We start from the raw sequence: 72,089 nt of genomic DNA on the forward strand, positions 1-72,089 counted from the left end.
TATATATATATATATATATATATATATATATGTCGTACCTAGTAGCCAGAACGCACTTCTCAGCCTACTATGCAAGGCCCAATTTGCCTAATAAGCCAAGTTATCATGAATTAGTTGTTTTTTGACTACCTAACCTACCTAACCTAACCTAACCTAACTTTTTCGGCTACCTAACCTAACCTAACCTATAAAGATAGGTTAGGTTAGGTTAGGTAGGGTTGGTTAGGTTCGGTCATTACGCTACGTTAATTTTAACTCCAATAAAAAAAAATTGACCTCATACATAATGAAATGGGCAGCTTTATCATTTCATAAGAAAAAAATTAGAAAAAATATATTAATTCAGGAAAACTTGGCTTATTAGGCAAATTGGGCCTTGCATAGTAGGCCGAGAAGTGCATTCTGGCTACTAGGTACGACATATATATATATATATATATATATATATATATATATATATATATATATATATATATATATATATATATATATATATATGTCGTACCTAGTAGCCTGAACGCACTTCTCAGCCTACTATGCAAGGCCCGATTTGCCTAATAAGCCAAGTTTTCCTGAATTAATATATTTTCTCATTTTTTTTTCTTATGAAATGATAATCATTCAAGAAGATTACAAATTCTTGAGGCAATTCACATAAGAATAGAGCGACCTACCATGAACACCCAAATCATGGAACTATTTACTCTACCCACCATGAGAGTAAGGACAAGACAAGAACATATCGATGCCAACACAGAAGACAATGTCCAACATAACAGGCCAATTACACTGGATTAATCTTTGTGTTTAGATAGGAGATGCCTCGTATGGGCCAATAAGCCTTCTGCAGCCCTTATGTTTATCCCTTATGTATCCCCCCGTGTTTTCACCTTCATTGTATTATCACCTGACCTAATGCGGGTATAAAATCAACTAGTATTGTAAGATCTGTTCACTTGAGAATGAACCATGGAGGTTCGAAACGTCGTGCAAATTATACAAATAAGTGTAATACACTCTATAGTAAATCACTTCTTTTCTTCACCTTAAAAGTACGAAAATGAGTTTTGGAGAACTCCTATTTCAATTAAGCCCTGATGCTAAGAAAATAGTTAGAGGGATAGAAGCCCTAAACCAGAAAACATGATTATGCCCAAGATTACCATCCGAGTTGCCGTCGGGGAAGTGGCTCAAATAGCCTCGGCTATCACTTCCTTTTGACGGCCGTGATGGTCAAGCGGATTAAGGCGCCCTGTAGTTACCAGTTGCGTTGCTTCTGGGAGTATGGGTTCGAGTCACTTCTGGGGTGTGAGTTTTCATTCGCATATAGTCCTGGGGACCATTCAGGCTTGTTCGCATATATATATATATATATATATATATATATATATATATATATAAATATATATATATATACATATATATATATATATATATATATATATATATTTAAACTAGCATTAAAGAGTGAGAATTGATAATTATGTCATTTTGGTATGTATTATATCTGCCTTGGAGAGTATCCTAAGATGCATGAAGATGTTTAGAGAGCATCTTTCATAAGTAACTGCAACGCAGTACTCGCTTAGTTGTGCTTTCGAGGGTGGAGCTCTGGCTCTTTGGTCCCACCTCTCAACTGTCCGTCAAATGGTGAACAGTTTCCTAAGCCTACTGGTCTCTAGCATATCTACATTTGAAACTCTGTATGGAGTCTGCCTCATGCATTCCATCTTTTAACTACTCCTACACTGAAAAAGTTATTTTTAATGTCCCTGTGGCTCTTTCAGGTACTCAGTTTACACCTGTGTCCCCTTGTTTGCCTACCCCACGTGTTAAACAATTTATCTTTATCTAGTAGCTACTTTATCAGTAACTCCCTGTCCCAGGCCTGTTCAGTAGCTCTCCGTCCCTGGCCTGTTCAGTAGCTCCTTGTCCCAGGAATGTTCAGTAGCTCTCTGTCCCTGGCTTGTTCAGTAGCTCCCTGTCCCTGGCTTGTTCAGTAGCTCTCTGTCCCTGTCTTGTTCAGTAGCTCCCCGACCCTGGCCTGTTCAGTAGCTCCCAGACCCAGGCCTGATCTCTTCCTCGTGGCTATTGTTATCTTTATGTTTTCTGGTAACTGTTTTTCTTAGTTTTAGGTAGATCTTTGATCCCCTAGCTTCATTTGCCTCGTAGAGTAAGATTCTGACTTGAAGTAGGGGAGAGAGAGGACTTCAGAGACCTGCTGCTTCTACCTAGGTCGTATCTTATCCTGTGTCAATCATCGAGGAACTCCTTATGTCTCTCCCCGAAACTGGCATTTATCACATTCAATGCTTGATGTTGAAAAGGAGAAAATAGGAATAGAGTTCCGTGGTTATTTATTATTAGCTTAACATAAAAACTATAATTTTAAACTATATAATATTCACTTCCAATCTATTTTCCTGAATCTGATATATAATGCTTTGTCTTTCCAGATGGCAAAAAACTGAAAAATTTTGATTAGAAAAAGAAAATATTACAAAACCTTTTATAATACAAATTGAAAAAACTATTCAATCTACAAAATAATAATTATATCAAACGAAATTGAACATAAAATATAATGAAATTAAAAATATAAATAAAATATGAACTCTGTAATTTATTCAGAAATAAAGGGGAAAATTGTAACTCATTTATGATTTATATTCACAATACGGGTTGAAAATTGGAAATTTGACCATATAAAAATTATGACTATTTTCTGTCCCACTTTAATATCATATGAACAACATTGATCTCAGTTCATGTAATCTTCACACATTAACCAAAACCAGCATGAAACACTGAAGGAAGGGAACTCTCAGGAGAAAGCGCCAAGAAATTAAGACTATATAGCCATGAAAGATTGTTGCTAGGAATGTCTTGAAAAGTTGTGTGAGGCACGAGTCATAAAGCCACCTCCTTCACATTGTCTGCCAGGATGCCGCACCCAGTAATCACTGAGAGAGACCTCTACATATTAAGGTACAACCTTGCTGTGACTAAGGCAGCAAGAGATGAAATAGCTACAGTGTTCAATTGCTTACATAGAGGGAACTATCCAATACGGTCCCAAGCTCAGGATGGGATTGCTTATCAAAGGCTCAACCGTTCTTTATTGTCTGAGGAGAGGAATATACTTGACACGCACATGTGCTCAGATAATTTTGATATCACCCTCTTGTATAAACTTCTGCAACATGTATGTGATCTGGCTCTAAATAACAAACCCATATGGTGGACTCCAGTTGCCCTGCCATCACTCGAGCACCTCCTCTACAAGCTCAAGAAAATCAGAAATAATATAATGCACCAAAGTATGATGATAAGGACACAGGAAGACCTCGAGGATAAATTAACGGAGCTCAGTGACATAGTGCGGAAAATGTTGCTGAAGGCTGGGTCTCGGTGCTGGAGACTCAGCCACTCTATCGATGTGGCTGATTGATATCAGATATTCACAAATTATATTAGTAGACTAAGAGAAAAAATCAGAGAGTCTTTGGATCCTTCAGATGTTGCGCTCATATATCAGCTTCGCCAGGAGTATTATATGATAATTAATCGAATCACACAACAGGTTAAAAGCGGGATCAAGCAGGAACTTGCCGCCTACCACCATATGAATCCCATCGTTCTCTCACACTTATTCTACCCCAACATCAACTGTCACCAAAGTTTTACTTCCATAACACTGCGACTATTTACAGATCCCGTCATAGTGTCAACACACACCCAGGCAGCCAAGGGTCAAGATATAAACTATGAAGATATCTTAAGTGTGAGATATGATAACGGAAGTGTCCCCCAGTGTGTCCTCCTGACGGGGGAAGGTGGTATGGGCAAGACAACTTTACTCAAGCTTATCCTCGAGAAGTGGGTAGAGGACCCTGCTGCCATACATCACCTGGGCATTGTGGACCTCGTTTTCTATGTACAGTGCAGGGACACACATCTTAATACCTTCGATGGTCTCCTCCGCCAGTTACTGCCTCAAACACTTCATGATTCTCAAGTTGACTTCCAGTTGTTTAAAGAGATAATCCTGAGCTTAAATATATTAGTCCTGATTGACGGCTACAACGAGGTCAACGACCAATCAGAACGGCTGGTGGAAGAGCTGTTGCACCTGCCTGGCAAGGATGTGAGGTTGGTGATAACCACACGGCCGGGGTGGGACCAACACCTGTCACAGCTCATCCCACACACCAGACCTCGCTGCAACATCCTCGTCTTGGGCATCACTCCAGAACGTCGCGTGGAGTTCGCCGAGAGAATCATCAACAATCAAGTGCAGGGAGAGTGCCAACGGAGTGTCATCACAGGGAGGTTTACCCAGCGGCTGGAGCAGATGAGTCAGTTCCTGGGTGAGTACCTCAACACTCCACTCACCTTGACCTTGTTGGCGCTGCTGTGTGTCGAGGCTCCAGAAGAATTTAACAACCTCACCACAATCACTCAAGTCTACGAGAAGATTCATGACTTAAAGAAAAATATACTAGTATCTACGTTCAAAGCCTTCCGGATATATGACCCCAATGGAACATGTGAAAATTTGATGTTGTTCATTGAGGAGGTTAGTTTAAGAGGGCTCAAGAGGCAGGAGTACGGCATCTGGCCGGAGACGAAAGAGGAGATTGAGGAGAAGTGTAACTCTCTGGGACTACCGCTGCGGCTGGTCTTGGACTACTATCTCACAATCACCAAATACCGTCAGGGCGGTAACAGGGATGTGGCGTTAGTGTTTGGCTATGTTTACACCAGGTACCAGGAACATTGTGCTGGCAGGAGTCTGGTCACTCAGCTGATGTCAGAGGAAAACCTCCGCGACCAGGGGAACACCAATCTCGTGCACAGAGTACTGCTGGAGGGACAAAATATGACGAGTGTTCATATATCCAGATACCGGAATATCTTACTCAGTTCTACCTGTGTGCTAAATGTTCGTCAATTGGAACAAAGTTTTTCTTCTTGGATAATTGAACTTGTGTGTTGTAATGATAATGAAGTGGATAACCTTCTAAAGCACATAGTCGAGTCCCACAACAACGAGCACGTTATCAGTGCTGTGTGTGAGAGGCTGACAGTTTTGAATTGTTGGAAGATAAAGTGTGTTGATTCATGTGCCGTTCTCCCGCTTGTTCTCAGCAGAGTGATACCTGATAGCGAAATCTTGCTAGAGATCGAAAGTAGACTACAACAAAAACAGTCTCCGTGGTGTAGTGGTAAGACACTCGCCTGGCGTTCCGCGAGCGCTATGTCATGGGTTCGTATCCTGGCCGGGGAGGATTTACTGGGCGCAATTCCTTAACTGTAGCCTCTGTTTAACGCAACAGTAAAATGTGTACTTGGATGAAAAAACGATTCTTCGTTGCTGGGATCGTATTCCAGGGACCTGCCCGAAACGCTACGCGTACTAGTGGCTGTACAAGAATGTAACAACTCTTGTATATATCTCAAAAAAAAAAAAAAAAAAAAAAAACTAATGCCAGCACTGAGAGTTCTGATGACACTACCGATTACTGTAAACGTGCTTCTCTATGGTCACTACTTTTACAGAAATGACGATGACGATCTTTCAAACATATACTTAGAAACATTGACAGCTCCTGGCAGTAGCTGTACCTTGGAGCAGTTTGTGGGTCGATTGTCTGAGGCAGCCATACCCCACTTGCCTCCCACCCTCCGGAGCCTCGCCCTGCGCCTCACACTGCAGGAACTGCCCGTCCTCACACATCGCTTGCAAGATCTTCGCAGAGTCCATAAACTAAGTAAACATTACTGTTTTCTACCTCATAATTTATTGGTAATGTCAAAAATTAATCAATGTGATGCTTAAGTAGTCAGCTTTAATGGGTTTTCATACACAATATATATATATATATATATATATATATATATATATATATATATATATATATATATATATATATATATATATATATATATATATATATATATATATATATTAGTATATTTTGGTAGCAGTCTTTCCTGTAGACATATATTATTAAATATGACCGAAAAAGTAAGATTAATAATTCTAACACGAATTTTCTCGATCTTTCGTACATTTCTTTTAACTGTTGGTGGTAATTCAAAAATCAATTCTCGAAAATTCATTTTTATTTCTAGTCTGACGCGACACTTGAGCGCGTTTCGTAAAACTTATTACATATTCAAAGACTTTAGTTTACACATACACAACTGAATAGAACTTACACATCTCCGATTTGTTTATATCTACATTTGAGTGAGGTGGATGGGGGGAGGTGGCTTTAATAGGGTATTAATTTCATCAACACAAGACAGAACATGAAACAATGGGTATTGAATGGAAGTGATTGTAGAAAGCTTTCTACAATGAAAGATGAAATTAATACCCTATTAATGCCACCTCACCCCATCCACCTCACTCAAATGTAGATATAAACAAATCGGAGATGTGTAAGTTCTATTCAGTTGTGTATGTGTAAACTAAAGTCTTTGAAAATGTAATAAGTTTTACAAAACGCGCTCAAGTGTCGCGTCAGACTACAAATAAAAATGAATTTTGGAGAATTGATTTTTGAATTACCACCAACAGTGAAAAGAAATGTACGAAAGATCGAGAAAATTCGTGTTAGAATTATTAATCTTACTTTTTCGTACCTAACCTATCTTTATAGGTTACTAACTATTACGTACCTAACCTATCTTTATAGGTTAGGTTGGGTTAGGTAGCCGAAAAAGTTAGGTTAGGTTAGGTAGTCGAAAAACAATTATTTAATGAAAACTTGGCTTATTAGGCAAATCGAGCCTTGCATAGTAGGCTGAGAAGTGCGTTCTGGCTACTGGGTACGACATATATATATATATATATATATATATATATATATATATATATATATATATATATATATATATATATATATATATATATATATATATATATATATATATATATATATATATATATATATATATATATATATATAACTGAAAACTCACACCCCAGAAGTGACTCGAACCCATACTCCCAGAAGCAACGCAACTGGTATGTACAAGACGCCTTAATCCACTTGACCATCACGACCGGACATAATGAGGTGATAGCCGAGGCTATATGAACCACCCCACCGCCGGCACTCGGATAGTTATCTTGGGCATAGCATTTTACCAAATCACCTCATTCTTTGGGGCACACGTGAGGAACACAAATGCGAACAAGCCTGAATGGTCCCCAGGACATATGCAACTGAAAACTCACACCCCAGAAGTGACTCGAACCCATACTCCCAGAAGCAACGCAACTGGTATGTACAAGACGCCTTAATCCACTTGACCATCACGACCGGACATAATGAGGTGATAGCCGAGGCTATATGAACCACCCCACCGCCGGCACTCGGATATTTATCTTGGGCATAGCATTTTACCAAATAACCTCATTCTTTGGGGCACACGTGAGGAACACAAATGCGAACAAGCCTGAATGGTCCCCAGGACATATGCAACTGAAAACTCACACCCCAGAAGTGACTCGAACCCATACTCCCAGAAGCAACGCAACTGGTATGTACAAGACGCCTTAATCCACTTGACCATCACGACCGGACATAATGAGGTGATAGCCGAGGCTATATGAACCACCCCACCGCCGGCACTCGGATAGTTATCTTGGGCATAGCATTTTACCAAATCACCTCATTCTTTGGGGCACACGTGAGGAACACAAATGCGAACAAGCCTGAATGGTCCCCAGGACATATGCAACTGAAAACTCACACCCCAGAAGTGACTCGAACCCGTACTCCCAGAAGCAACGCAACTGGTATGTACAAGACGCCTTAATCCACTTGACCATCACGACCGGACATAATGAGGTGATAGCCGAGGCTATATGAACCACCCCACCGCCGGCACTCGGATAGTTATCTTGGGCATAGCATTTTACCAAATCACCTCATTCTTTGGGGCACACGTGAGGAACACAAATGCGAACAAGCCTGAATGGTCCCCAGGACATATGCAACTGAAAACTCACACCCCAGAAGTGACTCGAACCCATACTCCCAGAAGCAACGCAACTGGTATGTACAAGACGCCTTAATCCACTTGACCATCACGACCGGACATAATGAGGTGATAGCCGAGGCTATATGAACCACCCCACCGCCGGCACTCGGATAGTTATCTTGGGCATAGCATTTTACCAAATCACCTCATTCTTTGGGGCACACGTGAGGAACACAAATGCGAACAAGCCTGAATGGTCCCCAGGACATATGCAACTGAAAACTCACACCCCAGAAGTGACTCGAACCCATACTCCCAGAAGCAACGCAACTGGTATGTACAAGACGCCTTAATCCACTTGACCATCACGACCGGACATAATGAGGTGATAGCCGAGGCTATATGAACCACCCCACCGCCGGCACTCGGATAGTTATCTTGGGCATAGCATTTTACCAAATCACCTCATTCTTTGGGGCACACGTGAGGAACACAAATGCGAACAAGCCTGAATGGTCCCCAGGACATATGCAACTGAAAACTCACACCAATGAGTTTGCAATGAGTGCAATGAGTGCCGGCGGTGGGGTGGTTCATATAGCCTCGGCTATCACCTCATTATGTCCGGTCGTGATGGTCAAGTGGATTAAGGCGTCTTGTACATACCAGTTGCGTTGCTTCTGGGAGTATGGGTTCGAGTCACTTCTGGGGTGTGAGTTTTCAGTTGCATATGTCCTGGGGACCATTCAGGCTTGTTCGCATTTGTGTTCCTCACGTGTGCCCCAAAGAATGAGTTGATTTGGTAAAATGCTATGCCCAAGATAACTATCCGAGTGCCGGCGGTGGGGTGGTTCATATAGCCTCGGCTATCACCTCATTATGTCCGGTCATGATGGTCAAGTGGATTAAGGCGTCTTGTACATACCAGTTGCGTTGCTTCTGGGAGTATGGGTTCGAGTCACTTCTGGGGTGTGAGTTTTCAGTTGCATATGTCCTGGGGACCATTCAGGCTTGTTCGCATTTGTGTTCCTCACGTGTGCCCCAAAGAATGAGGTGATTTGGTAAAATGCTATGCCCAAGATAACTATCCGAGTGCCGGCGGTGGGGTGGTTCATATAGCCTCGGCTATCACCTCATTATGTCCGGTCGTGATGGTCAAGTGGATTAAGGCGTCTTGTACATACCAGTTGCGTTGCTTCTGGGAGTATGGGTTCGAGTCACTTCTGGGGTGTGAGTTTTCAGTTGCATATGTCCTGGGGACCATTCAGGCTTGTTCGCATTTGTTGTTCCTCACGTGTGCCCCAAAGAATGAGGTGATTTGGTAAAATGCTATGCCCAAGATAACTATCCGAGTGCCGGCGGTGGGGTGGTTCATATAGCCTCGGCTATCACCTCATTATGTCCGGTCGTGATGGTCAAGTGGATTAAGGCGTCTTGTACATACCAGTTGCGTTGCTTCTGGGAGTATGGGTTCGAGTCACTTCTGGGGTGTGAGTTTTCAGTTGCATATGTCCTGGGGACCATTCAGGCTTGTTCGCATTTGTGTTCCTCACGTGTGCCCCAAAGAATGAGGTGATTTGGTAAAATGCTATGCCCAAGATAACTATCCGAGTGCCGGCGGTGGGGTGGTTCATATAGCCTCGGCTATCACCTCATTATGTCCGGTCGTGATGGTCAAGTGGATTAAGGCGTCTTGTACATACCAGTTGCGTTGCTTCTGGGAGTATGGGTTCGAGTCACTTCTGGGGTGTGAGTTTTCAGTTGCATATGTCCTGGGGACCATTCAGGCTTGTTCGCATTTGTGTTCCTCACGTGTGCCCCAAAGAATGAGGTGATTTGGTAAAATGCTATGCCCAAGATAACTATCCGAGTGCCGGCGGTGGGGTGGTTCATATAGCCTCGGCTATCACCTCATTATGTCCGGTCGTGATGGTCAAGTGGATTAAGGCGTCTTGTACATACCAGTTGCGTTGCTTCTGGGAGTATGGGTTCGAGTCACTTCTGGGGTGTGAGTTTTCAGTTGCATATGTCCTGGGGACCATTCAGGCTTGTTCGCATTTGTGTTCCTCACGTGTGCCCCAAAGAATGAGGTGATTTGGTAAAATGCTATGCCCAAGATAACTATCCGAGTGCCGGCGGTGGGGTGGTTCATATAGCCTCGGCTATCACCTCATTATGTCCGGTCGTGATGGTCAAGTGGATTAAGGCGTCTTGTACATACCAGTTGCGTTGCTTCTGGGAGTATGGGTTCGAGTCACTTCTGGGGTGTGAGTTTTCAGTTGCATATGTCCTGGGGACCATTCAGGCTTGTTCGCATATATATATATATATATATATATATATATATATATATATATATATATATATATATATATATTATATATATATTATTAAATATGACCGAAAAAGTAAGATTAATAATTCTAACACGAATTTTCTCGATCTTTCGTACGTTTCTTTTCACTGTTGGTGGTAATTCAAAAATCAATTCTCCAAAATTCATTTTTATTTCTAGTCTGATGCGACACTTGAGCGCGTTTTGTAAAACTTATTACATTTTCAAAGACTTTAGTTTACACATACACAACTGAATAGAACTTACACATCTTCGATTTGTTTATATCTACATTTGAATGAGGTGGATGGGGTGAGGTGGTATTAGTAGGGTATTAAATTCCTAAACATAAGACAGTACACGAAACAATGGGTATTGAATGGAAGTGATTGTAGAAAGCCTATTGGTCCATATTTCTTGATGCTTCTATATTGGAGCGGAGTCTTGAGGTGGGTAGAATATAGTTGTGCATTAATTGGCTGTTGATTGCTGGTGTTGACTTCTTGATGTGTAGTGACTCGCAGACGTCAAGCCGCCTGCTATCGCTGTATCTATCGATGATTTCTGTGTTGTTTACTAGGATTTCTCTGGCGATGGTTTGGTTGTGGGAAGAGATTATATGTTCCTTAATAGAGCCCTGTTGCTTATGCATCGTTAAACGCCTAGAAAGAGATGTTGTCTTGCCTATATCCTGGGTTTTTTGGAGCTTACAGTCCCCAAGAGGGAATTTGAAGGCATAGACGACGTTGGTCTCTTTTAAAGCGTTCTGCTTTGTGTCTGGAGAGTTTCTCATGAGTAGGCTGGCCGTTTTTCTGGTTTTATAGTAAATCGTCAGTTGTATCCTCTGATTTTTGTCTGTAGGGATAACGTTTCTATTAACAATATCTTTCAGCACCCTTTCCTCCGTTTTATGAGCTGTGGAAAAGAAGTTCCTGTAAAATAGTCTAATAGGGGGTATAGGTGTTGTGTTAGTTGTCTCTTCAGAGGTTGCATGGCGTTTCACTTTCCATCTTATGATGTCTTCGACGAAACCATTGGAGAAGCCGCTGTTGACTAGGACCTGCCTTACCCTACAGAGTTCTTTGTCGACTTGCTTCCATTCTGAGCTGTGGCTGAGAGCACGATCGACATATGCGTTAACAACACTCCTCTTGTACCTGTCTGGGCAGTCGCTGTTGGCATTTAGGCACATTCCTATGTTCGTTTCCTTAGTGTAGACTGCAGTGTGGAAACCTCCGCTCTTTTCCATGATTGTTACATCTAGAAAGACCAGCTTCCCATCCTTTTCCATCTCGTAAGTGAAACGCAGCACGGAACTCTGCTCAAATGCCTCCTTCAGCTCCTGCAGATGTCTGACATCAGGTACCTGTGTAAAAATGTTGTCAACATACCTGCAGTATATGGCCAGTTTCAAGTTCATGTCGACTAAGACTTTTTGCTCGATGGTACCCATGTAGAAGTTTGCAAACAGGACACCTAGGGGAGAACCCATGGCGACCCCATCTACTTGCTTATACATGTGCCCATCCGGGCTCAAGAAGGGTGCCTCTTTAGTATAAGCTTGGAGTAGTTTCCTTAGAATATTTTCTGGTATGTCAAGAGGAGTACAGGCCGGATCATGATACACTCTGTTGGCTATCATCCCGATTGTCTCGTCCACAGGTACGTTGGTAAACAGTGATTCTACGTCCAACGAGGCTCTTATCCCTGTGGCCCGTGTGCCCCGCAGTAAGTCAACAAATTCCTTTGGAGACTTCAGGCTGAAGGCGCAAGGGACATAAGGAGTCAGTAGGCCGTTGAGTCGCTTCGCCAGTCTGTACGTGGGTGTGGGTATCTGGCTGATGATTGGCCGAAGTGGGTTTCCAGGCTTGTGTGTCTTGACATTTCCATACGCATATCCAGGTTTATATTCCCCAATAATCTTTGGCAGGTGGAGTCCGGATTTCTTGGCGTTCACAGTTTCGATCAGTTTGTTGACCTTTGCTTTCAATTCGGCTGTAGTGTCCTTCGTTACCCTTTGGAATTTAGTTTGGTCAGTGAGTATGAGGTTCATTTTCGCCAGATATTCGTCTTTTTTAAGAATGACGTATATTGGCGACTTGTCACCTCTCCTGACAACTATCTCCTTGTTCTCACGAAGGCTTTTAGCTGCCGCTTTGAGCTCGGGGGACAGTATGGTGCTTCTGTAGTTACCTCGATTCTTTCCTCCTTCCGCAATAAGTTCTGCTTTTTAAGGTATCTTTGGTAGTGACCTTCTTTTGTGTCTCGAGGTCGAATATGTCGTCCAACAGAATTTCCAACTCCACTTTCCAGGCCATCTCACTCGGTCTGGACATAACGTGACAGTTTATACCCAGAATTTGGAGAGTGACTTGGTCCTCAGTGAGGTTAATTCCTGCAAGGTTCAGGAAGCCATCTCTTGGTCGTAGAATTGCCATAGGTCCTCCATATAACGTTGTTAGTTTCTTGATAATCCTTGTTTCAGTGCTGAGGTGATGTCGGTCTGTGAGGATGTCGAGGTGTTGTTCAATGCGGGTACGGAGACTTTCGTCGATGTTCCTATTTCTCCATTCGTTTGTAGCATGAAGTAGTTGCGTTTTGTTGTCTTTGATTTCATTTTCTGCCTTGTATATCTGATCACGAATCAGATCCTGGCGATATTTTGTCGTGAAGGCTTGATTCCTTGCTGCTGGGTCGTGCCTTTTAATATTAGTATATTTTGGTAGCAGTCTTTCCTGTAGACATATATTATTAAATATGACCGAAAAAGTAAGATTAATAATTCTAACATGAATTTTCTCGATCTTTCGTACGTTCCTTTTCACTGTTGGTGGTAATTCAAAAATCAATTCACCAAAATTCATTTTTATTTCTAGTCTGATGCAACACTTGAGCGCGTTTTGTAAAACTTATTACATTTTCAAAGACTTTAGTTTACACATACACAACTGAATAGAACTTACACATCTTCGATTTGTTTATATCTACATTTGAGTGAGGTGGATGGGGTGAGGTGGTATTAATAGGGTATTAAATTCCTAAACACAAGACAGAACACGAAACAATGGGTATTGAATGGAAGTGATTATAGAAAGCCTTTTGGTCCATATTTCTTGATGCTGCTATATTGGAGCTGAGTCTTGAGGTGGGTAGAATATAGGTGTGCATTAATTGGCTATTGATTGCTGGTGTTGACTTCTTGATGTGTAGTGCCTCGCAGACGTCAAGCCGCCTGCTATCGCTGTATCTATCGATGATTTCTGTGTTGTTTACTAGGATTTCTCTGGCGATGGTTTGGTTGTGGGAAGAGATTATATGTTCCTTAATGGAGCCCTGTTGCTTTTGCATCGTTAAACGCCTAGAAAGAGATGTTGTTGTCTTGCCTATATACTGTTTTTTTTGGGAGCTTACAGTCCCCAAGAGGGCATTTGAAGGCATAGACGACGTTGGTCTCCTTTAAAGCGTTCTGCTTTGTGTCTGGAGAGTTTCTCATGAGTAGGCTGGCCGTTTTTCTGGTTTTATAGTAAATCGTCAGTTGTATCCTCTGATTTTTGTCTGTAGGGAGAACGTTTCTATTAACAATATCTTTCAGGACCCTTTCCTCCGTTTTATGAGCTGTGGAAAAGAAGTTCCTGTAAAATAGTCTAATAGGGGGTATAGGTGTTGTGTTAGTTGTCTCTTCAGAGGTTGCATGGCGTTTCACTTTCCATCTTATGATGTCTTCGACGAAACCATTGGAGCAGCCGCTGTTGACTATGACCTGCCTTACCCTACAGAGTTCTTTGTCGACTTGCTTCCATTCTGAGCTGTGGGTGAGAGCACGATCGACATAAGCGTTAACAACACTCCTCTTGTACCTGTCTGGGCAGTCGCTGTTGGTATTTAGGCACATTCCTATGTTCGTTTCCTTAGTGTAGACTGCAGTGTGGAAACCTCCGCTCTTTTCTATGACTGTTACATCTAGAAAGACCAGCTTCCCATCCTTTTCCATCTCGTAAGTGAAACGCAGCACGGAACTCTGCTCAAATGCCTCCTTCAGCTCCTGCAGATGTCTGACATCAGGTACCTGTGTAAAAATGTTGTCAACATACCTGCAGTATATGGCCGGTTTCAAGTTCATGTCGACTAAGACTTTTTGCTCGATGGTACCCATGTAGAAGTTTGCAAACAGGACACCTAGGGGAGAACCCATGGCGACCCCATCTACTTGCTTATACATGTGCCCATCCGGGCTCAAGAAGGGTGCCTCTTTAGTACAAGCTTGGAGTAGTTTCCTTAGAATATTTTCTGGTATGTCAAGAGGAGTACAGGCCGGATCACGATACACTCTGTTGGCTATCATCCCGATTGTCTCGTCCACAGGTACGTTGGTAAACAGTGATTCTACGTCCAACGAGGCTCTTATTCTTGTGGCCCGTGTGCCCCGCAGTAAGTCAACAAATTCGTTTGGAGACTTCAGGCTGAAGGTGCAAGGGACATAAGGAGTCAGCAGGCCGTTGAGTCTCTTCTCCAGTCTGTACGTGGGTGTGGGTATCTGGCTGATGATTGGCCGAAGTGGGTTTCCAGGCTTGTGTGTCTTGACATTTCCATACGCATATCCAGGTTTATATTCCCCAATAATCTTTGGCAGGTGGAGTCCGGATTTCTTGGCGTTCACAGTTTCGATTAGTTTGTTGACCTTTGCTTTCAATTCGGCTGTAGTGTCCTTTGTTACCCTTTGAAATTTAGTTTGGTCAGAGAGTATGAGGTTCATTTTCGCCAGATATTCGTCTTTTTTAAGAATGACGTATATTGTATATTGGCGACTTGTCACCTCTCCTGACAACTATCTCCTTGTTCTCACGAAGGCTTTTAGCTGCCGCTTTGAGCTCGGGGGACAGTATGGTGCTTCTGTAGTTGCCTCGATTCTTTCCTCCTTCCGCAATAAGTTCTGCTTGTAAGGTATCTTTGGTAGTGACCTTCTTTTGTGTCTCGAGGTCGAATATGTCGTCCAACAGAATTTCCAACTCCACTTTCCGGGCCATCTCACTCGGTCTGGACATAACGTGACAGTTTATACCCAGAATTAGGAGAGTGACTTGGTCCTCAGTGAGGTGAGTTCCTGCATGGTTCAGGAAGCCATCTCTTGGTCGTGGAATTGTCATAGGTCCTCCATATAACGTTGTTAGTTTCTTGATAATCCTTGTTTCAGTGCTGAGGTGATGTCGGTCTGTGAGGATGTCGAGGTGTTGTTCAATGCGGGTACGGAGACTTTCGTCGATGTTGCTATTTCTCCATTCGTTTGTAGCATGAAGTAGTTGCGTTTTGTTGTCTTTGATTTCATTTTCTGCCTTGTATATCTGATCACGAATCAGATCCTGGCGATATGAACAGTCTCCGTGGTGTAGTGGTAAGACACTCGCCTGGCGTTCCGCGAGCGCTATGTCATGGGTTCGTATCCTGGCCGGGGAGGATTTACTGGGCGCAATTCCTTAACTGTAGCCTCTGTTTAACGCAACAGTAAAATGTGTACTTGGATGAAAAAACGATTCTTCGCGGCAGGGGATCGTATTCCAGGGACCGTAGGATTAAGGACTTGCCCGAAACGCTATGCGTACTAGTGGCTGTACAAGAATGTAACAACTCTTGTATATATCTCAAAAAAAAAAAAAAAAAAAAAAAAAAAAAAAAAAAAAAAAAAAAAATATATTTTATCGTGAAGGCTTGATTCCTTGCTGCTGGGTCGTGCCTTTTAATATTAGTATATTTTGATAGCAGTCTTTCCTGTAGACATATATTTTTAAATATGACCGAAAAAGTAAGATTAATAATTCTAACATGAATTTTCTCGATCTTTCGTACGTTTCTTTTCACTGTTGGTGGTAATTCAAAAATCAATTCTCCAAAATTCATTTTTATTTCTAGTCTGATGCGACACTTGAGCGCGTTTTGTAAAACTTATTACATTTTCAAAGACTTTAGTTTACACATACACAACTGAATAGAACTTACACATCTTCGATTTGTTTATATCTACATTTGAATGAGGTGGGTGGGGTGAGGTGGTATTAGTAGGGTATTAAATTCCTAAACACAAGACAGTACACGAAACAATGGGTATTGAATGGAAGTGATTGTAGAAAGCCTATTGGTCCATATTTCTTGATGCTTCTATATTGGAGCGGAGTCTTGAGGTGGGTAGAATATAGTTGTGCATTAATTGGCTGTTGATTGCTAGTGTTGACTTCTTGATGTGTAGTGACTCGCAGACGTCAAGCCGCCTGCTATCGCTGTATCTATCGATGATTTCTGTGTTGTTTACTAGGATTTCTCTGGCGATGGTTTGGTTGTGGGAAGAGATTATATGTTCCTTAATAGAGCCCTGTTGCTTATGCATCGTTAAACGCCTAGAAAGAGATGTTGTCTTGCCTATATCCTGGGTTTTTTGGAGCTTACAGTCCCCAAGAGGGCATTTGAAGGCATAGACGACGTTGGTCTCTTTTAAAGCGTTCTGCTTTGTGTCTGGAGAGTTTCTCATGAGTAGGCTGGCCGTTTTTCTGGTTTTATAGTAAATCGTCAGTTGTATCCTCTGATTTTTGTCTGTAGGGACAACGTTTCTATTAACAATATCTTTCAGGACCCTTTCCTCTGTTTTATGAGCTGTGGTAAAGAAGTTCCTGTAAAATAGTCTAATAGGGGTTATAGGTGTTGTGTTAGTTGTCTCTTCACAGGTTGCATGGCGTTTCACTTTCCTTCTTATGATGTCTTCGACGAAACCATTGGAGAAGCCGCTGTTGACTAGGACCTGCCTTACCCTACAGAGTTCTTCGTCGACTTGCTTCCATTCTGAGCTGTGGCTGAGAGCACGGTCGACATAAGCGTTAACAACACTCCTCTTGTACCTGTCTGGGCAGTCGCTGTTGGCATTTAGGCACATTCCTATGTTCGTTTCATTAGTGTAGACTGCAGTGTGGAAACCTCCGCTCTTTTCCATGACTGTTACATCTAGAAAGACCAGCTTCCCATCCTTTTCCATCTCGTAAGTGAAACGCAGCACGGAAATTTACTCAAATGCCTCCTTCAGCTCCTGCAGATGTCTGACATCAGGTACCTGTGAAAAATGTTGTCAACATACTTGCAGTATATGGCCGGTTTCAAGTTCATGTCGACTAAGACTTTTTGCTCGATGGTACCCATGTAGAAGTTTGCAAACAGGACACCTAGGGGAGAACCCATGGCGACCCCATCTACTTGCTTATACATGTGCCCATCCGGGCTCAAGAAGGGTGCCTCTTTAGTATAAGCTTGGAGTAGTTTCCTTAGAATATTTTCTGGTATGTCAAGAGGAGTACAGGCCGGATCACGATACACTCTGTTGGCTATCATCCCGATTGTCTCGTCCACAGGTACGTTGGTAAACAGTGATTCTACGTCCAACGAGGCTCTTATCCCTGTGGCCCGTGTGCCCCGCAGTAAGTCAACAAATTCCTTTGGAGACTTCAGGCTGAAGGCGCAAGGGACATAAGGAGTCAGCAGGCCGTTGAGTCGCTTCGCCAGTCTGTACGTGGGTGTGGGTATCTGGCTGATGATTGGCCGAAGTGGGTTTCCAGGCTTGTGTGTCTTGACATTTCCATACGCATATCCAGGTTTATATTCCCCAATAATCTTTGGCAGGTGGAGTCCGAATTTCTTGGCGTTCACAGTTTCGATCAGTTTGTTGACCTTTGCTTTCAATTCGGCTGTAGTGTCCTTCGTTACCCTTTGGAATTTAGTTTGGTCAGAGAGTATGAGGTTCATTTTCGCCAGATATTCGTCTTTTTTAAGAATGACGTATATTGGCGACTTGTCACCTCTCCTGACAACTATCTCCTTGTTCTCACGAAGGCTTTTAGCTGCCGCTTTGAGCTCGGGGGACAGTATGGTGCTTCTGTAGTTGCCTCGATTCTTTCCTCCTTCCGCAATAAGTTCTGCTTGTAAGGTATCTTTGGTAGTGACCTTCTTTTGTGTCTCGAGGTCGAATATGTCGTCCAACAGAATTTCCAACTCCACTTTCCGGGCCATCTCACTCGGTCTGGACATAACGTGACAGTTTATACCCAGAATTAGGAGAGTGACTTGGTCCTCAGTGAGGTTAATTTCTGCAAGGTTCAGGAAGCCATCTCTTGGTCGTGGAATTGCCATAGGTCCTCCATATAACGTTGTTAGTTTCTTGATAATCCTTGTTTCAGTGCTGAGGTGATGTCGGTCTGTGAGGATGTCGAGGTGTTGTTCAATGCGGGTACGGAGACTTTCGTCGATGTTGCTATTTCTCCATTCCTTTGTAGCATGAAGTAGTTGCGTTTTGTTGTCTTTGATTTCATTTTTTGCCTTGTATATCTGATCACGAATCAGATCCTGGCGATATTTTATCGTGAAGGCTTGATTCCTTGCTGCTGGGTCGTGCATTTTAATATTAGTATATTTTGGTAGCAGTCTTTCCTGTAGACATATATTATTAAATATGACCGAAAAAGTAAGATTAATAATTCTAACACGAATTTTCTCGATCTTTCGTACGTTTCTTTTCACTGTTGGTGGTAATTCAAAAATCAATTCTCCAAAATTCATTTTTATTTCTAGTCTGATGCGACACTTGAGCGCGTTTTGTAAAACTTATTACATTTTCAAAGACTTTAGTTTACACATACAAAACTGAATAGAACTTACACATCTTCGATTTGTTTATATCTACATTTGAGTGAGGTGGATGGGGTGAGGTGGTATTAATAGGGTATTAAATTCCTAAACACAAGACAGAACACGAAACAATGGGTATTGAATGGAAGTGATTGTAGAAAGCCTATTGGTCCATATTTCTTGATGCTGCTATATTGGAGCTGAGTCTTGAGGTGGGTAGAATATAGTTGTGCATTAATTGGCTATTGATTGCTGGTGTTGACTTCTTGATGTGTAGTGCCTCGCAGACGTCAAGCCGCCTGCTATCGCTGTATCTATCGATGATTTCTGTGTTGTTTACTAGGATTTCTCTGGCGATGGTTTGGTTGTGGGAAGAGATTATATGTTCCTTAATGGAGTCCTGTTGCTTTTGCATCGTTAAACGCCTAGAAAGAGATGTTGTTGTCTTGCCTATATACTGTTTTTTTGGAGCTTACAGTCCCCAAGAGGGCATTTGAAGGCATAGACGACGTTGGTCTCTTTTAAAGCGTTCTGCTTTGTGTCTGGAGAGTTTCTCATGAGTAGGCTGGCCGTTTTTCTGGTTTTATAGTAAATCGTCAGTTGTATCCTCTGATTTTTGTCTGAAGGGACAACGTTTCTATTAACAATATCTTTCAGGACCCTTTCCTCCATTTTATGAGCTGTGGTAAAGAAGTTCCTGTAAAATAGTCTAATAGGGGGTATAGGTGTTGTGTTAGTTGTCTCTTCACAGGTTGCATGGCGTTTCACTTTCCTTCTTATGATGTCTTCGACGAAACCATTGGAGAAGCCGCTGTTGACTAGGACCTGCCTTACCCTACAGAGTTCTTCGTCGACTTGCTTCCATTCTGAGCTGTGGCTGAGAGCACGGTCGACATAAGCGTTAACAACACTCCTCTTGTACCTGTCTGGGCAGTCGCTGTTGGCATTTAGGCACATTCCTATGTTCGTTTCATTAGTGTAGACTGCAGTGTGGAAACCTCCGCTCTTTTCCATGACTGTTACATCTAGAAAGACCAGCTTCCCATCCTTTTCCATCTCGTAAGTGAAACGCAGCACGGAAATTTGCTCAAATGCCTCCTTCAGCTCCTGCAGATGTCTGACATCAGGTACCTGTGTAAAAATGTTGTCAACATACCTGCAGTATATGGCCGGTTTCAAGTTCATGTCGACTAAGACTTTTTGCTCGATGGTACCCATGTAGAAGTTTGCAAACAGGACACCTAGGGGAGAACCCATGGCGACCCCATCTACTTGCTTATACATGTGCCCATCCGGGCTCAAGAAGGGTGCCTCTTTAGTATAAGCTTGGAGTAGTTTCCTTAGAATATTTTCTGGTATGTCAAGAGGAGTACAGGCCGGATCACGATACACTCTGTTGGCTATCATCCCGATTGTCTCGTCCACAGGTACGTTGGTAAACAGTGATTCTACGTCCAACGAGGCTCTTATCCCTGTGGCCCGTGTGCCCCGCAGTAAGTCAACAAATTCCTTTGGAGACTTCAGGCTGAAGGCGCAAGGGACATAAGGAGTCAGCAGGCCGTTGAGTCGCTTCGCCAGTCTGTACGTGGGTGTGGGTATCTGGCTGATGATTGGCCGAAGTGGGTTTCCAGGCTTGTGTGTCTTGACATTTCCATACGCATATCCAGGTTTATATTCCCCAATAATCTTTGGCAGGTGGAGTCCGAATTTCTTGGCGTTCACAGTTTCGATCAGTTTGTTGACCTTTGCTTTCAATTCGGCTGTAGTGTCCTTCGTTACCCTTTGGAATTTAGTTTGGTCAGAGAGTATGAGGTTCATTTTCGCCAGATATTCGTCTTTTTTAAGAATGACGTATATTGGCGACTTGTCACCTCTCCTGACAACTATCTCCTTGTTCTCACGAAGGCTTTTAGCTGCCGCTTTGAGCTCGGGGGACAGTATGATGCTTCTGTAGTTGCCTCGATTCTTTCCTCCTTCCGCAATAAGTTCTGCTTGTAAGGTATCTTTGGTAGTGACCTTCTTTTGTGTCTCGAGGTCGAATATGTCGTCCAACAGAATTTCCAACTCCACTTTCCGGGCCATCTCACTCGGTCTGGACATAACGAGACAGTTTATACCCAGAATTAGGAGAATGACTTGGTCCTCAGTGAGGTTAATTCCTGCAAGGTTCAGGAAGCCATCTCTTGGTCGTGGAATTGCCATAGGTCCTCCATATAACGTTGTTAGTTTCTTGATAATCCTTGTTTCAGTGCTGAGGTGATGTCGGTCTGTGAGGATGTCGAGGTGTTGTTCAATGCGGGTACGGAGACTTTCGTCGATGTTGCTATTTCTCCATTCGTTTGTAGCATGAAGTAGTTGCGTTTTGTTGTCTTTGATTTCATTTTTTGCCTTGTATATCTGATCACGAATCAGATCCTGACGATATTTTATCGTGAAGGCTTGATTCCTTGCTGCTGGGTCGTGCGTTTTAATATTAGTATATTTTGGTAGCAGTCTTTCCTGTAGACATATATTATTAAATATGACCGAAAAAGTAAGATTAATAATTCTAACACGAATTTTCTCGATCTTTCGTACGTTTCTTTTCACTGTTGGTGGTAATTCAAAAATCAATTCACCAAAATTCATTTTTATTTCTAGTCTGATGCGACACTTGAGCGCGTTTTGTAAAACTTATTACATTTTCAAAGACTTTAGTTTACACATACACAACTGAATAGAACTTACACATCTTCGATTTGTTTATATCTACATTTGAGTGAGGTGGATGGGGTGAGGTGGTATTAATAGGGTATTAAATTCCTAAACACAAGACAGAACACGAAACAATGGGTATTGAATGGAAGTGATTGTAGAAAGCCTATTGGTCCATATTTCTTGATGCTGCTATATTGGAGCTGAGTCTTGAGGTGGGTAGAATATAGTTGTGCATTAATTGGCTATTGATTGCTGGTGTTGACTTCTTGATGTGTAGTGCCTCGCAGACGTCAAGCCGCCTGCTATCGCTGTATCTATCGATGATTTCTGTGTTGTTTACTAGGATTTCTCTGGCGATGGTTTGGTTGTGGGAAGAGATTATATGTTCCTTAATGGAGCCCTGTTGCTTTTGCATCGTTAAACGCATAGAAAGAGATGTTGTTGTCTTGCCTATATACTGTTTTTTTTTTGGAGCTTACAGTCCCCAAGAGGGCATTTGAAGGCATAGACGACGTTGGTCTCTTTTAAAGCGTTCTGCTTTGTGTCTGGAGAGTTTCTCATGAGTAGGCTGGCCGTTTTTCTGGTTTTATAGTAAATCGTCAGTTGTATCCTCTGATTTTTGTCTGTAGGGACAACGTTTCTATTAACAATATCTTTCAGGACCCTTTCCTCCATTTTATGAGCTGTGGTAAAGAAGTTCCTGTAAAATAGTCTAATAGGGGGTATAGGTGTTGTGTTAGTTGTCTCTTCACAGGTTGCATGGCGTTTCACTTTCCTTCTTATGATGTCTTCGACGAAACCATTGGAGAAGCCGCTGTTGACTAGGACCTGCCTTACCCTACAGAGTTCTTCGTCGACTTGCTTCCATTCTGAGCTGTGGCTGAGAGCACGGTCGACATAAGCGTTAACAACACTCCTCTTGTACCTGTCTGGGCAGTCGCTGTTGGCATTTAGGCACATTCCTATGTTCGTTTCATTAGTGTAGACTGCAGTGTGGAAACCTCCGCTCTTTTCCATGACTGTTACATCTAGAAAGACCAGCTTCCCATCCTTTTCCATCTCGTAAGTGAAACGCAGCACGGAAATTTGCTCAAATGCCTCCTTCAGCTCCTGCAGATGTCTGACATCAGGTACCTGTGTAAAAATGTTGTCAACATACCTGCAGTATATGGCCGGTTTCAAGTTCATGTCGACTAAGACTTTTTGCTCGATGGTACCCATGTAGAAGTTTGCAAACAGGACACCTAGGGGAGAACCCATGGCGACCCCATCTACTTGCTTATACATGTGCCCATCCGGGCTCAAGAAGGGTGCCTCTTTAGTATAAGCTTGGAGTAGTTTCCTTAGAATATTTTCTGGTATGTCAAGAGGAGTACAGGCCGGATCACGATACACTCTGTTGGCTATCATCCCGATTGTCTCGTCCACAGGTACGTTGGTAAACAGTGATTCTATGTCCAACGAGGCTCTTATCCCTGTGGCCCGTGTGCCCCGCAGTAAGTCAACAAATTCCTTTGGAGACTTCAGGCTGAAGGCGCAAGGGACATAAGGAGTCAGCAGGCCGTTGAGTCGCTTCACCAGTCTGTACGTGGGTGTGGGTATCTGGCTGATGATTGGCCGAAGTGGGTTTCCAGGCTTGTGTGTCTTGACATTTCCATACGCATATCCAGGTTTATATTCCCCAATAATCTTTGGCAGGTGGAGTCCGAATTTCTTGGCGGTCACAGTTTCGATCAGTTTGTTGACCTTTGCTTTCAATTCGGCTGTAGTGTCCTTCGTTACCCTTTGGAATTTAGTTTGGTCAGAGAGTATGAGGTTCATTTTCGCCAGATATTCGTCTTTTTTAAGAATGACGTATATTGGCGACTTGTCACCTCTCCTGACAACTATCTCCTTGTTCTCACGAAGGCTTTTAGCTGCCGCTTTGAGCTCGGGGGACAGTATGGTGCTTCTGTAGTTGCCTCGATTCTTTCCTCCTTCCGCAATAAGTTCTGCTTGTAAGGTATCTTTGGTAGTGACCTTCTTTTGTGTCTCGAGGTCGAATATGTCGTCCAACAGAATTTCCAACTCCACTTTCCGGGCCATCTCACTCGGTCTGGACATAACGTGACAGTTTATACCCAGAATTAGGAGAGTGACTTGGTCCTCAGTGAGGTTAATTCCTGCAAGGTTCAGGAAGCCATCTCTTGGTCGTGGAATTGCCATAGGTCCTCCATATAACGTTGTTAGTTTCTTGATAATCCTTGTTTCAGTGCTGAGGTGATGTCGGTCTGTGAGGATGTCGAGGTGTTGTTCAATGCGGGTACGGAGACTTTCGTCGATGTTGCTATTTCTCCATTCGTTTGTAGCATGAAGTAGTTGCGTTTTGTTGTCTTTGATTTCATTTTTTGCCTTGTATATCTGATCACGAATCAGATCCTGGCGATATTTTATCGTGAAGGCTTGATTCCTTGCTGCTGGGTCGTGCATTTTAATATTAGTATATTTTGGTAGCAGTCTTTCCTGTAGACATATATTATTAAATATGACCGAAAAAGTAAGATTAATAATTCTAACACGAATTTTCTCGATCTTTCGTACGTTTCTTTTCACTGTTGGTGGTAATTCAAAAATCAATTCTCCAAAATTCATTTTTATTTCTAGTCTGATGCGACACTTGAGCGCGTTTTGTAAAACTTATTACATTTTCAAAGACTTTAGTTTACACATACACAACTGAATAGAACTTACACATCTTCGATTTGTTTATATCTACATTTGAGTGAGGTGGATGGGGTGAGGTGGTATTAATAGGGTATTAAATTCCTAAACACAAGACAGAACACGAAACAATGGGTATTGAATGGAAGTGATTGTAGAAAGTCTATTGGTCCATATTTCTTGATGCTGCTATATTGGAGCTGAGTCTTGAGGTGGGTAGAATATAGTTGTGCATTAATTGGCTATTGATTGCTGGTGTTGACTTCTTGATGTGTAGTGCCTCGCAGACGTCAAGCCGCCTGCTATCGCTGTATCTATCGATGATTTCTGTGTTGTTTACTAGGATTTCTCTGGCGATGGTTTGGTTGTGGGAAGAGATTATATGTTCCTTAATTGAGCCCTGTTGCTTTTGCATCGTTAAACGCCTAGTGTGGGAACCGACCTGTGAGATTTATATTTATTTAATTTATATGAATTTATATTTACGTTAATTTATATACTTCGATAACAATTTGTATAATGATAAGTGGACTGTATTTCTGCAATAATCTCATAATCTCACAAATCGATCCTCTACACATTAGGGGGGGTTATTAAATTAATATATATGCAGCCAATCAAACTACAGTAATAGCTACATACATTGATGAGGTTCCTTATCTTATAGTACAGCAGGTTAGTCCACCAGGTATAACTAGGGTGTAGACACCAAATTATCCTCTTTGAGGTAGCTTCCATATCACCCAGTAACTGGTGCACAAATCTTGCATCCTCGTCTTGACCTGTCAAAAGTGCGCTAGCTGTGAAGCCAGATACCTATATATGACAAGTATATCAGAGAAAACAGTACATGGAACACGAAGACCTGGCTTAATTACCTTTAGTTTGAGGCTTCCATGTGATCTAACCGGGTCACCCTATATCCTGACATTAATGGCCATAAATGAATGATAAACGGGTTTCGGATAGACTTAACTTGAATTGTAGACATCGTGTTGGAGATGGTACCTTTGGTTTCCATAACACTACGTCCAAGTAAAATTAACAGGAGCCGTATTTGCTCCCGTGTGCCTCTGGTCTCGTATAAACAATGACTGTTTAACTCTCCATACAATTGACGTTACTGGCCGACATTGTCCAGAATGATAGGAGCCGAATTTGCTCCACACGTCTCGGAGGTGACACAACAATGGCTGCCTCCTTCCTCCCTCGCCTGGCCTACTTTGTCCAGATTTCAGAAAGTGATAGAAGGGTCACATTTACTCTACTTTAATATTGATAATTAAGTTAATTTATATGAGATGTTTTTATGATGGTAAAGTCCAAAGACTAATGTATTTAAGAATAATTCCCACCATAATAGGTGGTGAATTATAATAGTATGTGGTGATGATATCCCGTTTTCTTTAGACGGTAATTCCACTACAAGTTACGTTTTCTATGGGTAACTTGTTGGTACAACACAGCTATTATCTGTGATTATTAAATGGTGTCGGATTTTCCGACATAATTCCCCAGGGGGCTGCTCACGGGTCGAAGTCCTGTTTAGAACAGACGAACACCGATACTCCTCCTTCGAATTATTACATTAATTTGATGTTAGTAGTTAGTAATCACACATTTGTGTGTCTGTTCGTACAGGACGGATGTCCCGTACTAGAGTTGCAGGGGTTAGAAGTCTAATGCAATTTCATTTCCCTGTCAACTCTTGAAAGGCTAATATTCAAGCCTTATTACATATTATTTAACCCAGAAGACTGGATGTGATCAAGTACTACAGTCAAGTATGATTCAGGGACTGCAATGAGATCAGTGACATTAGATATAACTTGAAGTTTCTTCAGGTAACTGGTCACTGATATATAAACACTGAGGCCCATGGAATACATCTTGATTAAATAATAAATGTATCAAATCAGTCATCAGATTTATTGGGGTTTAATTTAGTTAATTGATTCAGAAGATTGAATAGCTCATCATTAAAGTAAAGTATGGTTCTGAGACTGCAGTGGGTTCAGTGACATTGGTCGCAGTGACTTGTAGCTGTTTTAGGCTACTGTTCACTGATTTGCCACTGAGGCCTCATGAACTCATCTTCAGCTTCAAATGATGATACTAACATCAACCTCTGTTACTATAGTCAGCTGTAATCTCCTTAGTATAATGCTACTGGAGAAATATAATCAGCTGACAAATTTAGATTTCTATTGGTATTGTTTATCTGCAGGCATAGGTCTCCTCAGGCTTGATACTGGGCCTGAGAGTAATTTACCTCCTGCAGAGTTTAACATGGTTATGCCCTGATATTTAGTAGGGCTACCGATGAATTGATGGTAGTAGTCTGTCCCCACAAGGACAGCCATTTGGCATTTGATTTGCTCAAATTTACCTGCAGCTGCTTGATAATAGCTTTCCAGGTCAGCATAATCAACTTGAGATTGTTGTGACAAATCTTCACATTTCTTGATCTGTCTTGTTAAGTGGCCTTTAAGACCTGCAAGGGTTCTTTTCATTCTCCCTGCATTATCCATACTGGCTAGTTGGTGAAGCCTTGTGGGGCTTGTACTTGGGCTGCTCATAATACTGAACAAACTCTAATGATAGCCTAGGGTAAATTCTGCACTCACTAGGCAATAATCCTACCTCTACTAGAGGTTAGCACTTAAAATTAATACACATTATATATATACAATCATCCACACTAATGATTTGAGTGATAAACCAGTGTCACTGGAAGTACCTTTAGGTTAGCTCTTCTATATCACCCTAGGATGGTAGAGACACTAATTAATCACTCAAAGGTGTAATGATCATAAGTAAATTATTATATATACAACTCAATTCGAGTTGATAAAATTTACACCCAAAATAGGGTCTGGACCATTCATTAATGGTGTTAGGTTGTTCAATATAGTACAACTGACTATGGTAATAATGGGACTAGGATGAACAATAATAGTTCAACTAGTCAGATCCTACCCTGTTGTGGGTTGGCAATTAGTAAATACACTGTGATCACTAGTGCAATATATATTAAATAATTCTCTATTTTGGAGAAATAATATACACAATTATTGATAATAGCCTCTTAATTAGCCTCTATGAAACTTCTATTATTATCTAGAAGTATTAAATATTATTAGTGACCTCGCGAAATAAACTCCACAAAATTCGTAGATAATCTCTCGCGAAATGTAACACCACGAAATCCGTGAACAATATCGCGAAGACACAGTCACTAATTAGGCTGGCTTCTATATTAGCGCTGTCATTTCACGAAATAACACGCCACCAAATATCTGTGGGTGTGCATGAAACCGCTGACGAAGCTGAACTGGGCTGAGGGAGGCTCCTGAGCTCCCACGAGGCAACGCCGCTGTCTATGACTGGCTGGCTTTGTTTAAATAACACTGCACTAGTATATTTAATGAATCCACTGGTTAACTGGTTCATCCGGTACTAAGATGACCAAATGTGGGTTCATAGGATCAAATAATCCGTCATCCGGTTCGAAGATGACCAAATAATGTGGGAACCGACCTGTGAGATTTATATTTATTTAATTTATATGAATTTATATTTACGTTAATTTATATACTTCGATAGCAATTTGTATAATGATAAGTGGACTGTATTTCTGCAATAATCTCATAATCTCACAAATCGATCCTCTACACATTAGGGGGGGTTATTAAATTAATATATATGCAGCCAATCAAACTACAGTAATAGCTACATACATTGATGAGGTTCCTTATCTTATAGTACAGCAGGTTAGTCCACCAGGTATAACTAGGGTGTAGACACCAAATTATCCTCTTTGAGGTAGCTTCCATATCACCCAGTAACTGGTGCACAAATCTTGCATCCTCGTCTTGACCTGTCAAAAGTGCGCTAGCTGTGAAGCCAGATACCTATATATGACAAGTATATCAGAGAAAACAGTACATGGAACATGAAGACCTGGCTTAATTACCTTTAGTTTGAGGCTTCCATGTGATCTAACCGGGCCACCCTATATCCTGACATTAATGGCCATAAATGAATGATAAACGGGTTTCGGATAGACTTAACTTGAATTGTAGACATCGTGTTGGAGATGGTACCTTTGGTTTCCATAACACTACGTCCAAGTAAAATTAACAGGAGCCGTATTTGCTCCCGTGTGCCTCTGGTCTCATATAAACAATGACTGTTTAACTCTCCATACAATTGACGTTACTGGCCGACATTGTCCAGAATGATAGGAGCCGAATTTGCTCCACACGTCTCGGAGGTGACACAACAATGGCTGCCTCCTTCCTCCCTCGCCTGGCCTACTTTGTCCAGATTTCAGAAAGTGATAGAAGGGTCACATTTACTCTACTTTAATATTGATAATTAAGTTAATTTATATGAGATGTTTTTATGATGGTAAAGTCCAAAGACTAATGTATTTAAGAATAATTCCCACCATAATAGGTGGTGAATTATAATAGTATGTGGTGATGATATCCCGTTTTCTTTAGACGGTAATTCCACTACAAGTTACGTTTTCTATGGGTAACTTGTTGGTACAACACAGCTATTATCTGTGATTATTAAATGGTGTCGGATTTTCCGACACCTAGAAAGAGATGTTGTTGTCTTGCCTATATACTGTTTTTTTGGAGCTTACAGTCCCCAAGAGGGCATTTGAAGGCATAGACGACGTTGGTCTCTTTTAAAGCGTTCTGCTTTGTGTCTGGAGAGTTTCTCATGAGTAGGCTGGCCGTTTTTCTGGTTTTATAGTAAATCGTCAGTTGTATCCTCTGATTTTTGTCTGTAGGGACAACGTTTCTATTAACAATATCTTTCAGGACCCTTTCCTCCGTTTTATGAGCTGTGGTAAAGAAGTTCCTGTAAAATAGTCTAATAGGGGGTATAGGTGTTGTGTTAGTTGTCTCTTCACAGGTTGCATGGCGTTTCACTTTCCTTCTTATGATGTCTTCGACGAAACCATTGGAGAAGCCGCTGTTGACTAGGACCTGCCTTACCCTACAGAGTTCTTTGTCGACTTGCTTTTATTCTGAGCTGTGGGTGAGAGCACGATCGACATAAGCGTTAACAACACTCCTCTTGTACCTGTCTGGGCAGTCGCTGTTGGCATTTAGGCACATTCCTATGTTCGTTTCCTTAGTGTAGACTGCAGTGTGGAAACCTCCGCTCTTTTCTATGACTGTTACATCTAGAAAGACCAGCTTCCCATCCTTTTCCATCTCGTAAGTGAAACGCAGCACGGAACTCTGCTCAAATGCCTCCTTCAGCTCCTGTAGATGTCTGACATCAGGTACCTGTGTCAAAATGTTGTCAACATACCTGCAGTATATGGACGGTTTCAAGTTCATGTCGACTAAGACTTTTTGCTCGATGGTACCCATGTAGAAGTTTGCAAACAGGACACCTAGGGGAGAACCCATGGCGACCCCATCTACTTGCTTATACATGTGCCCATCCGGGCTCAAGAAGGGTGCCTCTTTAGTACAAGCTTGGAGTAGTTTCCTTAGAATATTTTCTGGTATGTCAAGAGGAGTACAGGCCGGATCACGATACACTCTGTTGGCTATCATCCCGATTGTCCCGTCCACAGGTACGTTGGTAAACAGTGATTCTACGTCCAACGAGGCTCTTATCCCTGTGGCCCGTGTGCCCCGCAGTAAGTCTACAAATTCGTTTGGAGATTTCAGGCTGAAAGCGCAAGGGACATAAGGAGTCAGCAGGCCGTTGAGTCGCTTCTCCAGTCTGTACGTGGGTGTGGGTATCTGGCTGATGATTGGCCGAAGTGGGTTTCCAGGCTTGTGTGTCTTGACATTTCCATACGCATATCCAGGTTTATATTCCCCAATAATCTTTGGCAGGTGGAGTCCGGATTTCTTGGCGTTCACAGTTTCGATCAGTTTGTTGACCTTTGCTTTCAATTCGGCTGTAGTGTCCTTCGTTACCCTTTGGAATTTAGTTTGGTCAGAGAGTATGAGGTTCATTTTCGCCAGATATTCGTCTTTTTTAAGAATGACGTATATTGTATATTGGCGACTTGTCACCTATCCTGACAACTATCTCCTTGTTCTCACGAAGGCTTTGAGCTCGGGGGACAGTATGGTGCTTCTGTAGTTGCCTCGATTCTTTCCTCCTTCCGCAATAAGTTCTGCTTGTAAGGTATCTTTGGTAGTGACCTTCTTTTGTGTCTCGAGGTCGAATATGTCGTCCAACAGAATTTCCAACTCCACTTTCCGGGCCATCTCACTCGGTCTGGACATAACGTGACAGTTTATACCCAGAATTAGGAGAGTGACTTGGTCCTCAGTGAGGTTAATTCCTGCAAGGTTCAGGAAGCCATCTCTTGGTCGTGGAATTGCCATAGGTCCTCCATATAACGTTGTTAGTTTCTTGATAATCCTTGTTTCAGTGCTGAGGTGATGTCAGTCTGTGAGGATGTCGAGGTGTTGTTCAATGCGGGTACGGAGACTTTCGTCGATGTTGCTATTTCTCCATTCGTTTGTAGCATGAAGTAGTTGCGTTTTGTTGTCTTTGATTTCATTTTTTGCCTTGTATATCTGATCACGAATCAGATCCTGGCGATATTTTATCGTGAAGGCTTGATTCCTTGCTGCTGGGTCGTGCATTTTAATATTAGTATATTTTGGTAGCAGTCTTTCCTGTAGACATATATTATTAAATATGACCGAAAAAGTAAGATTAATAATTCTAACACGAATTTTCTCGATCTTTCGTACGTTTCTTTTCACTGTTGGTGGTAATTCAAAAATCAATTCTCCAAAATTCATTTTTATTTCTAGTCTGATGCGACACTTGAGCGCGTTTTGTAAAACTTATTACATTTTCAAAGACTTTAGTTTACACATACACAACTGAATAGAACTTACACATCTTCGATTTGTTTATATCTACATTTGAATGAGGTGGGTGGGGTGAGGTGGTATTAATAGGGTATTAAATTCCTAAACACAAGACAGAACACGAAACAATGGGTATTGAATGGAAGTGATTGTAGAAAGCCTATTGGTCCATATTTCTTGATGCTGCTATATTGGAGCTGAGTCTTGAGGTGGGTAGAATATAGTTGTGCATTAATTGGCTATTGATTGCTGGTGTTGACTTCTTGATGTGTAGTGCCTTGCAGACGTCAAGCCGCCTGCTATCGCTGTATCTATCGATGATTTCTGTGTTGTTTACTAGGATTTCTCTGGCGATGGTTTGGTTGTGGGAAGAGATTATATGTTCCTTAATAGAGCCCTGTTGCTTTTGCATCGTTAAACGCCTAGAAAGAGATGTTGTTGTCTTGCCTATATACTGTTTTTTTGGAGCTTACAGTCCCCAAGAGGGCATTTGAAGGCATAGACGACGTTGGTCTCTTTTAAAGCGTTCTGCTTTGTGTCTGGAGAGTTTCTCATGAGTAGGCTGGCCGTTTTTCTGGTTTTATAGTAAATCGTCAGTTGTATCCTCTGATTTTTGTCTGTAGGGACAACGTTTCTATTAACAATATCTTTCAGGACCCTTTCCTCCGTTTTATGAGCTGTGGTAAAGAAGTTCCTGTAAAATAGTCTAATAGGGGGTATAGGTGTTGTGTTAGTTGTCGTTTCACAGGTTGCATGGCGTTTCACTTTCCTTCTTATGATGTCTTCGACGAAACCATTGGAGAAGCCGCTGTTGACTAGGACCTGCCTTACCCTACAGAGTTCTTTGTCGACTTGCTTTTATTCTGAGCTGTGGGTGAGAGCACGATCGACATAAGCGTTAACAACACTCCTCTTGTACCTGTCTGGGCAGTCGCTGTTGGCATTTAGGCACATTCCTATGTTCGTTTCCTTAGTGTAGACTGCAGTGTGGAAACCTCCGCTCTTTTCTATGACTGTTACATCTAGAAAGACCAGCTTCCCATCCTTTTCCATCTCGTAAGTGAAACGCAGCACGGAACTCTGCTCAAATGCCTCCTTCAGCTCCTGTAGATGTCTGACATCAGGTACCTGTGTCAAAATGTTGTCAACATACCTGCAGTATATGGCCGGTTTCAAGTTCATGTCGACTAAGACTTTTTGCTCGATGGTACCCATGTAGAAGTTTGCAAACAGGACACCTAGGGGAGAACCCATGGCGACCCCATCTACTTGCTTATACATGTGCCCATCCGGGCTCAAGAAGGGTGCCTCTTTAGTACAAGCTTGGAGTAGTTTCCTTAGAATATTTTCTGGTATGTCAAGAGGAGTACAGGCCGGATCACGATACACTCTGTTGGCTATCATCCCGATTGTCCCGTCCACAGGTACGTTGGTAAACAGTGATTCTACGTCCAACGAGGCTCTTATCCCTGTGGCCCGTGTGCCCCGCAGTAAGTCAACAAATTCGTTTGGAGATTTCAGGCTGAAAGCGCAAGGGACATAAGGAGTCAGCAGGCCGTTGAGTCGCTTCTCCAGTCTGTACGTGGGTGTGGGTATCTGGCTGATGATTGGCCGAAGTGGGTTTCCAGGCTTGTGTGTCTTGACATTTCCATACGCATATCCAGGTTTATATTCCCCAATAATCTTTGGCAGGTGGAGTCCGGATTTCTTGGCGTTCACAGTTTCGATCAGTTTGTTGACCTTTGCTTTCAATTCGGCTGTAGTGTCCTTCGTTACCCTTTGGAATTTAGTTTGGTCAGAGAGTATGAGGTTCATTTTCGCCAGATATTCGTCTTTTTTAAGAATGACGTATATTGTATATTGGCGACTTGTCACCTATCCTGACAACTATCTCCTTGTTCTCACGAAGGCTTTGAGCTCGGGGGACAGTATGGTGCTTCTGTAGTTGCCTCGATTCTTTCCTCCTTCCGCAATAAGTTCTGCTTGTAAGGTATCTTTGGTAGTGACCTTCTTTTGTGTCTCGAGGTCGAATATGTCGTCCAACAGAATTTCCAACTCCACTTTCCGGGCCATCTCACTCGGTCTGGACATAACGTGACAGTTTATACCCAGAATTAGGAGAGTGACTTGATCCTCAGTGAGGTTAATTCCTGCAAGGTTCAGGAAGCCATCTCTTGGTCGTGGAATTGCCATAGGTCCTCCATATAACGTTGTTAGTTTCTTGATAATCCTTGTTTCAGTGCTGAGGTGATGTCGGTCTGTGAGGATGTCGAGGTGTTGTTCAATGCGGGTACGGAGACTTTCGTCGATGTTGCTATTTCTCCATTCGTTTGTAGCATGAAGTAGTTGCGTTTTGTTGTCTTTGATTTCATTTTTTGCCTTGTATATCTGATCACGAATCAGATCCTGGCGATATTTTATCGTGAAGGCTTGATTCCTTGCTGCTGGGTCGTGCATTTTAATATTAGTATATTTTGGTAGCAGTCTTTCCTGTAGACATATATTATTAAATATGACCGAAAAAGTAAGATTAATAATTCTAACACGAATTTTCTCGATCTTTCGTACGTTTCTTTTCACTGTTGGTGGTAATTCAAAAATCAATTCTCCAAAATTCATTTTTATTTCTAGTCTGATGCGACACTTGAGCGCGTTTTGTATAACTTATTACATTTTCAAAGACTTTAGTTTACACATACACAACTGAATAGAACTTACACATCTTCGATTTGTTTATATCTACATTTGAGTGAGGTGGATGGGGTGAGGTGGTATTAATAGGGTATTAAATTCCTAAACACAAGACAGAACACGAAACAATGGGTATTGAATGGAAGTGATTGTAGAAAGCCTATTGGTCCATATTTCTTGATGCTGCTATATTGGAGCTGAGTCTTGAGGTGGGTAGAATATAGTTGTGCATTAATTGGCTATTGATTGCTGGTGTTGACTTCTTGATGTGTAGTGCCTCGCAGACGTCAAGCCGCCTGCTATCGCTGTATCTATCGATGATTTCTGTGTTGTTTACTAGGATTTCTCTGGCGATGGTTTGGTTGTGGGAAGAGATTATATGTTCCTTAATAGAGCCCTGTTGCTTTTGCATCGTTAAACGCCTAGAAAGAGATGTTGTTGTCTTGCCTATATACTGTTTTTTTGGAGCTAACAGTCCCCAAGAGGGCATTTGAAGGCATAGACGACGTTGGTCTCTTTTAAAGCGTTCTGCTTTGTGTCTGGAGAGTTTCTCATGAGTAGGCTGGCCGTTTTTCTGGTTTTATAGTAAATCGTCAGTTGTATCCTCTGATTTTTGTCTGTAGGGACAACGTTTCTATTAACAATATCTTTCAGGACCCTTTCCTCCGTTTTATGAGCTGTGGTAAAGAAGTTCCTGTAAAATAGTCTAATAGGGGGTATAGGTGTTGTGTTAGTTGTCTCTTCACAGGTTGCATGGCGTTTCACTTTCCTTCTTATGATGTCTTCGACGAAACCATTGGAGAAGCCGCTGTTGACTAGGACCTGCCTTACCCTACAGAGTTCTTTGTCGACTTGCTTTTATTCTGAGCTGTGGGTGAGAGCACGATCGACATAAGCGTTAACAACACTCCTCTTGTACCTGTCTGGGCAGTCGCTGTTGGCATTTAGGCACATTCCTATGTTCGTTTCCTTAGTGTAGACTGCAGTGTGGAAACCTCCGCTCTTTTCTATGACTGTTACATCTAGAAAGACCAGCTTCCCATCCTTTTCCATCTCGTAAGTGAAACGCAGCACGGAACTCTGCTCAAATGCCTCCTTCAGCTCCTGTAGATGTCTGACATCAGGTACCTGTGTCAAAATGTTGTCAACATACCTGCAGTATATGGCCGGTTTCAAGTTCATGTCGACTAAGACTTTTTGCTCGATGGTACCCATGTAGAAGTTTGCAAACAGGACACCTAGGGGAGAACCCATGGCGACCCCATCTACTTGCTTATACATGTGCCCATCCGGGCTCAAGAAGGGTGCCTCTTTAGTACAAGCTTGGAGTAGTTTCCTTAGAATATTTTCTGGTATGTCAAGAGGAGTACAGGCCGGATCACGATACACTCTGTTGGCTATCATCCCGATTGTCCCGTCCACAGGTACGTTGGTAAACAGTGATTCTACGTCCAACGAGGCTCTTATCCCTGTGGCCCGTGTGCCCCGCAGTAAGTCAACAAATTCGTTTGGAGATTTCAGGCTGAAAGCGCAAGGGACATAAGGAGTCAGCAGGCCGTTGAGTCGCTTCTCCAGTCTGTACGTGGGTGTGGGTATCTGGCTGATGATTGGCCGAAGTGGGTTTCCAGGCTTGTGTGTCTTGACATTTCCATACGCATATCCAGGTTTATATTCCCCAATAATCTTTGGCAGGTGGAGTCCGGATTTCTTGGCGTTCACAGTTTCGATCAGTTTGTTGACCTTTGCTTTCAATTCGGCTGTAGTGTCCTTCGTTACCCTTTGGAATTTAGTTTGGTCAGAGAGTATGAGGTTCATTTTCGCCAGATATTCGTCTTTTTTAAGAATGACGTATATTGTATATTGGCGACTTGTCACCTATCCTGACAACTATCTCCTTGTTCTCACGAAGGCTTTGAGCTCGGGGGACAGTATGGTGCTTCTGTAGTTGCCTCGATTCTTTCCTCCTTCCGCAATAAGTTCTGCTTGTAAGGTATCTTTGGTAGTGACCTTCTTTTGTGTCTCGAGGTCGAATATGTCGTCCAACAGAATTTCCAACTCCACTTTCCGGGCCATCTCACTCGGTCTGGACATAACGTGACAGTTTATACCCAGAATTAGGAGAGTGACTTGGTCCTCAGTGAGGTTAATTCCTGCAAGGTTCAGGAAGCCATCTCTTGGTCGTGGAATTGCCATAGGTCCTCCATATAACGTTGTTAGTTTCTTGATAATCCTTGTTTCAGTGCTGAGGTGATGTCGGTCTGTGAGGATGTCGAGGTGTTGTTCAATGCGGGTACGGAGACTTTCGTCGATGTTGCTATTTCTCCATTCGTTTGTAGCATGAAGTAGTTGCGTTTTGTTGTCTTTGATTTCATTTTTTGCCTTGTATATCTGATCACGAATCAGATCCTGGCGATATTTTATCGTGAAGGCTTGATCCCTTGCTGCTGGGTCGTGCGTTTTAATATTAGTATATTTTGGTAGCAGTCTTTCCTGTAGACATATATTATTAAATATGACCGAAAAAGTAAGATTAATAATTCTAACACGAATTTTCTCGATCTTTCGTACGTTTCTTTTCACTGTTGGTGGTAATTCAAAAATCAATTCTCCAAAATTCATTTTTATTTCTAGTCTGATGCGACACTTGAGCGCGTTTTGTAAAACTTATTACATTTTCAAAGACTTTAGTTTACACATACACAACTGAATAGAACTTACACATCTTCGATTTGTTTATATCTACATTTGAGTGAGGTGGATGGGGTGAGGTGGTATTAATAGGGTATTAAATTCCTAAACACAAGACAGAACACGAAACAGTGGGTATTGAATGGAAGTGATTGTAGAAAGCCTATTGGTCCATATTTCTTGATGCTGCTATATTGGAGCTGAGTCTTGAGGTGGGTAGAATATAGTTGTGCCTCTTTTGGCTACTGTAGGATGGTGAACACTTAAAAAAGTAGGTTAACCCGGGGAGGGACAGGAATCTAGTAATAAGGTAAAGTGCGTCATGAGCATCAATATCTTCAATTCTCCCATTTATCCTCTTGAGGTCGGAAATGTTCTTATCAAGGACCTCATCGATGGTTTTCAACCCCAGGGGTGTTCCTAGGAGTGTGCTGTCTTCAGGTTTAGTTATATGGATATTTGGCAGAAGATCCTCTATTTTCTCTACGATGCCCTGGTTGGAACATATTTATTCGCACTTAGAAGGGTTCAGGATGAGGCCTAAAATTGCACCTTGCTCCTGCATTTTTCTGAGGTCCTCCAGGAGCGAGTCTTGGGAACCAGCTAGAGTACCATCATCTAAAAACCAGATGTTAAGCGTGTTGGACAGGACTTCTGTGACTTGCTTGATGACTAAGCAGAAAAGGAGAGGAGCAAGGGGGTCACCCTGTTGGACTCCTTCTCGTGAGTCAATTTCATGTTCGCCAAAAAAGTAGCTTTAGATCCATACTGTAGCATGATTGTACAAAAGAGTAGAGGGAAGGGAAATGACGATGAACAGCACAGAGTACAGCGTCCCTCCACACCAAATTGAAGGTAATTTTTGAAATCCAGCTTGACCAGGGCCTTTTCCTCTGTAATGTTACCAACTAAAGCTCAAGCTGCGTGAGCTGCCGCCTCGCACCCTTGTGGAACACCGAACCCAAGCTGTTTTCGCATTAGCATGCTGGTCGCTGCCTCACTAACTGTTCTCGAAGCAGCCTTTCCAACGAGACGCCGGAGGGAATTGCCCACAGCTATTGGTCTTATCCCTCTATCATTTTTCTTTAGAGCACAGAGAGATGCTCCAAAAAAGATAGGTCTTATGGTCTCTGGTATGTTGCCAGCCAGACATGTGTTGGTGAATCTGGTTAGTTCCACCAAGAGGTTCTGTGCAATGTCACCCAGTGCAGGGTTGAACATTTGTTTGATGTAGTTGGGTTTCAGTCCTGTGAACCCCACCTGCCGATCCTGTTCTGAAGGACTAGGCTGCTTTATGGACCACAGATTCGGCCACCCAGAGAGGTTCTGCTCCAGTAGCATCACCTTGTAGAATGTCGTCCTCACGCTGAGCCCTGGGTGGGTGTTTTTCCCTTAGGGTTTAAGCTGTTGTGGCATCTCTGTTAGCAATTGAGTCCTCACTGGTGATGAGTATTACGTATTACGCCTATAGTGTTTCTTTCTTCTATTTTCATGGTGACCGATGCTCTGATTTTTTTGTTTCCGATACGCCACTACTGCTGTTCCTGCCGTGGGTATTTCTCTTGTGAGTGGGAAGGCACACCTGGTTGTCCTCCCTGGGAAAATCATTTATAGCTTTGATGACTGAGGCAGCTAAGGTTTTGTCTCTCCTTGCAGGGGTGGCTAGACAAATGTTGCCAAACAGTAGGAGGTTGTGCCATACTTGGGTCATTCCAGGAGAGTCGTTGACCTTTTTCAGGAGGACAGATAATATGGCTGCTGCATGGGGGCGGGCTGCTTTAGGGATGTGTTACAAGGTTCTGGCCGATGTCGTTTTGATAGTTCCTATTAAATTATTTGTAGAAATGAAGCTCTGGGAGGTGTTTTGCCTAATGGGTGGTGTGGAATGTTGATTGGTGTTTTCCCTGGGAGGGCGCCCAGAACCCAAACACCTGGTTCCATTGTGGTAATGACTGCGCACATGACCGTCACTCAACCGGATACAGCTTTCCTTGCCTCACGTCTGACATCTGTCTTGTCTACCCCTGTTTGATGGCTTATCTAGACTAGGAGAAGCCTGGCTGTCTGTTGAGAACTGCGACATGGGCGGGCGCTGGGCGGGAGGGTGGAGGCTGGAGGGATGGTCAGCTGGCCATGGCACTTACCACTCAGATGAGTTATAAGAAAATGGCTAGAAAAAGCAACATTTACCAACAAGGAGCTGCTTAACATGTATTTTTCAGCCAGGAGCTACTTAAAATAATATTTATAATCAAGGAGCTTTTCAACCCAACATTTTCCAAGCCCAGTGTTGAGTAAACGCATCGAGTAATTCGCAAACTTAAACTTGTTAGTGATAACAACATTTTTTGTAGGAATATTCATCACTCTTGCAGTTCCCGAGCTACCTCACCTCTTGGACTCTAATGACAATATAAAATGCTTATAATTCCTGAATTAGTTGCACGAAATGTGATACAGTTTTAAGCCATGTCTAAAACACCACTAAATAGGGGTAGTGGCTATTTCTTAATGTCTTCTAGTTTTTTAGCTTAGAAATCCACAAGGGCAGAGTATCTATATCCTATTTGTGTCTTCAGGTATTACCGTGGAAGCTACGGGCAACGAGGACCTGGCCACCTTGCCCAGTCTGCAATATCGGGGATGTGGACTCGAACTGACAATCGTCTGCAGCTTCACCGATGACAGCCCCAACCTCGACTGGTGTTGTCGTCTGGCTCGGCAACTTTGTCCTCGCACCAGCACCAGACTTCCCTCGTACCCTTTTCTGAACTTCTGCGGCACTGACATCACCAGTACGTATATCTTTGACATATGAATATCAGGAGCACATGAGCGACATTGAGTTCCTCAGCGCTCTAATTTAGCTAACAATACTTTTCATATGATATTTGTTTAGCTGGAATTCTTTTAGAGTAGCCGAAGGCACTGTTTTGTCCAACACTGTCTTGGTTAATGGAACCTGAAGTGTTTCTAATGAAGTGTTTGAAAGTGTTTCTTTTTTAAATGTTTCTAACACTTTTTAGCCCAGTACAATATAGATTATTGGACACAACTGTACTTCTGGGTAAGGGCTCGACGAATAAAAGCGTTGAGAACACTTGCTTTATATCTTTTAGGGTACTCGCTCCTACCATTTGGGCATACTCCTATGGTTGTAAGCTTGGTATATATGATGGTGCTCAGAGATGTTACTATTTTATTATTAACACATCCATGAAAGGCAGACTGTTATTGTAACTATTCTCCTGGGTGAAACAAAGTCCTGACTCTCTCTCTCTCTCTCTCTCTCTCCCTCTCTCTCTCTCTCTCTCTCTCTCTCTCTCTCTCTCTCTCTCTCTCTCTCTCTCTCTCTCTCTCTCTCTCTCTCTCTCTCTCTCTCTCTCTCTCTCTCTCTCTGTCTCTCTCTCTGTCTCTCTGTCTGTCTCTCTGTCTGTCTCTCTCTCTCTCTCTCTGTCTGTCTCTCTCTCTCTCTCTCTCTCTCTCTCTCTCTCTCTCTCTCTCTCTCTCTCTCTCTCTCTCTCTCTCTCTCTCTCTCTCTCTCTCTTTCTCTAGATGGCGCTTTAGATCGAATAGTTCTTATAGTCATATTATTATTACACATCTGTCGTCGACATAACAGCAGTATTCTAATGGTTTGTGAATGATACTGAAGTCCTGTTTGATCAGAGCCTTTTTCGCCAGAGATACTGGCGATGTACATTTGTGCTGCATGAGCAGCCGCTTCAAACTCATGGGGGATACCAGTTCCAAGCTGAATAAGTTTCTAGGAAAAATAATTTCGTCACTGGTGAGGACTCGAAGAGCGCCTGCTGTATGTCTTTCTTCAATTTTCTTGGGAATTTGTGATCCTATTTTGGACGTTTCTGATGTTACCATTTCCATGATGGGTATGTTTTGCTAGAGGAGGCAGGCGAATTAGGCTAACCCCCTTTGGTATTCATTTATCGTCCTAATGACTGAAGATGCAAGTGATTTGTCCCTCCTTGAGGGACGGTTAAACGTACATTGCCAAACAAAACAACATTGTACAATGGTTGAATAGTTTCCGGAGCATCGTTGACCCTTTTCAAAAGATTAGAGAGTTTGGCCGCTGCATTAGGGTTGGCTTCTTTCGGGTTGTGTGGTAATGTTCTAGCAGACGTCGTTGTGATCGCCTGAATAAGGTTTTCAGATAAGAGAGAGTTAATGGGCTTGACTTCCCTAACTGTTAATGATAGATGGCCGTTGTTCCCCTTTGGAGGTTGATGGGAACCTCCACCTCATTGATATTTTGTTATCTGTAGAAATGTTGAATGTGGTAGTGTTGAATGTGGTGGTGTTGTTGGTATCTGTGGTAGTGATGATGGTACTGGTAGTGTTGGTATCTGTGGTAGTGTTGTATGTTGTTGAGGTGTTGGTATATGTGGTAGTGTTGAACGTGGTCGTGTTGTTTAAATCTGTAGTGGTGTTGTATGCGGTGGTGTTGTTGGTATATGTGGTAGTGTTGAATGTGGTGGTGTTGTGAGTACCTGTGGTAGTGTTGAATTTGGTTGTGTTTTTGGAATCTGTGGTAGTGTTGAATGCAGTGGTGCTATATGTTGTGGTGTTGTGGGTATACGTGGTACTGTTGAATGTCGTAGAGTTGTGGGTATCTGTAGTAGTGTTTTGTGTGGTTATCTTGAGGTTATCTTGAGATGATTTCGAAGCTTTTTAGTGTCCCCGCGGTCCGGTCCTCGACCAGGCCTCCACCCCCAAGAAGCAGCCCATGACAGCTGACTAACACCCAGGTACCTATTTTACTGCTAGGTAACAGGGGTATAGGGTGATAGAAACTCCGCCCATTGTTTCTCGCCGGCGCCCGGGATCAAACCCGGGACCACAGGATCACAAGTCCAGAGTGATGTCCGCTCGGCCGACCGGCTCCCCAGTGGTAGTGTTGCTATTATCTTTGGTTGTGTTGTATATTTGTAGTGTTGTATGTGGTGGTGTTGTTGGTAACTGTTGAACCTACAGATTCCAACAATGTTGACATCTGCGACACCTGTGGCACCTGTGGCACCTCCACATACAATACTACCACAGATCCCAACAACACCACCACATACAACACCACCACATACAACACCACCACATACAACACCACCACGTACATCACCACCACATACAACACCACCACATACAACACCACCATATACAACACCACAACATACAACATCACCACATACAACACCACCACATACAACACCACCATATACAACACCACAACATACAACATCACCACATACAACACCACCACATACAACACCACCACATACAACACCACCACATACAACACCACCACATACAACACCACCACATACAACATCACCACATACAACACCACCACATACAACACCACCACATACAACACCACCACATACAACATCACCACATACAACACCACCACATACAACATCACCACATACAACACCACCACATACAACATCACCACATACAACACCACCACATACAACATCACCACATACAACACCACCACATACAACATCACCACATACAACACCACCACATACAACATCACCACATACAACACTAAAAATTTATCTCTCAGATTCGGACAGTACAGCCAAATTCAGCACTATCACAGACACCAACTTCACCACCATATACAACATGACACTATTGTCGCAGATACCAACACCAAATTCGTCAATACCACAGATAGAAACACCAAGTTCATCAATACTTCAGATACCAACACCAAATTCGTCAATACCACAGATAGAAACACCAAGTTCATCAATACTTCAGATACCAACACCAAATTCATCCCTAATTCAGATACCTACACCAAATTCATCACTTCTACAGATATTAACCCCAAATTCATCACTACAGATACTAACACCAAATTCATCACTACTACAGATATCAACCTGGGTCGCCCCAGGTGCTTGGGACGACCCAATTCCCGGGGCAACCAGGTACATGGGTCGGCCCAATACCCAGGGAAACCCGGTCCTTGTTTTGACCCAATACCTGAGTCAACCAGGTGTTTGGGTTGATCCAGCCCCAGGGGCCACCAGGTCGCTTGGGTCTACCCAATACCCAGGGAAATACATATAAATGCTATACTCTTCCTATGAATACTTAATTTGGGGTTTTAGCTTTAATTTTTCGGACTATAAAGAGAATAGTACAAAATTTTACTGTCTAATTGTCTTTTACGTCTATGTATGTACGATGGTGCATATAGTTGAAAAAATATTATTTAAACAGGAGGATGGATTGACCGCACATACCATCAACACCACCACATACAGCACTACCACAGGTACCAACAACACCACCACATACAGCACTACCACAGATCATAACAACACCACCACATACAGCACTACCACAGATCCCAACAACACCACCACAGGTACCAAAACATCACACACAACACTTCCACAGATTCCAATAAGACTACCGCAAAGAACACTACCAGAGATACCAACAACACCACTACATGCAACACAATCACAGATACCCGCAACACCCCCACATACACACAGTCACATGTACCAACCACATCATATTCAACATTACCAGAGAATCCATCAACTCCACTACACACAACACTATCACAGATACTAACAACACTAAAAGATACCACACTACCCCAGATACCAACAGCATCACATTCAATTCTACCACAAATATCAACACCACCATCACATACAACACTATCACTATCAGAAACACCACAATCACCACTCTGAATGACTCTGTATATCATTTTACTACAAGCTATATATAATGATCGTAGATTTTGCTGCAAAAGTGTATGACACAGCCGTGTATGAACTTGAAAGTTCTCTCCCTTCTGCAGGTGTGGGTGTGGAGAATCTTCTGAGAGGACTTGACCGTGAGGGCGTCACCACCAACAACCTCTTAGTGGAGGTCACAGACTATCTTTCCCTGGAAGAAAATCATCGCCTAAGACGTCTGGCTCGAAGGTTCGGAATTCTGGGTTTTCAAGTCTCTTGGACTGGAAGAAGAACCGACTAACTCACGAAAACACTCGTCCAATACTTTAGACCTCTTGGAGCTGAATGTTAGTGTCTGCTGTTACAAAACTGACTCTGTAATTATGTCTTAAATGAGTTGTAAGAAGTTAGAAGTTTGAATGAATTTCAACGTATTTTCTACATTAATGATTTGTAAATTCCTGGTGGTGCAAATATGCTCTTTCAGTGCTCTAGACCTCTGACCTGCAATCATTGAAATTATAATATTTCTTCCTCGTCATGCTTAGATACCCACGATTTTCAAACTTTCCAACATCTACTGTAAATTATATTGGTGATACACTCTTGACTGAGATAGATGAAAGTTAACATTAGAGAATCATGTAGTCATGATGTATATATATATGTTTTCTCTCAATCAGTATCAGGAAGATTAAATTGAAAGAAAACTTCGCCAAGTTTCTTTAATATATTCAAGAGGAAATGGTTCTTAGCGCCACTGAACTTCAATTATATATGGGATAATTTGATCTAAATAAGATATTCCAGCTATACTAGGCTCGTTGGGATGTTGAATCAGTACTTAAGTATTTCAATAACACGAACACGGATCAGGTCAAGAGTGCACAGTTACAGATGTTTAAAGCAATGCCACAAAATCACAACACAACCACCTGCGGCAAAGATTCAAGGAATCTTGGGCGCAGGTGGTTGTGTTGTGATATTGTGTCGACCAATATCCAGGGAAACTAGGTGCTTGGATCGACTCAATACCCTGGGCTACCAGGTGCTTGGGTCGACCAGTACCCAGGGTAACCAGGTGCTTGGGTCGACCCAGTACCCAGAGCAACCAGGTGCTTGGGTCGATACAGTACCCAGGACAACCAGGTGCTTGGGTCGACTCAGTACCCAGGACAACCAGGTGCTTGGGTCAACACAGTACCCAGGGTAACCAAGTGCTTGGGTCGACACAGTACCCAGGGCAACCAGGTACTTGGGTCAACACAGTACCCAGGGTAACCAGGTGCTTGGGTCGACACAGTACTCAGGACAACCAGGTGCTTGGGTCGACACAGTACTCAGGAGAACCAGGTGCTTGGGTCGACACAGTACTCAGGACAACCAGGTGCTTGGATCGACACAGTACCCAGGGTAACCAGGTGCTTGGGTCGACACAGTACTCAGGACAACCAGGTGCTTGGGTCGACACAGTACCTAGGACAACCAGGTGCTTGGATTGATACAGTACCGAGAGCAACCAGGTGCTTGACTGGGTGCAGGTGGGAGGTGTCTTCGTGTTGGATGTTCAGTTACCTGCACTTCTTTTATTGGTCTTTTTTTACTTTTGTTGAGGTATAATATGGTACGTGTTGGGTAATATGCGGCTGGGTCAACACTAGTTATAACTTCTTTCCTAGTTGTGGTTGACTTGATTGTATTTATGGTGTATGCATAACTTGTTGCTTGAAGATCCTTTGGGTTTACCATGTATTCCGGGTTTATGTCTACTCAATACTGTTACTGTTCAGTGGGATGTGACATTGTTATTGATCATTTCCAACTGTGAAAGTTCAGGTAGTGATGATTTTGGATTCTGTCCCTCCAGGAGTAGGGTTGGGGGGGGGAGAGTCAAGGCATATTTTAAATATAATGTGTTAAGACTTGTCATGTATAACTTTGTATCATGCTATGTATATACTAATGTGTTACGCTTTGTACTTGAGGACTTGGATTGTCCCTGTATAAATGTATAGTTAGTATGCAGATATTCTTGTTTGAGAACCAATGTTTAAATGGAGTCATTTGAGGATATATTGTGTTGATTCAATTATTCTTTATCGTGCTATTTCTACATGGTCTGTTTTACATTTTATCCCTGACTGTACGACTGCATTTGAGTAAGGTGAGGATCAATGAATCACATTTGTCTTTCATTGCTACTTTTTAATGTATATACTCAATTATTAAGGGAGAAAAAATATATTTGTTCATGTAGTTATACCTGTAATGCTGTGCATAGTTTACCCCATGTACTGAGTTGTTTTTAGGAATCTGGATAATTGTCAGTTTGATAGCATGTGAATTCCTTGTCATTGCTTCCTATTGTCAGCCATTGGGCTAATGTCACGGACAATGTTTGTTAATATTCTGTGTAGGTGGTGCTGTGATTGTTCGCCTTCCAATAACGACAACAGTTCTTTTTTTTTTTTACAACCAGGGAGACTTCCGTCATTTTTTGTGCATGCTATGAGTTGAGCATCAATTTGGGAATTTTGGATTACACATCTTCCTGTAATTGATTGTAAATAGTTCTTACTTTGAATTTGATGATGTGGATTGTGCCTTTATATCGTTCGGGCCCCATTTGGTTATTGACGAAACACCGGGTTTCATGGGTTTTCTTTGAACTGTTTTGTCTAAACTGTAAAAGGAATATTACTGTCCCTGTACGTGCAACTTTTTTTTTTGTAGTGTAAGGCAATTTGATTTATAACTATCTTATTGCATATGCATTATTTTCTTTTACAAATAAAAATATAAAAAAATTTTTTTTTAGCCATTCTTAGAGCAAACGGTAAATTTGTAGTGAATGGTGGTGGTGCAGTGTCTTGAAGCAAAAATTAGTGACAGGAATATATTGATAAAAATAAGTTTTAGCAAAATTACTGTACAGTATTAACGTTGATTTGGTATGATGGTGGTAAGAAAATTTTGTTAATTATATTTCTAGATATTAAAGCATTAGGAACAGTTATGTGCTCAAGGCGGGCTACTTTGGTGAAATTGTTGACCAGACCACACACTAGAAATTGAAGGGACGACGACGTTTCGACACTTTGGCGAAACTGGCCGTACACTGAATGACAGACTTAAAGAACACAAGAGAAGTGTTAAGTCTGCAGACACTAACAATGCTCTCTTCTGCCATGTGAGGGATTCTAATCATCCCATTGATTGGTCTTCCTCCAAAATAATCTTTCCTGCCTCTACTCTACACAGACGCCGTCTTGTAGAATCGGCTCGTATAAACAATGTACCCAACATGAACTTGAGTCCTGGCTTTGTTGCTGTGGACTCTTCCCTTTCACAGTATATACTCAAATGCTCTAATCTTTCTAACAAACGTGACTTAACATAAGCTTTCCCCCTTCCATTTCTTTCTTTCTCTTTCCTTTTCTTTCTCTCTTCTCCCTTTTTCTGTTCATTGTCTTCTCCTACGCTCCCTTGCTATCCTCTTCTTTTTTCTATTACTTCTCCTTCGGTGGTCATAATAGGAGCTGCCTCGTATGGGCCAATAGGCCTGCTGCAGTTTCCATTACTACTATCCCCTACACCTGACTTTCCTCCTCAGCTCTCTCTTGCCTATTTATTGCCTGTCCCTACCTCCTCAACACAATCGACTTGAGAATGGTCCAGGACGGACCGAAACGTCGTCGTCCCTTCAATTTCTAGTGTGTGGTCTGGTCAACATACTTCAGCCACGTTATTGTGACTCATCGCCTGCATACTTTGGTGAAGAAATTAGCTTCTTCATGGTTTTACTTTTCGAATAATGCAAAGGTTGAGCAATTGTTTGCATAATTGGGAAGAGAGCTCCAGTCTGAATCAGGGTAGCGAAGGTACACAAATATTTTTCGTCTTTAGTCAGGTGGGAACACGAGCAAACGATTACGAACTTACGAATTGTTAGCAGACTGAAAGCTTTACCTTCTCATAGCTCATGGTTAGCTTTATTCACCAGTTTTCCCTTCAGCACGACTTACCAGTTGGTTAACAACCAGGTACCTAATTACTGCTAGGTGGACAGAAGTCAACAGATAGGAATGGGAAACCAGTCAGTGCTCTCTGGCCCAGATTTTTAAACCCCATTCAATATGGTTCGAGAGTGTGTTCCTACTTCACCAGTGATTGTTGTGTGGTGTTAAGAGGTTCTATTATATCCATCTAGCAAGAGTTTAAAAACATGATTGGTATTGAGGAAAAACTTTATAAGTGGAATAGCATAAGAAAATACGTGGAGTATTATCTTATGCTTATGGGATTTGAAAAGAGGGGTTGTGTGTCGTTTGAAGCAGAATTTGTTATTGTTAAGATAACTAATTTTTTCTGGGTAATGATGGGTTTGAGGAAGTTTGTGGTGATTAAACCCTCATGCACATATTATGTATGCTAAATTTGGATAAATAAGTGAGTAGTATAGGGCGAAGAGAGTAGAATGAGGGACATCTTATCTTATTTTTTAATATATGCCTACTGGTTTGGGGACTTTTTTGGTTATGTGATGTGTGTTCGTACTGAAAGAAAATCTTGTGTATGAACACTCCTAGGAAATTTATTTATCTTTTACTCTCGGTATTTACATTACTTGAAGGTCTGTTGGGTTAGATTTTAAAAATAAATGTAACAGGCTTTTCTATGTTGTGAGCTTGTTAGTTGACATTCATGAGGGGACATTTTCTTAACTTATGTTTTACAATATAATTTACGGCCAGAAACATTTAGTAATTCATTGATGTATATACGACACAAGAGATTAATTCTGTTATGACTACATAATGGTGTCTGTTATTGAGATATAATTCAGAGATCTAGATTTCAGGAGTATTGACGTTTAAATAGGTTATGGTGTTTTACGGTATGAAAGGCATTTTTAAAGCCAATGAAAATGACAATTCGAAACAAACTTGTCAAGGTCTTTGTTGATTTTCTAGTAATATAATGGTGCATTAACACTCTTTTTGGTATATGAAGCGAAACTGTCAAAACTTGTGTTGAATTTAAAAGATCTGAATATAGCTCTTCTCATATCATTTTCATAATACTGAAGGTTTGATGTTGGTCTAATTGTCCGTCATTTTTATTACCTCCAGTGTGCACTTTTTAAGTATAACATACCTGGTTGATGGGGTTCTGGGAGTTGTTCTACTCCCCAAGCTCGAGTTTAGTCCATTAGGCTGTTGCTTGCAGCAGCCCGCAGGCCCACATACACACAGCAGCCCAGTTGGTCCGTTACTCCTTGTCAGTGTTATAATCCCAGATCAAAAAATCGTGTCTCATGTATGTTAAAAAATCCCTGCTACATGAGCCACTTCCCGCCCAACAACGAGAGGGGTTTCAATATCATGGTAACCGGGTACACGTTGGTAACTCTACACTTAATGTTTTGAATGCCTATGCACCTACTGGCCTCCTCCAGTATACTGACCTACCTAGTTTTGCACATACTGATTCTACAATATTAATTGGGGATTTAAATGCTAAACACAAACAATTAGGGGATCAACTCACAAACACCAACGGGAGAAGATTGTTGGCACTTCTCGATGCATATGATGATGTTCAAATTATCAGTAAGAATCAACCAACGCAAATATATGGAGGAGTTCTAGATAGGTGCATTGGTTTTAACCTGTCATACACAACTCATGAGACTGATATTATGAATGACTTAATGTCTGACCATTTAGCCATAACAGCTAACATACACGTGGCTAATGTTGACCTACCTGGCACTAAGCTGAGTAGACGCAGGCTAACAGTAAGGAAAGAGCAAGAAAAATTCTTTATAGACAGCATAGAACATTGGTATAACAATTATGAGCCTGAGAATGTACAACAGTTTTATGATGACCTCATAAATAATACCTATGAGGCCATCAAAAATAGTGACTCACACCAAACAAAAAGAAGTACTGGTAAACAGGTCAGACACAACCAGTACTATGATGATGCTAAACTGAAAGAGCTTAAATCAATTGCTAGACAGACAGGCAAAGCATATAAGAGCCTTAGAACTCCTCAAATGTTAAAACTGTTTCAGGCCGCGCTTGCAGCGGCAAGGGAGAGAATGACTGAACTGAGACAAAATGAATGGGAGGGTTTTGTTAGTGGACTTAACCTGCATACTCCCCTGGGCAAAGCCTGGAAAGGCATAAACAAAATTATTGGTAAAAATAGACAGGTTTCACACCCAAACCCGCTACAGAAAGCCAATCAGTTAATTGCAAAATGGGCTCAGGTTTCCAGCTTTGGAATGTTACCAGCTAGCACTAGGGAGAAATTGCGGGAGAGGTCCACAGACAGAAATTCTCTCATAAATTTCATGTTGAGCAAGCAACATGATGAATGTGATGTTCCATATACAGATTATGAATTGGATGCAGCCCTCTCCAGGGGGCAGTAACACTGCTCCTTGTGAGGACGGTACCACCTATGATATTCTAAGACTACTACATCGTGTACCCGGTAACCCATTATTAGAATTGTTTAATGCCAGTTATGTCACTGGGCAGTTGCCAGTATCATGGACCACCAGTCTTAGGGTACCTGTACCAAAGCCTGGCCAACCTGATGCTTTCCGTCCCAACTCACTGACCAGTTACATGTGCAAAACCTTTGAGAGAATGGTGCTTAATAGATTATTGTATAGAGCTAAAGAGCACATGTCACCTGATATCAATGGTTTCACACATGGTAAAAGTGTACAGAACTGTATCACAACCTTTCTTACTGTTCATGGAGATAAAAGGCACAAGTACACAACATTTCTTGATTTAAAAAATGCCTTTGATATTGCTAATTGGGAAGTGATTATGTATGAATTAGCGAGAATGGATATAGGGGGACATTTATTACAATGGATACGAGGCTATCTTACCAACCGGAAGTCCTCTGCACTGTTCCAAGGCTACAAGAGTGAAACTAAAGTAATGCAACTAGGTACCCCACAAGGAGGAGTACTTAGCCCTACCTTGTTTAATGTTCTAATTAATGCTTTACTAAAATCAATCCCAACTAGTCCGGCAAACATCACTATCAGCTATGCAGATGACATCCTTGTGCATACTAAAACCCACCGCGAAATGCAAACAGTCTTAAATTGTATACATACAGGTTGTGAGAGCCTTGGTCTTGTAATCAACGCTGCTAAAACTTAGGTATTTAACAGACAAATTGGCAACCACGAAAACTTAAGATAGATAACATACCAATAGACTATGTCTCTTCTTTCAAATACCTTGGTGTCTCTGTCCCTTGTATCTCAACTGCAGTCAATAAGTTACATCAACAATGTAGAGACAGACTCTACAGGCTCTCAGAACTGTAGTGGAGTACAGCCCGAAATATGGGGTTAATATTAGAATAGCAAGAATGATGTATTTAGCGTATATAAGGTCTCTGATAGACTATCATGCACCAGCTTTGGTCCTGCAGAATGGCAAAAGTATTGATAGACTGGAAAAAATGCAAAATGAAGCACTCAGAATTATACTTGGCTGTCCTATAACTACCAAAGTTCTCAACATGCGGAAAGAATTAAATATACTTAGCATTAGAGATAGAATATTTGAAATTAATCTTATGATGGGACTAAAGCTTCTGCGTGATAAAAAAACAACAGTGTGTCAGTTGCACTGTTAGAACACATACGAAATGGAACTAGCAAGTCTAAATGGATTCAAAGAACAGCCACTCATATTAAAATGATGGGACTGCACGATGTATATACAGATGAAAGAGTACAGCACTTCCACCCTGGCAGATAGTACCTTTTGACATCCTGACCCCTGCATACCCCACCAAGAAACTAATCACAAACAACCCTCATGCTCAGCTTGCTGCTAAATTAAGCACCATAGAACACATTCACAATATACAAGCTGAAAACAACATTGCACAGACCATATACACTGACGGATCACTCAATACAGCTACAGGGAGGGCAGGAAGTGCTGTTATTGCTCATCAGCCCGAAGGCAGCACAATTCAAAGACATATCTGAACTAGTAACTGGGCGTCCACAATGCAAGCCGAGTTGGTAGTGATACTGGTAGCACTCGAAATTATTGACAACACTGAAGTAGACAGCTTAATTATTTGTGACTCCCTTTCCTCACTATGAGCAATAAACAGTTTGCAATCAAGTAATAACGTGCTTGTCTTGGAAGCTAGACGTAGATATATAAAAATACTTAGCAAGAGGGTAAATATAAAAATGTTGTAGATTCCTTCTCACATTGGCATGCAGGAACAAGACAAAGTTGACGCCCTTGCTAAGGCTGCAGTAAATAAAGAGAGTATTGAACGGAATCTTGAGTTATCAAATAGGTCCCTTAAAAGTGTCATTAGACGAGAACTCCTGGATGAATTTGAAGAAAGTAGAACTGTGCAAACTGGAACTAGCAGGTCCATTGTTCATCACAATGAAATGTGTGAAGTAAAACATGTGTATGGGGCAAGTAACAAAGTTAGTAGATTTACAGATGTTGTCACAGCTCGTATAAGACTTGGCTACAAGTATCTCTGGCAGTTCGGCTTGTATAGGGATCTAGATGAAGTAAAGTGTAAAGTGTGTGGACAAAGAGAGGGACACACACTCGAACACTATATCTTGGATTGTAGTAAAATTGAGCCTTTTAGAGATAAATCTAAGCTCACTCTGTATGATATGGCAACCTATCTTATTACCATGGATAAATTACCTGAAATCCTTGCACTGTATCCACATTTCGCTTCCAGTAGATGAACGACATATGAGATTCAGAAACAAGTAGTGTATTGTGAGGACTAATTATAAACAGAAGCTCTCCTATGACTCTGTAATATCCCCATTGGTCAAACTATTATGTATTAGCGATAAGACCTACCATTAATGTATGATGACTTACTGTAAATATGTAGCTCTTGTAATTGCACTTTCTCTGTAACTAGCTGACATTGTAACTATAAGGTGTGAAGGATAGATGAAATTGTTTATGTAATAATCTAAGATGAGGTCTGATAAAGACCTTTTGTGCCCTCTGTAATGCTTTTGCGCTACCGCTCACAGGATGAGTATGGGGTGCACAATAAACTAGCTGCCTTCGACGGGAACAATCAATCAAATCCTTGGAGGAAACTATCTAGTTTCCTCTTGAAGATATCCACTGTTGTTCCGGCAATATTTCTTATACGCACTGGGAGTATGTTGAACAACCATGGACCTCTGATGTTTATACAGTTCTCTCTAATTGTGCCTATGGCACCTGTGCTCTTCACTGGTTCTATTCTGCATTTTCTTCCAAACCGTTCACTCCAGTATGTTGTTATTTTACTGTGTAGATTTGGGACCCGCCCCTCCAATATTTTCCACGTGTATATTATTTGATATCTCTCCCGTCGTCTTTCTAGCGAGTACATTCGGAGAGCTTTGAGACGATCCCAGCAATTTAGATGCTTTATCTCGTTTATGTATCCCGTATATGTTCTCTGTACTCCCTCTATTTCAGCAATCTCTCCTGCTGAGTGAGTACTGAGAAGTACTCAAGACGAGACACCACAAGTGATTTGAAGAGTACAACCATTGTGATGGGATCCCTGGATTTGAAAGTTCTTGTAATCCATCTTATCATTTTCCTGGCTGCCGCAATATTTGCTTGGTTATGTTCTCTAAAATTTAGGTCGTCAGGCATCATTATTCCCAAATCCCTTACATGTTGCCGTCCTACTAAGGGCAAATTTGATTGTGTTTTGTACCCTGTATTATGTTTAAGGTTCTCATTTTTACCGTATCTGAGTACCTGGAATTTATCGCTGTTAAACATCATGTTATTTTCTGCTGCCCAGTCGAAAACTTTAATAATATCTGTTTGTAGTTTTTCAATATCTTCAGCATAGGTAATTTTCATGCTGATCTTTGTGTCATCTGCAAAGGATGATACGAAGCTGTGCCTTGTATTTGAGTCTATATCTGATATGAGAATAAGGAAAAGCAGTGGTGCAAGGACTGTACTGAGGTACTGAGCTTTTAACTGTGCTTGGGCTCGATTTTATATGGTTGACTGTTACTCTTTGTGTTCTGTTCGACAGAAAACTGAGTATCCGGCGTCCTACTTTACCAGTTATTCCCATTGACCTCATTTTGTGTGCTATCACTCTCCATGGTCACATTTATCGAATGCCTTTGCGAAATCCGTGTATACCACATCTGCATTCTGTTTTTCTTCTAATGCCTCAGTGATTTTGTCGTAATGGTCAAGTAGCTGTGAGAGGCATGATCTTCCTGCTCTAAATCCATGTTGGTCTGGATTGTGGAGGTCATTGGTCTCTATAAAACTAGTGACCTGACTCCTGATCACTCTCTCAAATACTTTTATTATGTGGGACGTTAGTGCAACTGGTCTATAATTCTTTGCCAATGCTTTGATACCTTCCTTGTGTAGAGGTGCTATGTCTGCTGCTTTCAGAGCATCTGGTATCTCCCCCGTGTCCAAGCTCTTCCTCCACACTATACTGGGTGCCTGTGCTACTGGCACTTTGCATTTCTTTATAAATATTGAATTTCATGAGTCTGGACCCGGGGCTGAGTGCATGGGCATATTGTCAATTTCTCTTTCAAAATCTGCCACGCTCGTGTTGATATCAGTTATATTTACAGGGGTTTGAATATCACCCATAAAAAAGTTGTCCGGATCCTCCACTTTCATGCTTTGTATCGGGGTGCTAAACATGTCCTCATACTGCTTTTTTAGGATTTCACTAATTTCTTTGTCATCCTCAGTATATGAACCTTCCCTAGGTACGAATAGGTCCAATACTGGCAGTGATTTTTGCTTTTGATTTAGAATATGTGAAGAAATATTTTGGGTTTTTCTTTATTTCTTGAATTGCTTTCTGTTCTAGTTGCCTTTCTTCAATCCAATATGAATGCTTCAGCCTCTGTTCGAGTTCTTCAATCTCCGTTTAAATTATTCCTTCTTTGTATGAAAAGTCGTGTTTGTTTCAGCATTTCCGTTAATTTTTTTCTTCTTTTGCAGTCTCGTCCGCGTTCTCTTTCTACGTTGAACCTCTTTCTGGCGTTCCTCAAAGGAACATGTTTTAGACAGACTTCATAGGCTTCAGAAGTCAGTTTTTCTATTCCTTGTGTAGGATTTTTATTACTTAGAACATTTTCCCATTGAAAGGTTGTAAGTTCCCTGTTTATTTTCTCCCAGTCTATCCTTTTATTTTTAAAATTGAATTTATTGAATAGCCCTTCTCGCTTGTTATTTCTCTTGGGCCTACTACCGTTATTAATGTTAGTTTGCACTTCAATAAGCTTGTGGTCCGAGTACGTAGTGTCTGAGAGAGTAATGTCTCCGATTAGCTCATCATTGTTCGTGAATATCAGGTCCAGCATGTTCTCGTTCCTAGTCGGTTCAGTTATCTGCTGACTGAGCGAGAATTTGTCACAGAATCTCAGTAGTTCTCTGACCTGTGATGGGCTTTTCCAGGTTGATTTCCTGTTATAATGTTATTGTTTACTACTCTCCATTGTAAATGGGGTAGATTGAAGTCTCCAAGGAAGATAATATCTGGTACTGGGTTTGCCAGGTTATGAAGGATATTCTCTATTTTGTGGATCTGTTCAGTGAATCCCTCAACTGTTGCATCTGGCGGTTTGTATATTAGAATAATAATTAGATTTATATTCTTTACCTTGATTCCAAGTACCTCTACCACCTCATTTGTCGAGTTCAGGAGCTCTGTGCATCCCAGCTCCTCTTTAATATACAGACCTACTCCTCCACTTGACCTAATTGCTCTGTCACATCCAAATAAATTATAATTTGGGATCCAGATTTCACTATCTATGTGGCCTTTTGTGTGGCTTTCTGTAAAATTCACTAAATATTTATTTCTATTCTATTAGAAGGCCATTTACGAACTTAATTTTATTTCTTGACTTTGATTTTAGACCTTGTATGTTTGCAAATATGAATGATTTCCCATAATGCATGTCACTTCTTGTGGGCTTTGGTAGTTCTCCCCCCTCTCAACCCATGTCCAGGGTGTGTTGTTTTGGTAGTGATTCGTCCAATTATGGTAGTAGTGCGGTTGTTGTGTGGTGTAGTACCTGTGTGCTTGTTGATGACTTGTATTCCAGTCTTATGGGTATCTCCCTTCCCCCTCCGTAATCCTAACAAAAAAAGGTTTGTTACTAAACCTAACAGAAAAGGTTTGTTACTAAAGAAATCAGTTGAAGTAGAGAACAGTAGCTGGCACATGTATATGAACAGCATTTTCTTATGTTATGGCTTGTATTTCAGTAGATCATTTCATAAGGCGAACTTGAACTTTTACTGACTTAATAATATATTGTCTAGAGGAGGCAGATTTTGATTTCTTAAATTATGTGTCAGTGTTTGGTGGAACCTTTCCAAGACACCTTGACTCTGGGGATGATAAGGACTGGAAAATTTATGTTTGATGTTATATTGGGAACAGAATTGTTGGAACTCAGCTGAGCGGAAGTTACTCCCGTTGTCCAACTGGATCACACGGGGCCGCCCAAACAAGATACAAAACTTCACAAGATGATTGATGTCAGTCTTAGTCCTAATATTACGTACAAAATACGCTTCTGGAAATCTTGTTGTGGCACAGATAATGGTAATTATATAAATATGACCGGACTTGGTCCGTGAAAGTGGTCCTACACAATCTATAACAATGTGGGAAAATGGTTCACTGGAGACAACAACTGGATGAAGGAAACTCTTGGAACTGTTTGGTTGAGTTTATCCCCTACTTGGCATGTTAGACATTAGCGACAATGCAGAGCAATATCTTTCTTGAGCTTCGGCAAGAAAAATGTCTGGTCACCTGAAAAATCATTCTATCCCCTGGATGATCACTTAACGGATCGTTTTGGGCAGCTTTGAGGACTTGTTCACGGTATGCTTTGGGGACGACAAGTTGAATAACACTCTCAGCCCTCTGAAGAGGAAGAAACCTTAGATCTCCATCTTCTCATCAGAAGCTGATCCTGGAGGAAAGATCCAACATTCTCTACCAAAGCATCCATCTTTGGAACGGCCCCAGAAAAACAAACAAACTGGGGTCAGCATTTTTCAGTTGGGACAATGGGCTTCAACATCAAATAAAGTAGGAGAGAGAGCAACAGGGAGGTCAACTTCTTGACTAGGCGTCACGTCCCCAACTGTACTAGGCTCATCCAAATGTGCTAGAAATGAGTTTGCCAAATCGACCTCCCAGTCGACCTTTGGAGGTTTTCCAGCCCTCCCTTCGTTACTAGTTGAACTGGAGACATCACTCTTAAGCTTAACACTCTGGGATCTGGTGACTGCACAGACCGGATACACAACAGGCGTTTCATCACTCACCTCTGAGGAAACTCTACCTAGTTCGGTGATCATTATAGGAAACTGACAATTCATCATCTTCCCAGCAAGATCATTCCCTAATAATACATCAACACCAGGAATAGGTAAAGTATCACTAACACCAACGGTACATAATCCAGGAGTATAGGGAGATTTAAGATGAACTTGAATAAGTGGTACAGGCTGCACTACTCCAATACCCTGAATTAATATTACCTCATCCAGATCAATCTTTTCAATCACAGACAACATACTGGAAGAAATCAAAGCTTGTGCAGCACCAGTATCCCTGAACATTACAATTGGTTCCCACTTTTCACCAACACAAATCATGTGACCATTAATCATAAAGGGCTCTAAATCGGCGAGCCACTGTTTCTGGCCTGGACACATATTCACAGAATCTGACTCACTTTGCCAACCCTATGGAACAATTAAGGCATTAGGTCTAAATTCTGGATATAACTTATAACAAAACCGAGTATATGTCCCTTTTTATGACAATGATCACATTTCTTACTACTGGTCGAACCTGTCGCACCAGTCTGAACTCTGTTAGGGTTACCTGAACCCTTCGGTTTGTTGACACTGTCTGCCCCGGCTGTAAGAGTAGACATAGTATAAGGCCTGGTCTGCCTCGGGTGTAAGGGTAGACATAGTAAAAGACCTGGTCTGCACCGGCTGTAAGTGCTAAGTCGAAAAGCCCCCCTCACTATTCTCTAACTCAGAAAACTCACCGAACTGCTGGCTGCTAATACCTAGGATCGCAAGTAGAACGACATGCAGAGACAAATGACAATATAATGGCATCTGGCATATTTACTTCAACAAAGAGAAAGGATTATTTTGGATCAGTTTTATCAGAGAATTACAGAATATTACCAGAATATCAATCCCTATCTCGGACAGGCCCCCCCCCCATTCACTTGTGTCACGATCCACAATAAGACTTGTGGAATAGAACTTTCCTTCAATAATCAATGAGCCACCTGGCCTCATAATTCAATGTAAATAGGTCTAGGGTAAAGAGAAAGTCTAAGTAAAATCCACCTGTTTACTAGGGTGAAGTTATCTACGTGACATCGCTTCTTATATACATAAATCTCTATGCTTACTCACAATCAAATAACATTAAAGTGAATCAGCACAAAGCACAAGTCATAGTAGCTCGGTGAACTCTCACTTCTTGAGATCTTGACGTTATCTTGAGATGATTTCGGGGCTTTTTTTTTTTTAGTGTTTCCGCGGCCGGTCCTCGACCAGGCCTCCACCCCCAGGAAGCAGCCCGTGACAGCTGACTAACACCCTGGTACCTATTTTACTGCTAGGTAACAGGGGCATAGGGTGAAAGAAACTCTGCCCATTGTTTCTCGCCGGCGCCTGGGATCGAACCCAGGACCACAGGATCACAAGTACAGCGTGCTGTCCGCTTGGCCGACCGGCTCCCCCACTTGCCTTAAAAAAAAAAAACTAAGTCCCCAACTGGACTGAAAAATGGCAAAGTCTATACTCTTTGTTAATTAGGGTCCACAATGACTAGAAATGTGACAAAGTCAATAACTCTCTATGGAAGTTAGAGTCCACAATGACCTGACAAAAGTCAATTACTCGTCTTCAAACGTTAAAGTTACAATATCTGTAAGGTGGCAAAGTAAAAAATCTCATCTCAAAAGTCGAAGACCACAAACCAGGAAATTTAACCAAGTTGAGAACCTCCTCACCAGAGGCAACGTCCAGACAGGCCCAATAATATGACAATGTCCCCAAATGGCTTCAATAATAATATAAGTTACCTACCACACAGTTGTAAAGACCACTTACCCTGTCGTAATAACCGCGGCCTCTATTGTAATAACCCAATGTTCCCCAGTATTAATCCTGTTATCTTGTGATCTCTCATAATCGTACTATACGCTCTCTGTTGTAATTCTCTGTCTCTCTTCACTCAATACCCCAGCTTAACACTGTTACAGTCCAGCATGACCCCTCACTGGACTGCCACGTATATAAGAGGAATATTAAATGAGGAAGATACACCAAGGACAAGGGTTATTCGCTTATTACTAATTATAAAATAAAAACCATTAAAGCACTGCCACCACCTTTCCCGACCAACCATACCTGAATGTGTCTTATCACCGATCCCCCAGGAAGGCAAGGAATCAGTAACCGTGGGACTCCGGGTAATATGAATTTCAGTAATAAATTTTGGAAAATTAGTTTGTGTAATTTACGTTACTAATTTAAATCCAAGGGCAACTTTAGTATCGATTAATTGTTAGGAGAACCTGGGGGCTTCCAATACAACACCTAAAAATGACAAAGTAGCAAAATATATAAAAGGGGAGTTAAGTGAATACCACTGGACAAGCTATACAATTTATTTTATGAAACGTAAATTAAGACAATTTGAACACATAACCTATTCTATTTCCCTAGAGGCACAATGGATATTTATTGAGGGCACGAAACTCAAGTGCTACTATACCTTAAATACCCGCACTACGGCCAAGATGTTGATGGCTGCCCTCAGCCCCGAGGATACGGGCTTGCGGCCCTGTTCCTAATACACTCCCAAGACACACTAATGAAATTTAGTTTTTCCAACTTATTGCTAGGAAGGATTACTCCTCCCACCATCTAATACAGCCCCAGGGCTCCACCCATTATTTTGGCAATGGCCAACCATTTAACACGTAGGCCTGAGGTCTGGCTCTCTAGGGCCAATAAGGACTTGGCCCTTATCTCAGGCCAATCACCTTCACTGATCTGCCGTGGAAAGCTACATGAATTCCTGAAGATTGAGTCAGCTCTCCCCAGCTAAGAGAAGGGGGACAAGGCGCCTCTATGGGGCCCCAGTACACCTGCGAGCAATGTTTACAAAACTGATAATTTATGTTCAAGCCTGTCTCCTCTAAGATCAAGGGTAGGGACATTTGACTCTGCCTGGTATGGGGAAGAGGCCGGTGAGAGGGGAAGAGAGGGGATGAGAGGGAATGGAGAGGGAAATATCTGAGTGGGGAAGTTGAGTGGGAGAAGCCAAGGTATCCACGACCACCCTACCCTCAGGTCAACCTCTTGACCCTGACAAATGGGCGACAGGGGGGGGGGAAGAGGAGGAGACGAATGACGGCCAAGGGGAGGGGAGAAGGAAGGAGGGGAGAGGGAGAAGGAAAGGAGGGGAGAAGGAGAGGGAAAAGAGGGGGAGAAGGGAGAACCAATGAGCTGAGCCCCAGATCATTACAACTCCCCCTCCTCGGAAATTAAGAAATTTGTGTGTAAAGCAAGTTACACACACTTTTCTTATCCAGAAATCCTGCCCTACCCTAACCATTAACTCCAAAACAACATTTTTAACCCAACACTATTTTCAACCAATGCCTCAAAACAAAAGAAATTATCTAATCCTAACTAATTCCATCCAATACTCCAACAACAATAACGGCACACCCAAAAGGTGTGCCCCAGCATGTATTTATACCTATCAACACAACAGTAATAATACATAAAACATAAGGACAGAGACCGTCCCTATAATCCTGACTGTCCAACTTGGATGCAGCCCCGTACCCTTCCAACTACCTGGAAGACAAAATATCCTATACCTGTCTTGATATAGTAACAAATAACTGGAGAAATCCCAATCTAACAGTTACTAACTAGCTAAAATAAGCTGATAGCCTTCAGCTATCCCAGTATTCCACCCGGAATAAAGATCAAACACATTACACACAACATTAAATAAAAAAAAATCAATGTCATTAAAAAAATTAACAAAATTATAAAATTATATCAAAATAGAAGAACACTACCTCTCAGGGACCTAGTGTTCCACTCCACACCTGTGGCAACTGTCCACCACAGCGCATCCCAATCTTAAAATCTAAAGAAAATACACAAAAATATTTTTATTATTAAAAAAAATTCAATGTCCACAGACATGTCCCTTAACCAACAACAACACTCTGGATATAAGTTCCTCAAACTCCTGATATCCCAGAGTTCATATTCAAGTCCACAACAACAGCGGATGAACACATTTGTCAGACTGTGTACCACACCCTTATTGTTCAGTAAACCACAAAAAAAAAATAAAAAAAAATATATGTATAACTATCAGTATCTAGGATCTAGAAAAATCTAGATAAAGTTCCCCACTGATCAACGTTTCTAGAGATCCTACTAGATGGTTCTCAAACCAGTTTACTCATGCAACTTATCTAGAGACAGGGTCATTGTCTAATGTTCACTTTCTAGATTTATTTCTCTATTTCACTAGTTCTAGTTTTCAACATTTAATACTGGTCCAGAGAACTTTCCGAAGGTGTATAGGTGCTTACTATCAGAAGGAAAATTAAAAGTTGAACTGTTCCGAGTTACCACAGTTTACTATATTAATAGCGTTTATTTTTATATGAAACTTTTCTATAAATATTTTCTCTCGTTCGTTCCTGTTGACATTTCGTTGCTGTAGATTCCGGCAACTACCTCATGTTGCTTGAAGATCCTGGTCGTCTGGAAGTTCCATTTCCGGCCTCAGCCAACTGCGGACAGTACAGGGGGTCTCGTACTACCCGCACCTGACTTGAGTGACAGCTGGCGGCTGTCAGATTAGGTGGACCCAGCTAACAGGAACCCGGGTTCACCTCTTCTTATCGCTCCCCAAACAGTCATGATGGATTGTTGTTAACCATGGCTGCCACAGTAGAGCACAGCTTCGACGTGTCACGATGTCTCGCGTTGGTAGTGAGGTTCGAGTAACGTTAAAGAGGATGGCCCATGCCATCCTCTTCACAGGACAGGTGGGCCCTGCCTCAGCTCCTGGGCGACGTCATCTACCGGCGTTTACTTGTTATCCCGGTACTACTGGGCCGGTACACCTTCCGTGCAACCCCTCGTGCAGCTGAACTTGGGCCGAGGTACAGGATGGTACCTCATCTGGCGATTCCGCAAGCATTCTGTAAGGGTAGTGCTGTTCGTACCTGAGACCACCGCGTTATCTTGGTTTCCACAGACGACGCAACCGCAGGTTTTGATAGAGCTGACAAGTCCTTGCAATTAGCGTTCTTCTTCGTAGACCACTCGTCTTCCACTTCCGGTTTTCCCGCAGTCTTGACTACGCGGCTGGTGGGCTTGGTTGGTGACCTTGAGACAGCTTGCCCACGGATGTGATGATGACTGGACTCTGCTCCGTGAAGACAGCGTGGCTGGACTGGGACAACCTCGTTAGTGACGTGAGGTGTCGGCCGGGTGACTGTACGCCAGTCACCCCTTCCGGATAACCAATTGACGAGTTACCGGGTACAAGGGGGAGGACTTTATGTAACGTGCCTCAGACCCCGATCTTATCAGCCAGGTGGGTCATCCCCAGACCTGCTGATCTCGATCCTTGGTTCACGTGTGACTGGGAGGCTGGAACTGGTGTACCATCAGACCTGAGAAAGACAGACAACAACAAATGGCAGAAGCATGGATATTACTCTGAGGTATAGGTAGTTGGAAACCCCAGAGCAAGGCAAGTATGCCACCTGAGCCATGTACATCAGTAAATACACACCAGTGCCTCTATAGGATAATTATTATGAAATTACTAAACCTGACTAGGGGAGATCATTAACAATTTACTGTACAGCTCGCGACCTTGTTACCATGGGGTGACAAGACTGAACTTGACTACTGATGAGATCTGACAGAAGGTCATCCTCATCATCTGACTCAGCACTTGGATCATTAGACAGGTCAGGAATTAGACTTGCTGAAGGCAGCTCTAGTTCCTCCCTCGCGTGATAAGGTTTTAATTTATTAATGTGAATCGTTCTCTCAACTTGGTCTTCAAAAATACCTTTAATAACAAAATTAACCGGACCTTTTTGTTTCAATTACTCGGTAAGGGCCCCGCCATCTAGGTGCAAGTTTCCTACTCTGATTGACAGGAGCCGCCTCATGAACTCTCAACACAAGACTCCCAACTTTCAACTCAAAAGGTCGTACCTTCTTGTCATAATGCTGAGCATAGCGGTCTCGTGCTGTCTTGGAAGCCCTAGCTGCAATTCTCCATGCATTTTTCATCATATTTAAAACTTCTGATGGGTAATCTTCCCCATACACAATATTATGTCTGTTAAGCAGACCTGATGGGAAATTACATGAATGCCCTGTGAACAGCAAAAGGGGTTGGGTGTTAATGGATCGATGGATGGCAGTGTTCAGAGCCAACTGGACATAGGGGAGTTGTTCGTCCCACGAATTGGCATCATGCTCTGCAAGAATTGCAAGCATATCTTTAACTGACCGGTTCGTCCGTTCTGTCATGCCGTTAGCCTGAGGGTGATAAGCCGTCGTGAATGCTGACGTGGTTTCTATAATTTTACATACTTCTCTAAAAATATTCCCATTAAATTCCTGACCTCGGTCAGAAACTAACACTTTAGGGGGACCGAATACAGTGACGAACCTATCTAAGAACGCCTTTGCAACAGTTCGTGAATCCTTCTGAGGCAATGCAATCAGTGTGGTGTACCTGGACAAGTGGTCTACCAACACCAATACGTAACGGTTTCCTGAATGACTGTGATGCAGATCAATCAGATCAGCCCCCACCCGATCTAAAGGTTCCAAAATTTCTGGGAATTCTTGCAATGGAGCCTGTACCTTAAGGGTACCTTTCCTCCTTTGACAATGACCACAGGACTTAACGAAGTTAATGACCTCTGTTAACATACCGGGGAAGAAAAAGAGTGACTTGGCTTTCATGTGAGTTTTAAAAATCCCCGGATGACCCGCAATCTTAGACGAATGTGCGAGTTTCAACGCCGACTTCTTCAACACCTCTGGGATAACCAACTGAAAAACTGCACGATCCTGCTGTCCCATTACATAAAATAAGACTCCATCCTTCATTTCAAAATCATGAATTGCCAAATTACGTTTCTTCGACGGATATTTTCCTCCCTCCAAATGTTCAATAATTTCATTCCACCTTGGTTCGTTCATCTGGAATTCTCGCATTTTCTCACTGGAAATATTTTCAATATTAAGATTTACGTTAATAGTAGCAATGTTTCTACTCAAAGTGTCTGGTACAACATGTGATGGGTCAGGCTTGTAAAGTATTTGGAATGAGTGAGCAGCTAGTTCATGAGACCAACGTGACATGCGAGGGCACTTAGTTCTTTTCTTAAAAATATGAGTCAACGCCCTGTGATCTGTATAAATGACAAAGTGACGTTGGAAAAGATACGGTTCAAAGTACCTGACACTTTCTACCACAGCCAAAGCTTCCCTATCCGTTGCAGAATAGCGGACCTCCGGACCCTTAACCTTCCTGCTGAAATATGCAACTGGGTGAGGAAGATTGTCATTATCACGTTGCATTAAGCACCCACCAATAGCTATGCCACTGGCGTCAGTGTGTATTTCCCACTCCTTATCAAAATCCGGTACTGCCAAGACTGGGGTGGTAATGAGTTGACTTTTTAATTTTGCATAAGCGTTATCATGCTCAGGTTTCCAAACGAATTTAACATTTTTCTTAGTAAGCTCAGTTAACGGTGCTGTTGTACTTGCAAAACCCTCAATGTGGCGACGGAAATATCCGGCTGCCCCCAGAAACCTTTGAACATCCTTTGCTGTCTTAGGTGTAGGCATGTCAGCAATGGCACGACAGGAGTCGGGGTCAGGTCGGATACCATCTGTGCTCACCTGGAATCCCAGAAACTTGAATTTCTGAGATGCCAGAGTGCACTTACTCACGTTAAGTTTGAACCCCGCCTTATCTAACAGTGCCAGCGTCTCAGTCAAATCTCGTAAGTGCTCATCAAACGTCCGGGAGTAGATAACCACATCATCCAGGTAAGCTAACGAGTGCCTCCCCAAGACTGGACTGAGGATATAATTAATTGCCCTCTGAAATGATGAAGGCGCTGTCTTTAACCCGAAAGGCATCCGCTAGAATTGATAAGTATGAACCCCATCAGAGAAGGCGGTCTTTTCTCTATCTTTCTCAGCAACTGGGATGGCCCAATACGCAGATTTCGCATCCAGAGTGGAAAAGTATTTGGCTGCCCCAAACTGATCTATTATTTCTTGTATCCGAGAAATCGCTCACTGGCCGCCAGGGGGCCAGGACGTGCTCGTTTGACCTGCCAGTTGTCGCCTGGTGCTGAGTGGAGGCGGGTGTGGATTGTGGTGTGGTGCGCCCGCTGGCCGGAGGGCCCGGCTGGTGGTATGATGGTTGGTGGTGTGTCCCGCGTACGGCGGGTGGACACGGCGTGCCTTGACTTCTCAGGGGATGTGGACTGGGCGATTGTGGAAGTTGCTGTCGTCGATGTGCTTCAAACGGATGTCCAGGATTTGATAGGTCTGGAAAAGCTTTCCCCTACGTGAGTGGCGATGACCTTCTGCAGGAGCTCGCTGTACAAGGAGTTTGTGGCGCGTTGGGCCGGCCACTCAGTTCCAGTCACCGACACGGCTGTGTCTGTGGCCGCTTCGGATCCCTGGGGGGCCGTGCAGTACGTGAGTGTGCATGGGGTACCGGTGACGTTCTCTGAGGATGAGCTGCGGGTTGTGTTTGGGAAGTATGGAGTGGTGCAGTTTCATCGTTTCAACCATCTGCGTACAGGTCGGCTGAGCGGGCTGCGTACGGGCATTCGTACGCTAGGTATGAAGATTACGTCACCGGTACCGTCTCGTCTTCTGTATCGTGGGCTCTCGCTCAGAGTATTTTATCAGGGACAGACTCGCACTTGTTTCCGGTGTGGTGCTGAGGGCCATGTGGCAGCGAGCTGTGATGCTCCTCGAGCTGAGGCTCCCTCCGTTTTCTTGGAGGGTGACTTCCCCCCTTTGGAGACGCGGGGGACTTCCTCATTGCCTTCTCGCCCTGGCGTGGTGCCTGGGGTGGTTCCTGCGGCGGGTTCAGCAAGTGCTCCCTCTGTCCCTGTTTGGTTGGGACATAGTACGTCTGCTTCCCCGGTGTGCTCTGTGGGAACGGGAGCTCCTGCCTCGGGGGTTCCTCGTTCGGTGGTGGCGGAGGTGCATCCGCGGCCGGAGGCTTCTGTGCGGTCCTCGGCTGCTGCTGTTGGTGTGGTGCCTGCTTCCCCTGCTAAAGATTGTCTGCTGCCCGGGGATGCTGGGGTGGTGGGGTGTGTGTCCTCCTCCCTGCCCTCTGACTCTGCGTCGACTCCCTCGTCGTCTACGAAGGTCGCCTTGTCCAGTGGTTCGTCAGCTGCGATTGCCTCGGCGTCCGTGGTGGATGCCCCCTGTGAGCTGGAGTGTGCTCTCCCGCTGTCTGGACCTGCTCCTTCTGCTCCGGTCTCCGGGCGTGGTGGCAAGCTGTGGCCCCATGCTGTGGAGGTTGCTGCTGTGTGTGTCCGTGCTGCTTCGGCTTTGGGCCCGCCCGCGTCTCGTTCGGCTCAGGATACATCGCCTCGTCGGTTGTGGGCGGAGGGCGGTGTTGCGATGGAGGTTGTGGGCGAGGACATCGAGGAGGTTTCTTCTGTGGTGCCTCCAGTGACGGCACCTGCGACTCCTGATGGTGGCACCTCTGAGTGGGTGGCTCATCGCGGTAACCGGGACCTGGTGGTCGTGTTGTCTAAGGGTAACTGTCGGGGGTCTTCGGCCCTTGTTCCGGTTGGTGGGGGCTCTGCGGATCCGGCAGAGGGCTCGTCCGTGGGGCTGGGTACGGCGACTGGCGGTGTTCACTGTGATCGCCCTGGGGTCCAGGATGAAGTGCGGCCTGTGTGTCGCGACGGGTTGGGGGTGTCCTGAGGTTGTCCCGATGGCACCCTCTGTAGTTTGTGCGTCCTTGAATGTTCGGGGTTTGAATGCTCTTGGGGTCCAGTTGGGCCTGTTGGATGTTTTGCAGGAGCAACGTGTGGATGTGGCTCTCATACAGGAGCATAATGTGCATGATGTGTCTGTGTTGCAGTGTCTAAGCGTGCATTATCATGTGGTGCTCAACTCGCCGAGGACGCCTTTCGGGGGGACCCTTATGTTATTCTCTCGTAAGACCTCCTTCTCCGTGCTTCACACGGAGTTGGACGAGGATGGGCGGGTGTTGTTTGTGCGGGTGGAGTTTTTGGGGGTCGTGATTCCGTTCTTGACGGTGTACGCCCCCTCGGGTGCAGCGCGTCGTCGGGAGAGGGAGGAGTTTTTTCGGGTGGGGCTTCTTCCTTTCTTGCGCCATGATACGCGGGGCATGATTTTTGGAGGGGACTTCAATTGTGTGACGAGTGCACGGGATTGTTGTAGCGCTCGTCCGCAGAATGTCTCGGGTGCGCTGCTGGAGGTGGTGCGTTCATGTGGTTTCCGTGACGCTGCTGTGCTCTTTGGTGGAGGGTTGTCTTTTACTTTTGCTGCACGTGGGGTGCGTTCGCGCATCGATAGGGTGTATGTCAATGGTGGGGAATGTACGGTGTATGATTTTCGTACTGTCCCGGTTGCATTCTCCGACCACAGTTTGGTGGTGGTCCGGGTTGGGGTACCTAGTCAGGTGCGGGGTGGTGGAAGCTAAACTGTGGGTTGTTGCGTTCTCCGCGTGTTTGTCGTCAGTTTAGGTGTTGGTGGGTCGGGATTCGAGCCCGGCGTTGTGAGTTTCTGTCTGTCTTGGAGTGGTGTAAAGTGCAGTGTCGTTTGTTTTTTCGCGTGGTTGCTAAGCGCGAGGCTGCTGGGCGCTTTGGGTTGCTGCGGTTGTTGCAGGCGCAGCTGTCGAGGTTGTATGTAAGGTACGATGCTGGTGTTGATTGTTTTGATAAGATTGTGGACTGCAAGGCGCGTATATGCGGGTTGCGGAGTGAGTGGGCGGAGGGTGTGCGTGTGAGGGCTCGTGTAAGTGAGAGGGTAGACGGGGAACGGATTTCTCCATTTCTTTTAAGTAAGGTATGGGCCGCGCGGGACTCTGTTCTTTTTACGGCCTTGCAACGGCCAGATGGGACGGTTGTTTCGGACACTGGTGGGGTGTTGCACTATGTTCGGCAGGAGTTGGCTGCGCTGTATGCGGAGGTGGCTGGGGACGCCGCACTTGCGGAGGATTTCTTGGGTCGGTGCCTTCCTGGGTTGTCGGTTGCGGAGTGTGCTGGTCTGGTGAAAGAGGTCTCCTTGGCGGAGCTGCTTGTGGTGGTGCGGTCGTTTCGTTCCGGGAAGGTGCAGGGTTCGGATGGTCTTCCTATTGAGTTCTATGTCGCCTTTAGGGATGTGTTGGGGGATGTTCTGCTGGAGGTGGTCCAGTCTTGTCTTCGGGAGTGTGTTCTGCCTATGTCTCAGTGCGTTGGGATTGTGCGGCTTCTCCCGAAGTCGGGCGATCTACGGTTCTTCTCAAACTGGCGGCGCATTACTTTGTTGAATGTCGACTACAAGATCCTGTCTAAGGTCTTGGCTGGTCGGTGTCGCAGTGTTGTGGCGTCTGTTGTCTCTGTGGAGCAGTTTTGTGGTGTTCCGGGTCGTTCCTTGTTGCATTGCAATGCATTGTTTCGAGATGTGCTCTTGTACGTGTCCGACTCTCGCTTGTCGGCAGCGATGCTTTGTCTAGATTGGTCGAAGGCTTTCGACCGTGTGTCGCTCGATTTTGTGTTTCGTGTGTTGGGGAGGCTGGGATTTCCGCCCTTGTTTGTTCGTTGGGTGCGTATGTTGTACGCTCAATGTTGTAGTCGGGTCTGTGTAAACGGGTTTTTGAGTGATTCTTTCCCTGTGCGTCGCTCGGTGCGGCAGGGTTGTCCGCTTTCGATGCTCCTGTATATCGTCTTTCAGGAGCCATTTTTTCGGGCGATCAAGGGATGCCCGTTGATCGTCCCCCCCCCCGTTTGCCGTCGGGTCTTCGGTTGCCTATCTGCGGTTATGCAGATGATACCATCCTGTTCCTGGCCTCGGAGGGGTCGGTTGGGGCAGTCCAGGTTGTGGTTGAGAGGTTTGAGTTGGCCACTGGGGCGCAGGTAAATCGTGCGAAATCCGGTCTTATGGGTCTTGGTGGGTGGTCCTCTCGCCGTGTGTGGGTGGGGTCATGGTTTCCGGTTGTCACTTCTATGCGGGTTTTGGGGCTTACCTGGTTCGCTTCCTATGAGAGGTCCTTGGCTTGCAATTGGGATATGGTCTCCCGGAGTGTCGGTGTTGCGATTGGGTTGCTGGCTGTGCGCCCGTTGACGCTTTATCAGCGGGCGCTGCTTGTGAATTGCAAAGTTTTGTCCCGGGTCTGGTTCGTGGCTCGGGTTTTCCCCCTGGATCGTAAGCTGGCTTTCGGGTTGGAACGCCAGGTTTATCGTTATGTGTGGTGTGGGCATTACCACCCAGTTCGCCGGTCGACGTTGGTGTTGGCTGTGCGGGAGGGTGGGGTGGGCATTCCTGATGTGTTCACGAGGGCTCGGGCGCTCTTTTGGGTCTCGATGTGTCAGGGGTTTGAGTTGGGTGGGGGGCTCAATGGTTTATGTGTTTATTATTGCTCTGTTAGGTTTAGCTATTTGGTGTTTGTCGGGAGGCGGCGGTCTGTACCCCCCCCCCCCCCGGTTTACTCTTGGGCGGTGGCGATTCTTCGGGAGGTATGCCGTTGTCCGGGGTTCCTGTCCTTGTCGGTCAAAGCGGTGTATCGGGTTTTGTTTCGTCGTGTTCCACCGCGGGTGGAGGGTTTGTTCCCGTGTTGGGATTGGGGATATGTGTGGGCGGCGCTGGGGGCTCGGTTTCTGGCTCCGCAACAGCGGGAATTGTTGTTTCGGCTCTTGCATAATAATAATAATAATAATATTTATTTAGGTAAAGGTACATACATAAAGAGATTTTACAAAGTTTGTTGGCTTTATAGATAGAGCTAGTACATACAATGCCTAAAGCCACTATTACGCAAAGCGTTTCGGGCAGAAACGTTGCATTTTGTCGTTGGCGACTAATGCACGGTTGTGCATGCTGGGTTTGCGTGCCTCTGATGCGTGTGTGCACTGTGGTCTCCCTGAGACGCAGTTGCATGTCTTATTTTTGCGGGCGGTTGCGGGGTTTGCTTGATTGGTTTCGGGACGTGTTGGTTGGGGTTTGTGGACCTCGGTGTCGGGGTGACCTTTTGAGATTTTTGTTTTTGTCCTTTCCGCGGAGGTCGCGCCGTGTTCGTAATACGCTTTGTCTTCTTGTTGCTGACTTTGTGTTTTGTGTGTGGGTGGGTCGGAGGGAGGGTTATGGGGTTGCTAGGCTTTTGGGGTTTTTGAGGGGTCGTTTGCGGTTTACGTGGTGGTGGGTGCAGCGTGCGTTTCCGAGCGAGTTTCGTGGTTGGTTCACGGGTGGGTATGTGCGTGGGGTTGCTTTTGGGTGAGTGGTCTTCTGTTTTCATCCTAGATCCCCGGCCCTCCGGTGGGCCTCCTCGGGGGAGTTGTGCTGGGTGTGTGTGTGTGGTTGCTCCTGTGGTTGTGTGTTCAGTTTGGTGTGTGGGGTTGTGTGTGAGTGTGGGTTTGCTTCTATGTTGGCTCCTGCGTGGGCCGTTGCTTGTGCCTTGAGTGAGTTGAATGCGGCTGTTTTGTTACTCATTTTGTTGGTTTGATTGCTGTTCTTCCTGGAAGTGTGTTTGTTTAGTGTACATGTATCTCTGTGTTTCATTGTTCGCCCCGGATTCTTTCTTGGGGTTGTCATATTGTAGTGCCTGGGCCTTGGCCATGGTTTGTTTTTATGTTCCTTATAAGATTTGTGTGCGATGTGATTATGCTTTGTGTTATTTCTGTACTTGTGTGCATTGTGTATTTATATGTGTGTCTGGTTTATTCTTTTTATGTTAGTTGTGTCTTTCCATGTTCGTATGCGTCCGTTTGTTGTATGTCTGTTACTATGTTTATTTGTATTCGGACTTGTGTCCCTGGAGTTTCTGGGGTCTTATTATGCAATGTTCTCTTTTATGCCTGTTTATGATTATGTTTTTGTTGTTATGTTCTGTTCTTAGGTTCATGTCATGTATGTATTGTGCTATACTTTGTATATTTCTTTTATCAAAAAAAAAAAAAAAAAAACTTAACTTCAGAACCCGTCGTCGGATCAGGGTAAAATTTTAACACACCATTTGGTTCCATAAATAACTTCTAGTGGAAACACAAAACGTTTCCTAACCTCAATTCCTGGAAAAATGTTCCGTGTGTCCAAACCGGAAGTACCATTTATCGCCACCCTTCCTAATCTACCCGCTACCCTTCCTAATCTACCTTCCGTACTACCCGCACCTGACTTGAGTGACAGCTGGCGGCTGTCAGATTAGGTGGACCCAGCTAACAGGAACCCGGGTTCACCTCTTCTTATCGCTCCCCAAACAGTCATGATGGATTGTTGTTAACCATAGCTGCCACAGTAGAGCACAGCTTCGACGTGTCACGATGTCTCGCGTTGGTAGTGAGGTTCGAGTAACGTTAAAGAGGATGGCCCATGCCATCCTCTTCACAGGACAGGTGGGCCCTGCCTCAGCTCCTGGGCGACGTCATCTACCGGCGTTTACTTGTTATCCCGGTACTACTGGGCCGGTACACCTTCCGTGCAACCCCTCGTGCAGCTGAACTTGGGCCGAGGTACAGGATGGTACCTCATCTGGCGATTCCGCAAGCATTCTGTAAGGGTAGTGCTGTTCGTACCTGAGACCACCGCGTTATCTTGGTTTCCACAGACGACGCAACCGCAGGTTTTGATAGAGCTGACAAGTCCTTGCAATTAGCGTTCTTCTTCGTAGACCACTCGTCTTCCACTTCCGGTTTTCCCGCAGTCTTGACTACGCGGCTGGTGGGCTTGGTTGGTGACCTTGAGACAGCTTGCCCACGGATGTGATGATGACTGGACTCTGCTCCGTGAAGACAGCGTGGCTGGACTGGGACAACCTCGTTAGTGACGTGAGGTGTCGGCCGGGTGACTGTACGCCAGTCACCCCTTCCGGATAACCAATTGACGAGTTACCGGGTACAAGGGGGAGGACTTTATGTAACGTGCCTCAGACCCCGATCTTATCAGCCAGGTGGGTCATCCCCAGACCTGCTGATCTCGATCCTTGGTTCACGTGTGACTGGGAGGCTGGAACTGGTGTACCATCAGACCTGAGAAAGACAGACAACAACAAATGGCAGAAGCATGGATATTACTCTGAGGTATAGGTAGTTGGAAACCCCAGAGCAAGGCAAGTATGCCACCTGAGCCATGTACATCAGTAAATACACACCAGTGCCTCTATAGGATAATTATTATGAAATTACTAAACCTGACTAGGGGAGATCATTAACAATTTACTGTACAGCTCGCGACCTTGTTACCATGGGGTGACAAGACTGAACTTGACTACTGATGAGATCTGACAGAAGGTCATCCTCATCATCTG

The 72,089-nt window shown here is 43.3% G+C and overlaps 1 protein-coding gene across 2 annotated transcripts; it reads left to right on the top strand.

Moving 5' to 3' along the window:
* The first annotated feature begins 2,459 nt into the window (after positions 1 to 2,459).
* LOC123748555 (uncharacterized) lies at positions 2,460 to 45,403 on the top strand. Of its 2 annotated transcripts, none has more exons than XM_045730724.2 (3): positions 2,460 to 5,774; positions 39,222 to 39,437; positions 43,499 to 45,403. In XM_045730724.2, exons 1-3 carry the CDS (start codon positions 5,489 to 5,491, stop codon positions 43,675 to 43,677), a joined length of 681 nt encoding a protein of 226 aa, XP_045586680.2. In that variant the 5' UTR covers positions 2,460 to 5,488; the 3' UTR covers positions 43,678 to 45,403. Both variants share the same exon structure in this region; 1 of them encodes a protein (XP_045586680.2).
* Positions 45,404 to 72,089: the final 26,686 nt, after the last annotated feature.

The sequence above is a fragment of the Procambarus clarkii genome, chromosome 46 (assembly GCF_040958095.1).
Source record: "Procambarus clarkii isolate CNS0578487 chromosome 46, FALCON_Pclarkii_2.0, whole genome shotgun sequence".
NCBI classification, from domain to species: Eukaryota; Metazoa; Arthropoda; class Malacostraca; order Decapoda; family Cambaridae; genus Procambarus; species Procambarus clarkii.

What these genes read in the sequence shown, in the direction of transcription:
- LOC123748555 (XM_045730724.2), top strand. Translation starts at nt 5,489, where the DNA reads ATGCCAGCACTGAGAGTTCTGATGACACTACCGATTACTGTAAACGTG. An exon ending in TCGCAGAGTCCATAAACTAA is followed by an intron (nt 5,775 to 39,221) that starts GTAAACATTACT and finishes TTGTGTCTTCAG; the next exon opens with GTATTACCGTGGAAGCTACG. An exon ending in CTGCGGCACTGACATCACCA is followed by an intron (nt 39,438 to 43,498) that starts GTACGTATATCT and finishes TCCCTTCTGCAG; the next exon opens with GTGTGGGTGTGGAGAATCTT.